The 72,089-nt window shown below is 43.4% G+C and overlaps 1 long non-coding RNA gene across 1 annotated transcript; it reads left to right on the top strand.

Annotated features, from left to right (window-relative positions):
- Positions 1-17,528: 17,528 nt before the first annotated feature.
- LOC119567364 lies at positions 17,529-51,503 on the top strand. Its single transcript, XR_005227340.2, has 4 exons — positions 17,529-17,745; positions 28,522-28,644; positions 43,587-43,667; positions 51,266-51,503. It is a non-coding gene; the product is annotated as an uncharacterized LOC119567364 (long non-coding RNA).
- Positions 51,504-72,089: the final 20,586 nt, after the last annotated feature.

Raw genomic sequence — 72,089 nt, 5'->3', positions numbered from 1 at the left:
GTTTTGCCAAGCTGATATAAAAATCCTCCTTCAAGAGGTAATGCTAACATTCCAAACTAGGGAAAGTCAACAGGTCGCAGGCTAACTAAAACATGTCTGATTAAGTCACTAAGATAACCCATAACTTAGGGTATGGTGGCTCTGTAGAAAAAGGAGGGAGAAAAAAAATTATTCAGTCACAGAGTGTCACCTCTGATCATAGGTGCCGACTCTGTGGGTGCTCTGGGACTGGAGCACCCATGGGGAAAAAATGGTGGGTACTGAGCACCCACCGGCAACCCCCCTATCAGCTACTTCCCCCCGCAGCACCGCTCTCCCCCTCCCCCAGGGCCTCCCGGCCACCACAATCAGCTGTTTTGTAGTGTGCAGGAGGCTCTGGCGGGGAGGAGCGAGGACCCGGAACTCTCGGGGCAGGGGGCGGAACTGGGCGGGAAGAGGCGGGGTGGGGGTGGAGCAGGGGCAGGAAGAGTTGGGGCTTTGGGGGCGGGGTCTGGGGCAGAGCCAGGGGTTGCGCACCCACCGGCACTTTGAAAAGTCGGCTTTTGTGCCTCTGCCATTGTAATTCACACGTATGGTGTTTATATGTAACAATGCCCTTCACAGGTGCCAGCTGGACCTTCCCATAAATAACAATTCTCTTTACAAAGGGCATGTCTACACTGCAATGAGACACCTGCAGCTGGCCCATACCAGCTGACTCAGGCTTCCAGGGCTTGGGCTATGGGGCTGTGTCAGGATTCCCTCCGCACTCTGAACTCTAGGGTACAGATGTGGGGACCTGCATGAAAGACCCCCTGAGCTTATTCTTACCAGCTTAGGTTAAAAACTTTCCCAAGGCACAAATTTCGCCTTGTTCTTGAACAATATGCTGCCACCACCAAGTGATTTAGACTAAGAACAGGGAAAGGACCACTTGGAGTCCTATTCCCCCAAAACATTCCCCCAAGCCCTTACACCCCCTTTCCTGGGGAGGCTTGAGAATAAACAAGATGAGCACAGACCAGCCTTAAATTTTTAAGACCCAAAAAACCCAATCAGATTCTTAAAACACAGAACTTTATAAGAAGAACAAAAAAAGATAAGAGAACAAAGCTCTGTGAGATCCGAATGGAAGATAATCTCACAGGCAGTCAGATTCAAAACATAGAGAATCCCTCTAGGCAAAACCTTAAGTTACAAAAAGACACAAAAATAGGAATACACATTTCCTCTAGCACAGCGAATTTCACAAGCCAAAACAAAGAAAACCTGACGCATTTTCTAGCTAGATTACTTACTAACTTTACAGGAGTTGGAGGGCTTGCATCCTTGATCTGTTCCCGGCAAAGATATCATACAGACAGACAAAAGCCTTTTCCCCCCCTCCAGATTTGAAAGTATCTTGTCTCCTCATTGGTCATTTTGGGTCAGGTGCCAGCCAGCTTAGCTGAGCTTCTTAACCCTTTACAGGTGAAAGGACTTTGCCTCTGGCCAGGAGGGATTTTATAGCGCTGTCTACAGAAAGGTGGTGACCCTTCCCTTTACATTTATGACAGGCTGTTTAACTGTGGTATAGACATTCAGACTCGGGCTGAAGCCTAGGCTCTGTGACCCTGAGAGGTGGGAGGATCCCAGAGCTGGGCTGCGGCCTGAGCCCAACCATCTGCACCGCAATTAAACAGGGCCTGAGTCTCCTCTTGCTTACCGCAGAGTAACTCCATTGACTTCGGTGGAGTTACTTCTGATTTGCACCAGTAAGTCTGTGGAGATATAGGCCACCATTTTTAACTGCCCAGTTACTACCCACCTGGCTAACCAGCTTATCTATCTGGAGGATCATGTTGCCCTCTGGTGTGTAGTGTAACAGTCACACAGCTGAAAACAAGGGAGTGACAAGCACACAGATTTTCATTATTATTGCTTATTATCTGTACCACACTAGCACCTAGAAACTTGATTCACACTGCCAACCCATCCTTTGTACTAAGTCAAGGGCACTCAGTTAGTCATGAAACGTTAAACCATTTTTCAGGTGTTTTTGAAGTGCGTGGCCTAGAGAGGGTTTAGGGTTGATTGGGTTAAGCACAGATTCCCTGCCTGAGATAGCTGACCAGGATTGTAGGAGGGTCAATTATGCTGAATTATGGGTCGCTGTGTGAGATTGGCTGGCTTTTGACTTACAGCAAACAGAGTTAATATTCTTGGTTACTCTATCCTGTGTAACTTCAGTCATCACTCTAACATTCTACCATTAATGGCGTTCTCTGTCTGGAATCAGAGGATTTCATTTCCTGATCAACAGTGGAAACCCTTAACTGTGGGAGAAAAACAGCCTGGAAGAAGTATAGCCTTATTTTGTAGAATCTTGATAGAGACAGATAGACACTGCAACCTAAAACGATGGGCTCCTTTATCAGGGAATTGTATTCACTGTCACTGCTGTTGGGTCACACCATTAGCTGTTTGTAAAAAGTCATTTCTGTGCTTCTCTTGGCAAACACCCAAGTGATACCGATGATTATCCTTTGGAACAAGCTGTTTGTTATCCTGAAAAAGAAGCAACAAGAGCTACATGTGTTTCATGCTAACATACTCTGCAACTCAGTGCATTGCACCTAGCCAAATGATGAGGATAAAAATAACAACTGATAACCTTATTGTTATACAGACTCTCTTGCACTGTGGGCTATTGCTTGTAATGTAAAAAGGGCTTGATCCAAACCCCATTCAAGTCCATGGGAAAAACTCCCATTGATTTCAATGAGCTTTTGCATCAGGTCCTAAGATCCAGTTCCTCAAAGGTACCTAGGGGCCCAACTCAATTAATTTCAATGGAAGTTAGGTGCCTAAATATCTTTGCGGCTCTGGGCCTAAGCTAATGCATTCCCTATGTTAGCTAATACATGATAGTTTCCAACTAGCCTATATTGTAAAGGCTGGTCTCTACAGTGAATATAATCACTGATTTCTGTTGTACTGGTGGCTTATGATGGTGACACTTAATAAAACTGGACATTTAATAAAACTTTTCTCACTGATTTGATAGACCTGCCACTCGTAACAACCTGTTGCTATGTGTAATTAAAGTCACCGTGTGACCCAATAATAACCTACAATCAAACAGAGCCTAACCCTTTGTGACAAAGCTCTGTCCTTGCCTCCATGGGTCCCGCATTTCCTGGCGGATTTCGCTAGCCTCAGAGGCTCACTGTGACCCTCCACATAACCCTTCTTTCTCTAGAGACAAGCTTCACAGTCTACTGAGCCATTTTCATCATAAGCTAGCAAGGGAGATGAGGAGAAATTATCCTTCCTTGCACAGTCTCTGTTGTCTCCCAGTCTCAGTGGTTAATCAGGGCACCCTCTACTCCGGGCTCCAGCCCAGGGACCCGAATAGTATGAGTTATGGTAGCTGACCTTTTAGAAACATGACATGTACAATTCCCTGGGCTACTTCCCCCACAGCAGCCCTCACTTCCTCAAGCTCCACTTCACCCTTACCTCAGGGCCTCCTTCCTTGTGCCCGATATGGTGTGTACTGCTCAGTCTCTCCAACAGCACAACTTCCTCCCACAGCTCCTGACATGCACACCCACCTGACTGGCTGGGAGGCTTTTAACTAGTTTCAGCCAGCCCCTGATTGGCTTCAGGTGTCCCAATCAACCTAGCCTTCTCCCTTCCTTCTGGAAAGTTCTTAATTGGCCCCAGGTGTCTTAATTGACCTGGAGCAGCTGCCATTTCACTTAACCTGGTACCAGGGATTTGTTTAGCCTGGAGCTAATATATCTATCTCCCACTACTTTTCTATAGCCATCTGGCCTTGCCCCGTCACACCTTGCACACACAGGACTCAAGCCATCTTCAGTGGAAGTTGACTGAGCAGGTATGGTATATCTTGACCACTGGAGTGCACAGTTAGGGGAGTATTGCTCTGCTGGTTACAGAAAGACATGAATGGCTTCCTCTGTTGGGTACAAAGGATCTTTTACAATACATCTTCAAAACAACGTGTCCAAGAACCGTAGCTGCATAGGACCTCCCAGTCACAATACATATGTTCTTGTGTCTAATAACACAAAGCCTTCCTCTTTATTCAGCTCCCTAGAGATGTACCATAGATGGTCCATGTCTCTGCTGTTTTAATACATGACTCACATGTCTTTATGTTTTTGTTCTGTCTACTGCAGCTGTGGTTGAATCTATGCAAGTCCAAAGTGGGTTAGTAATATATCATTAAGATAAAATAATAGGTTTTTCTTTGGTGTCAGACTTTTGGAAACATCTGGACAGATAGTGGAATACCCAGCACAGATAAATCATGCTTAAAAAGCTTTTATCTTAAAAATTTTTTTGCTTAGATTTTCTGCTTATATATCATGGGCCATATCCCCCATTGATGTAAATGGATATAGCACCAATTAAGTCAGTGGAGCTATGCTCTATCTGAGGGACTGGCTCCATAAGACTATATGGAAATAATTAGTTACAGAATCCTCTGAATTCAATTTGTCAATGAGCATGACATGGCTGCCTTTGAAGGCTGAATCTCCACCTAATATGTGTATTCCTTTAAAGCACAAAATGTATTTGCACAAAGTCCCTTTGAGAATATCTGATCCATTAATTTAGATACTGGCTGTGGCAGTCTGTACCCTTATGTTCACCATTTTTATAAGATTCTGATAAATTTTGTACAAAGTATGTCTTGTGAATATTGGAAAACTCATAATCTGCTGAACATTACTATCCTGGTAAAATCTGTGTGGCAATATTGTATGTGATGTTATAAAATTCTACTGTATAAGACTTGTTCCAAGTCTAGGGAAACAGCTTCAAACCAGTTCCTCAGAAACAAAAGGCTACCTCTGACACCAGCATATCTGCCGGGTGTCAGCATAATCAAATGGACTATCACCATTCTTTGGCAGAAAAAAGGGTATGAGTGAGAAATTTACATGTTGGCAAAGAAGCAGCTGGAAGTTCCCATCTCCTAGACTCCTGTCTCCTGAATCCCAGCTGGAAAGTATTCTCAAAGAGGAGGAAAAGATATAAAAATGGGGAACAGAGGCCCTATATCATCTTTCCTCCCTTTCTCTCTATCCATGACATCCACAATGCCTGAAGGACAAGGGAAGGAGCATTGGACTGGGGAGCAACCTTGGCTGAAGAATCAGACAGTAAGACATGTGGTGAGAGAGATCCTTTGCTTTGAATTCACTTTAGCTTGTTAAGTATAAGTTTGTGTTTTACCTTTTATTTCTTTGTAACCAATTCTGACTTTTATGCCTCATTACTTGTAATCACTTCAAAATCTAGCTTTCTGGAGTTAATAAATTTGTTTTATTGTTTTAACTAAACCAGTGTTTGGATTGAAGTGTTGGGGAACTCCATTTGAGATAACAAGGTTCGTGCATATCATTTTCTGTTAATGAAAGGATGGATTTTTGATGAGCTAATATAGTCCAGGAGGGTGCTGGGCAGTACAAGACACTCGTTTCTGGGGACAAGTCTGGGACTGGGAATTTGCTGGTGTCACTCTACAATATAATTCAGGAGTGGCTGGCTAAAAGCACTCCTATAACTCAGCTGGGAACAATTTACATGCTGGAGGGGGTGTGTGAGCAGGCCAGGAGTGGTGGCTCTCATAGTGAAGCAGTATAAAAGGCACCTCAGGTTGGAGAACTGAGGAGACAAAGCAGTCCAACAGTCAAGATTGTATCCTAGGTAATGTCACGCTGGCTTTTCAGATGCATTTTATAATACTAAATATTATTATAGGTGGGGCTGGTAGCACTACCTATTGTTAAGGTTTCCTGACACTTCCCATTATAAGACCCTGTTTTCAAACATTAACCATCTTTGTCAATCTTTGTCAAATTTTAACGCTCTGTACTGAAATTTTCCATGCTGGGTGTTTGCTCCAGGCTGTATTATTTTTGGAAACTTTCAGCCAAAATGGTTCAGCTGTTTCTGAGAATGAGACTAAGGGAAAAAAAACATTGTTTTGCCATGTTAATGTTTTTTGGCAACCTTTTCTTTGAGATGCTTTTGTCTGGTTATGGTTTTGGAGCAGGGACCTGAAATTTGGCAGTTGATGCCTCGTGTTAGCTGGTGGTCACACACTAGAGTGGATTTGACCATTTAGCACAGTCCTCCATCTGCTGGCGGCCTCAGTGTATGTGCATCCTGCACATTACCATTATCGAGCACTGACCATGAGCCCTTGTTGTTCAAAGGTGGCAGCCCGACCAGTTGAGTCCATTGAGTTAGGATCTGAGCTAACCTGGTCTCTGTTAAAAACAGGTTTTTGTTACAGCCATTTCCAGCTGAGCCAAGCTTAGCACAGATCCATCTGGAGACTCACTTTGGGTCACCTGGGAGAGTTGAAGATCCTGGTTCAAGGTCAGCTGCAGGATGTACTCACAGTGATTCTAGCCATCCTATGGGGAACTGTCTCTACTAGCTGATTAAGCTCATTGTAGTATCTGGAGACTAGATCCTCTGCTGATATAAACTGGTGTGGCTCCACTGGAGCTATCATGATTTACATCAGCTGAGGATTGGACCCTGGATATCCATAGACTGACACATGAATAGTCTGAGGACTGAAAGTGAATTGCTAGAATTAGGATCTCCTTCCAGTTGGGGTGGTGGTGGTGGCAGGAAATCCCTCCTCTGCAGTGGCTGCCAGCAGACAGATGTGGGTTGGGAATGAAGGGGATGAGCTCAGCCTACTTCCAAGCCCTCCTGGGAATTGTTTTCCAGGAAACTCTGCAAAACATAATGACAGAAGTCATTTGATACACGCGAACCTGCTTAAAGCTGGTCTCCAGAATGCTGCTGAGCAGCTAGTCAAAGCCAGGCTGGAATCTCCATTTGGAATGGCTGTTCTACTGGGGCTTGATGTGTTGCCAACTGAAAGCAATGGAAAAGCTCACACTAACTCAAATGAGGCCCAAGATGAGCAACACACCCCATCACCACAGGTCACATTACTCAGCTCAGGGGCTGCCGTAGGAATTTTGCATCCAAGCCCCCAAACACCAACCACTACTGCTAATAGTAATGCTTTTCATTGGATGATTGCAAAGAATTTTACAAACCCGAGTGCAATCTGCTTCACCACACATCCCTGGAGGGGGTGTTATTTTATCCCCATTTTACATATGAGAGAACTGAGCCGTTGAGCTGCTAAATGGCTTGGCACACAGCAGATCAATGCTAGAGCTCTCAGGAGAATCCAGGAGCTGGTTCCCAGCCCCCCCTGCTTTAAATACCAGACCATGCGGACGGAAACCATCAGAGTATATTATCCTGACAGGTAGGTTCTGCAGATAAAGGGAAAGAACACGGTAACAAATGGTGTTAGATACTCCAGGGACAACTTCTCTGCTCATGCTAGTGTAAATCCAGAATTATTCTGTTGAAGCTAAATGAGTAACACTATAAAGCCAATGTGAAAGGAGGATCACACCCTATATTAGATTGCTCTGATAAGAGGCAGGTTTCCTGTAGAGAAAAACTAGTGTATGATGAGGTAGTTGAAGACTGTTTCATAAAGCATACCCACAAGAAGACACAATCAAGGGTGCATGTGTGATGTTAATTCTAGCCTTTCTTATCTTTACATTGCTCGACTTTGGAACCTCAACCTTCTTTTGAAATTGTATGTAATTGCCTCAGTTTTTTAACAAAGGAAACTGAAACAAATAGAAAATCCAACACATGGAACCTTATTGACCTCCTGTCAACAGCAGGGTTAGGCCCTTAAGATCCACAAGACAAATTTCTACCAGTTGAGATAACAGAGTAACTGGTAGCAGTAGTAGGCTGTTAATCTGTAGGTGGAGCAGCCACTAGAAAGATAACTTACACACTTTGCCAGTGGGTGTCACAGCTATGTACTGACAACAGAGCAATGCTGGAACTCAGGAATCCTGGGTTCAATTCCAATCTCTGGAGCGGAGTGTTTTTTTAATGGTAATAGATCCTTTCCCCTCTGTCTGTTTTCCTTTACCGCTAGCCTCTGTACTTGCCCCTCTCTGCTCCCATTCTTAGCTCCTGCTCCTATCCTAAGCCCTTCTGCTGCCTAGAAAAAGGAAAAAGGAAGCAAACAAAACCCGTGGCTTGGGACATGGGTCAATGAGCAGTCCCTCTAAGGAAAAGACATTTTGGTAGAACACAAAGGTATTTTTCAGTCTAAATGAATCCCGAAAGCAAAGACATTCAAGGCTAAAAAAAAATTACTACTTCAGTTGACATGACTTGCAGCTCTGGTCTGTTTGTAACTGATGCAATATTATTACCCTAATTCTGGCTGGGCATGATAAGAAAGGCAGGCTGGAGTGAGATGGTTATTGAGAAGTTCAGAACACAGTTGAAAGCAAGGCACCCTATGCCAGGGGAATTTATGCAAAGCATGGTAGCATAATACATATTTATTTTCAATTTATAATTAATTTGCTTTGAATAAATGAGTAATCTGCATGAGAAAGGCTTGTAACTAGACAAGTGTCTTGACAATTTTAGCTCCGAGTTATGCCTATGCCGAGTTATGCCGAGTGTGCCTATGATAACAGCGTGGAGTCCAGAGGAGTCTTTCTGGCTACATTCCAGCCTGCAGGTAAAGCATTCATGGCAGCTGAATACAGTAGCGGATTTGGGAGTGACTGTAAAAATCCTACAATTACTGGGCTCAGTCCTGCAATCCTTCATAGAGAGGCAGAACTCCCACTCTGAGCCCATTCCCCAGGAACAGGGCTATTGTTTGGTAGCAAGCCATAGGCCCAGTCTTGCAAGGGACACAAGCCAACTGGAGATGAGGGTGTTCAGCGCCTTGCAGGAGCAGGTCTGGCGTGCTGTGTGTTTGTGGTTGCTAACCCCTGGGAGCAAAGCAGAAGCTACCACAGCATTGCCTATCCGGGGGCTTGAGGATTGACTTTGAGGGATGCAGAGCTCTTGACAGTGAAAACTAAATATTGCATAACGTTGCAAATGAAGTGCACACGCATAATGGTAAAAATCCCCTATGAGTGACAATATAATTTGAAATGCTATTTCAGCTGTGAACTAAGGACTAAAATAAATGTGAAGAATCATGGAGCTAGCATATTTTAACTGGCTTGACATGACATAGAGAGTTTTTCATTCAGAAAGCTCCTTGGAAACTTGGCCCGCAAAGTACAGATGCATGTGCCTCAATTTAAGCATTTAACTCAGTGACACCACTTACATGCTTCAAATTAGACAGGTGCTTCATACTAAGAATGCCAGTAATCCCCAGCTCTTTTTCAGCAGTAGCTCGCAAAAGCACTTTACAGTGTCATGATCCCCACTTTGGAAATGAAGAAACTTAGGCACAGAGCTAGGAAGTGACTTGTTTAAGGTCACTCAGCAGGCCGGGGCAGAGCCAAGAATAACATGCTGGTGTCTTCAGTCCTAGCCCACTGCTCTATCCACTTGGTATTTTCACCTCCCTACCTTCAAGTATCTTTCTGACCTGGAGTCTTGACTAGTTAAAACAGTCACATCACCAACTAGGGGGGAATCCGTTTTAATATCCTGCCAAGCACTTGGTCTCAGTGTCATCATGTGGCAATGAGTTCCACGGGTTAGTTATGCATTGTGTCAAAATATTTTCCTTCACCAGTTTTCAGATAGTTGCCTTTAAATTTCAGTAAATAACCCCTGTAATCTTGTGTGTGAGACAGTAAATAGGAGCACCCTGGTCTTTTGCATGAATTATTTTGTATCCCTTTGAAATGTCCCCTCTTAATAATCGTCTTCCCTTATACTAAACTGTCTCAAGCTTTTCAAGCTCTCATCTGAACATTGCTCCATGCCTCTAATTGCAGGGCATAAATCAGCACAGCATTTGGCCCAGGTAGTTTAGAAAAGCCAGGGAAGACTATCTCACCAAACTGTAACTATAATGTAGCCCAGTAAGGTGCTAAGAAAGTATTTCCAAGCCAGTGCTAGAAGAATGCTATGGAAACCCTGTTTTTATTAATTGTGTTTAATTTTATAATCAGACCCATATGGCTGGCCATCTGGACCCTCTTCCAATCAAAGTTTTCACAATTAACAGTAATTTCCTTGCCCCTAGACTTCCATGATCCCTACATGTGTTTTTCCTCTCAGCCTTAATATGTGTGGTCCACTCATACAGCATTTACGACTGAAACCCTATCCTGGGACTTGGCCATAACTGATTGTAGGAGAGTTAGCAACTGTTTCGCTGAGTGGTTCTCAGAAGCCACTTGGATTCTTGCTAGTGGGTTAATTTTTTTGTTTTGCTTCATCAATCCTCTGTGACAAGCACTGATCTTAGTTATTTACAGAAGATGGAGATAGGCTGCCTATCCGCTCCTTTTCAGAACTGTAAGAGCTACGATTGAAACAATGCCATTGAGTTACCAGAGTATACATACAGTCATGTGAGAAACCTGATAGAAATTAATTGGAACATGGAAATGAAGTCCCATCTTTCCCACCAGACTCCAGGCTATCTCTAGAGAGATCACAGAATGATCTTAGAATCGCTGGTTTGCTACTGTGATTTAGATTATTGAATTTAATTAAGCAAACTACAGCTGATTCCCCCATGGAAGTTCTTTGAGAGCATTAGCAGCTGGAAATGATAATGGTACAAAACACAAGCCAAATGCTCATACATTTCTATGCAGTATTCCCACCAGAAAGTTTGGGAAACCTTCATGGCTTTCAGCAAACTTGAACTCTTTACTACTAGCATGAAGACAGTTACCAGAAGACCCAAGTAATGAGAAAACCCAACATCTTAAGGGAAATTTATCCCTGGGGCTAACTCCACTGACTTCAGATGAATTTGGTCCATTGCAATTTGCAGTAAAATAGAGGTGTTTTCAGTGATAGCGCCAAGGAGTCTGCAGCTGACAAACAAACCTTTCCAGGGAATTTGGGAGCTGCTTCTGTATTTGCAACAGCAGTTTGTAAAGCAACATTTCTAGTAGATGACACTCTTGTGCAAATGACATTTCCTCACCAGCAATGCTGCTCTGCTGGTACAGTTATATTACTTTCACGAATGACATTGTCCTGATGGTGGATGCAGGTAGCATGTATTTTAATGCCCTTATGTCTCCAGTGACTATGTCCTTTCCTAACCTCCTACAGCTTAATAAAATTAATATCTAATGAATACTAGATGAAAGATCTGAATAGCAGGATTTAAGATCTGCCCTGTGCATTATGTGATTGTTAACTTCGCATATTATCGTGATATGGTTTTGCAAACTGAATAGGAAAAAAAAAGAGAAGCTTTTTCATTCATTCTTCAGAAAAATCATTTGATTCTTGCTGATTCGGTGTAGCGCTGATCTTTTGACTCTTTGGTTTACCAGGTCAAAGAACAAAACTGTATTTTCAGACACACAGTGTGCACTAGAATATGGCCAGGCTTCAGCTTCCACGTTATTTATTTGCAATGGTGTATTTGAGGATAGCCTCATGAAAGGCAATAGCTCGTTTCACAGGGCTCCCTGGGACAGCTGCCAGGCATTAGGTCTGCCATGAAAACCAGCATATCGTTTCATACAGTACAATCATCAGATCTCAAATACACAGCAGAGAAGTGGATGTGACATTGCTCCAAACCTTTTCCTCGTCGTAGTCTAAAGAACAGCAACGATTAAAGCAAAGCGATGACTGAAGAGTATGCCTGCCTAGGCAATGAGGTGGTTATTACTGGAGCTGGTTGAAAAATGCTATTTTGTGCCCCAAGTTTTGAAAAGTTTTGGATGAAATTTTTCAGAATTTTTTTTCAATGAAAATCCAAAATTGTACATTGGGGGTTTTCTCTCCTCCACCCCTTCTTCCTGTTTTCCCCTTTCCCTGCAAGACATTCTGCTTTTTCCAACCAGGACTCAATTCTGTCTCTATGGTACAAGAAACACTAGAGAGAATTATACCATAGAGAGGAAGGATGGTCCAGTGGTTAGGACACTACCCAGAGACCTGCATTCAATGCCCTGCTTCTCCACAGACTTTCTGTATGACATTGGGCAAATGACTTAGACTTCTATGCCTCAGTTCTCCATCTGTAAAATGGGGATAATAATGGGTTGCTATAAGAATACGTATATTGAAGATTGTGAGGTGCTCTGATGCTAAGGTAATGGGACTATATCAGTACCTAAGGTACCTAGAGGAAAATCAGAAGGCACCGATCTCACCGAATCCAGAGTTGGTTCTCTCAGGTTGTGATCCTTGTTTTTAGAAGCATTAAGCTATTACCTCCAATTTGCTTCTATGTCATATTTACATGCAGTCTGACATGATGAAAACCAGAATGCCAATTTAGTCTGATTCGGGGTGCTGACACTGGATATTTCTATGTTCACGTCCTGCAAAGGGGGATTTGAACTTGTTTCCTCCAATCACGTCACTTACAATTCCTTAGTTCATCAGAGAAATCAGTCTGACTTGCCAGCTGGCTTCCAAGGCTCAGCCCGAGAAGGAACAATATGTTACTCGCAAAGGCATTGTGACCTTGATGTAGCTTTGTTACTGGATAACATTAGAAGGCTGAACAAGGAAAGAGGTGTTCTAACTGGGCAGAAAGCATCACTGGATCAAGTGAGAACAGGGGATGGGGCAGCAGGCATGGTGAATGGGTGCTAGGAAAGGGAGAGAATGAAAAATGACATCTGCTGGAAGTAGACCCTTATTTTAACCCATTTATTGTTGCAGTCAGAGTCCCATTGTCTGGCTGCTATACAAATACAAAGCACAAGCAGTTCCTGCCCCAAAGAGTTGACACTTTAAATAGCCAGGACAGACAAAGAATAGCAAGAGAGACGGATTGCTATGCCAATGGTAACACTAGGGAGTGAACCTGGGTCTTCTGAGTCCCAATCCCTAACCATTACTCCAGCTTTCTGTCTGCTTGAAATTGGCCAAATCCCAGGGCCAATCATTGTGCTGCAGAGATGGGGCCTTGGGAGCATGCAGACTGGATAGACTCCAGGAGCTGAGGGAGTGGGAACTATTAGATGCTAAGTGTCCTTCTACTACAGAAAAATAGAAGGATAATGAAAAAATCTAAGTGTGGGCCATGTTTGGCTGGAGCTGTGTGGCCTGATTTTCAGAGGTGCTGAACACCAACGAATCCTTTTGTATGTGCTGAGTACCATTCGTACAGAGCACAGTACTGTCTCAAGGGCTTCCAGAAGCATACAGGATTCTTTTCAGGAAGCCCATGAAGTACGTGACAGTTCAGTAAACTAATGCATTATTATTCATGAACTTTTCTTTCTTTTCCCTGCTCCCTTGAAAGATGGCAGCATAATGTCATCACTCCCCAAGCAGAACCCAGCTCTTGAGCCTGATTAAAGGGAAATGAAATAGAAAATATTGCAATGAGTTATTTCCATGAATACCTCTTGTGTGCACTGACTCCACTCAGACAGTCTGTCCTCCTTGTTTACTCACCAGAACTGCCGGATCCCATCACATTTAATTAGCCAACTCGGAAAAATAAACATGGTGTAAAATTTACACTGTGCAGATGGGGATGAATTGCTGCACTGTCTGTGGTTGTTCAGTGGTAGTGTATGAAACCATTTTGGGTGCGTTTTTGCATTTTGCCTGCATGTTGTTCAGACCACATTCTCCTGGTGACCTTTGTTTATTCAACCTCATGCAGATCTGGATCGGATATAGTCAAGTAAATGTAAAAGGGATAGTTTCAGCTGTGCTGCTTGCAGACTTTAATACTGAAAAGGAAATATGAGTATATTTACCAAGCTACTGGCTTGCTACCCATAATGCCGTGCACTTTGCTTCCGGTAGTCACCTTCAGCCAAATGCTCTCTGATGGTTCTGCAGTCAGAGGTGGATCTGAAGGATGGATCTCTGCATGTGCTCCATGAGGCACCATGAGTGGGGGCTGGAGGTGACAGCATCATCCTTATCCCCAGGCCCCAGCCAGGCAGTCAGATACCACTCTGATGGGCCCAGGCAAAAAATACATAGAGAATCTGTCAGCACCAACTTAGCATGGTTCCCCTGTTGTGATGTGAAGCGTGTCTGAGGGCAGCAGGTAATGAAGACACTGAGGTAGATCAGGCCGTTCAGAAGCAAGCTACCCTGGGAGCCTGTGACAGGGGAGACATTGACAAGAGTTAGGAGAAAGCCCTGTTTGTTTGTATCAGGCCCGCAAGGATGGAGCCCTCAGAGAAGCCTGGGTGAGGATATCATTAGACCCCAGACTGGGACTGTTTGGTTTCAGGATAAAGGCCAGGAAGCAGGCCCTGGGAAGTTTATCTGTCTCTGGAGAGTGGACTCAAGGTGTTGCTACAGCACAGGGAAAGAGTCAAGGAAGAGGCGCTCGCCGTCAGTCTCCTTTAGCAGGCACTAATCTTCTGTCACTGATAGGCAAGATGTTGCTGAGGAAGGAGATGATGGTTGCTGTGCTGGGAAGAATGCTAGGTGGTAAGCCCCGAAAGGGGACATACAGGTAGGAAGGAGCATCCTACGTGGCAGAGTCTAGCTGTATATAGACTGGCTTTAGGGTAGTGATTACTGGGTACTTTGTGGGAGCTAGTTATTTGCAATCTAGTGTCTACAGAAGTAATAACTACCCTGTTTTTTTTTAAATAGAGCTGCTTCATCTCAGTTCTTCTTTATTCTGCCTCTTCATCCTGCCTCTTTGCTATGGTTGGTGAGAGTGCTCTGCAAGCCTATACAGGGAAAGTTTTTGGCCCTAATTATTAGGAGTAAGCCCAAAACGGAACTTGTGATCTTAACTCGAAGGCGCTGGAAATCTGGTTCCAAATTTTGTGGCTTGGCTCACTTCTACTCTTGTCTGCCCTTAGAGCTTGAAACAAACAGCAGCTGTGACCCACTGATGACTTCCCCCTTCCTTTCTCTAAAAGCCTTTCTGTAGCAGCTCTGTTTGAGCTCTGGCAGAGTGATGGAAGCCCTGAACCCGACGACAGGGGCCTACTGTATCGTTATATTGCAGGGCAGTTGCTGAGCTGCTGCTGTGTTTATGGCACATGTGTAGCTGATGATCCCTCTGTGAGCCCTAGGAGGAGGTTTCGAGGGTTGGAAGTAGGAGCCATGCCTGGGGCGATTCATAGTCTCTGCTACCATTCACTTTAATGACAGCAAGCCAGTTTCTCTTCGGGGTTTATTTTATTACACTCTTGGTCGCAGGCTCTGTCAAGTGAAACTGTAACTTTAGTGCGTCACACTGGGGCCAATTTCCTACCAAATATGATTAAAAGGATGTGGGGTCATTGGCCCTGACAACACCTGTGACAGTTTCCAGATTCTTATCTCTTAAAAATGAGTGCAGAATTCAATTTAACGGTGAGATTAGGGCTGATTTGAAGCAGGGGCATAAAATGTGTCCAACTCCCCATGGAGAGAGAGGGAGAACTATACATGGAGGAGAGTGACCAAAAGCCAAGGACCCCAATGCTCTCCTGTGTGCTGCAGAGGATCAGCAACTGATCTGTGGAACTACAGCTAATTGGAACACTTCTGCTGAAGATGAAGGAGGAGACACGACTCACACTCTGGAGACTGGTAGATAGAGCCCTGGGCTGGGATGCAGGAAACCCAGGTTCAAGTCTGTGATCTGCGAGGAAAAACTCTGCTCTGAATCAGGCAGAGCAGGGGCTTGAACCTGGGTCTCTCACCTCCTGGGACAGTGCCTTAATCATCAGTACATGCACACACCTGCCTTCCTGCGGTGAGACGCTCAGGTTCTGCTCCAGAAACGGACCCATGCTGATCCAACTCTGTTTTCATGAACATTCTTGAAAGCTGTTGGTTTCATTCCAATGCGGAACAAAAGCAATGTTCAAAGATTCCAAATTGCAGTGAAATGGGCTTGTCGTCCTCAGGTCAGCTGTACTTCCCACCCACCTGGGAGCCCATAGAACCCCTGCTCCAGGCCTACCAGGTGGCTTGAGCTTTGAAGGGCGGGAGTTATTGTATGTGGGAGGGTCTCTTTGTGGCATGGTGCCCTCAGGACATGGCTGATGTCCTGTCTGAAGTCTATGCTCTTGAATGCAGGCAACAATATCTCCCCAGTGAGGCTTTTCATCTGTCAGAGAGGGGATCCTGTCAATGCTCCTAGTGGAGCCTTCCTGTCATGATGGGGCCCAGGTAGCAGTGTAGAAGGGAAAGACATCCATGGGAGTAGTGGCCAGTCCATGTTAGTTTTCCCTGAGAGACCTTTGACTCGGCTCCTCTTGCTGGCTGTGCCCAATTCACCAGGCCCTAAAGCCCTTCCCCAGGAGGCCAGAATGCAAATTCATTCCCATTGGTGAAGCTAATGCAATGCTGCCTGGAACCAGATGTGTGCACCACTAAATTAAAGGAGGACGCTGAAACTCTTTAAAATTGATTGGGATGTGCGTGGGTAGGGGGGTGGGGAAGGGGAGGGAATGGGGCACTTGTTTCCCTTGGGTAGTTCTGAAAGACTCCACCGATAAGCCTTGCAGCTGCAAACAAAGGTCTCCATTCCCATGGTGGCTTCCATCTCAGCAGCTGCAAGCAACTCCCCTCCCGACAAAAGGTTGATGGTTTCAGGTACCTGAAACTATTTTGTTGGCTGATGAGTGGACCCCAGGTTTGAACAGAGTGAGGAACCTGGCAGAGTTAGATGCCAATCAGCTTTCCACAGACTCCCTCTGCTAGTTGATTCTATGAGCTTCACCAGCAGTTATCTGCCTGCTCAAGCTATCTAGCACACACATATGTCCTGTACTCTGCCCCTCCCAATCCCTCAGGTTCTGACAGGACACATTGCGGGGGCTCTAAGTTCTCTCCTCCCCGTGGCTGTGAGACTTCCGTCAGGTGTGCAGCAAAGTGACAGACTCTTAGGCAGCTGCAGCCTTACTCAATTCTCAGCAATAAAAGCCATTACATCCTCCACTTGCATGGTCAGACTCTGTTCCCTTTCAAATTCAGAAGCTCACAAGGGCTAAAGAGCCCTGACATGGGACAGATCCTTCTTGCTGTTCACATTAAAACACCCAGATTATTTGTCACGAGCTACAAATTCCAGGACCCGCCTCGTTCTTTAGGAAAGGATTTAAAAAAAACAAAAACCGAGGGAGAATTGGAGTCTTCATTTCTCTGGTAAATCTGTTGTGGTGCAGGAAAGGTTTTGCGCTGGTAATGATGCACATTTCAGCTGCTTTACCAAGGGTACAATTTATCACCCTCACACATGCTGAGCACATTTATCTCATCACTCCCAGACCATGGTTGTACTGGTTTTAAGATTGCACTTTCCTTTTTTTGAAATAGTCTGCAAATAACAAAACAGCACAGAACGGACAGCTTGTAGCACAGACTGGTCTGTGTTCGCTTCATCCAAGGCTGTGACTTTGTACATTTGTGTTAATTCAGGAATCTGCCTCTCTCTGTTATGCAGCCCAAACAACGGCTTTCATGCATGTTAAATTGTTGCAGTTTAGACCTGCCGCATTCTAAGTGGGTAAAGCTTTTCCTGTCTGCAGAATGAAGACAGCGCTGATGTTAGGCTAATAGTTAGCAGCACAAAAGAGAAGGGAGTTGGCTGGAACATGGTATCTCTTGGGAAGTTCGTGTGTGGCAATGCTAAGATTGAAACGACTCTAAAAACAGAGCAAAAACACACATCTTCCTCACACCCGGCAAAGCGCATACTGAAATGGGCAACTTCAGTATGCAGTGTCGGTCCCAAAATAGCTGTGTCGGTCCCAGAATATTGGAAAGCCAAGATGGGTGAGTGTGACATACCAGGACACAATCCAGACTAGTGAGTAGCTGTGTCACCCCTGCCCTCTAATCTGGAGTGCCCTTTATCCTGCTTTTCTGCTCACAAACAGCCTCCAGCCTGAGTCACTCCCAGCTATGTGTGTGCTGCAGCCAGCCAGCCACACCTTGGCTCTTGCCAGCCTTTAAGCTTAGCCCAGGGTGGCCCCACCACACTCCGAGTCTCAGATTTCCCCCTAGAAACATGCCCAGCCCTCTCCTGGACAGTACAAATACACTGAGTCTGTTATTCCTTGTTACCCCAAATGGAGTTACCCAGACACTTCAACTTGAACACACTGGATTAGCTAAAATCGAACTTGTTTTATTGTTTTAAGTGAGTACCAGCAATGAGACATAAGTTAGAAATGGTTACAAGAAAAACAAAGATAAAATGCTTACTAATGCCTAACCTAACAAACTATATATTAGATTCAGCAAAGTTTTTCATCATGTGATCCAGCAGATTACTGACCAAACTCTCGTGTCAGGACCCTCCCTCAGTCAAACGACTGCTTCCTTTGTCTCTTCAGGTGCAGTAAATGTGATAGGTAGCGAGAGAAAAAGGGGTGCCTTCGGGTGCTTGTTCCTCCTTTTTATAGTTTCAGTCCCCCTCATGAAAAACTTTTCCAGCTGAGAACAAGGAGACAGAGTATATGTGGAAGGATATTCCCTGCTGGTTTCTGGGTTCTTTTTTTCATTTGTTTGAACTTCTTCTTTTGTCTTCCCTTCCTGCTTGAGCACACATTCCTTTGTTTAGGACAGATCAGTTAGCCAAATTCTGTTTGGGCAGGGCTGTGGGGTTTAGAACAAGAGTTAATAACACCATACAGGGGAATCTTATAACTTCACATACAAAGTTGCCACATATACTTTACCAGGACTATACTGACCAGCAAATTACAAATTTTCCAATCTTACCTTTCAAGACATACTTCATACAAAGATTATTACTGTAGGGTGTGAATACAGGGGTATATTCTGTCACAGTGAGGTAATATCTTTTACTGGCTCAACTTCTGTTTGGTGAGCGAGACAAGCTTTCAAGCCACAGAGAGCTCTTCTTCAAGTCTCATTGTCTATAACCCTCTGACCACTACATACAACTCCAAATACTCTGAACAGCTCTGTAGGTGGACTTCAGAGAAACTGAGGAACCCCTTGCTTCACCTCTCATACTCCAGAAGGGACGACCCCAAACACATACTCCCACATACTGGAGGAAAAAAACAAGGAAATTCACCTAGAAATCATGCAAGAAATCCAAAACAAGTATCAAAAAAATCTGATGATTGTCATTCAACACAAAAACACCTCCACCACACAACTGACTTCCTCCACAAACTTTGCAACATTAACAACCTCCCTCAGAACACCATCCTTGCCACCATGGATGTCAATTCCCTGTACACCAACATCCCTCAAAATGAAGGCATTGCTGCCTGCCTCAAATATTTACAAGTCAGATACCGACCCCAAACACATCGCCAAACTCTTCCATTTCGTCCTGACCCTTAACAATTTTACATTAAACTACAAATACTTTTCCCAAACCATGGGAACAGCTGTGGGTACTACGATGGCTCCCCAATATGCCAGCCTCTTCATGGGCTATCTTTGAAGAAGAATTTCTGGACAAATGCACCACAGAACCAGTGATATATGTGAGATACATTGATGATATTTTCATCCTCTGGACAGACAGCTTAAACTCCTTCAGAGATTTCCACCACAACTTCAGCAACCACCTTCCATCCATTAAACTCTCTCTGGAACACTCCCACACTAGCATCAACTTCCTGGACACCACAATTGACTTCAACAATGGAACTCTACAGATAACCATATACAAAAAACCCCACAGATCACCACAACTACTTTCATAGATCCAGTCACCACCCAAAATACATCAGGAAATCTGTTATCTGAATGCCAGGCTGTAGATACCACATAATATGCTCCCAGGAGAAAGTCCAGGGGCATACACCTTAACATGCTCAAAACTGCCTTCACCAAACAGGGACACTCCACAAGAGAAGTAGATTGTGGAATGGGCCACTCAAATATCCGGAGAGAATCTGCTTCAATACAGAAATAAAACCCCCTTCAACAGCACACTCCTAGTTTCACCTACTGCCCTACACTGGAACCTGTACAGGATATCATCATATAACTCAAACCCATAATATTTCCTGAACCCCCACTTCTGACCTTCAAACAACTCCTCAGCCTCTCAAAGTTCATCATCAGAAGCAAGCGCCCCACAGACCAAGACACACCAACTCAAAGAAGCATCAGAACCTGCCAGAAGAGATGCAAAACCTGCAGACATATCTCCCCTGCTACAATGATCAACAACCCCCCCCACAACACAACTTTCAAGATCCAGGGATCCTACACACGCTTATCACAACATGAGGTGTGCCTCATCCAGTGCACTAAATGCCCCAATAATAACTATGTGGATGAAACCAGCTTGAATGAGCTCAGACAGGAAACCAATAAAAGTCAAAAACACCCTGTCACCTGTGGGTGAACACTTTTCACAAAGCTATCACTGCATATCTGACCTCTCAGGCCTTATCCTCAAAGGAAACCTACACAGCACGTTCAAAAGGACAAGCCTGGAGCTTAAATTCATAACTCTGCTAGACACTAAAAATCACAGGCTGAATAAAGACCCTGGATTTATGGCTTATTATAACAGTTTGTTACCCACTAACCCCCCTTTTTGTCCTATGACTGCAGAGGCGCTAACGGGCCTCAGTACCTAGACTGGTTCCTTAGAATATGTGTTAATTACTTATGTTAAACAATCTGTTCCATGTTGCATTTAACTGTGACGCTGGGAGTAGCTTTCCCAGACCTGAAGAAGAGCTCTGTGTGGCTTGAAAGCTTGTCTCTCACCAACAGATGTTGGTTCAATAAAAGATTTACCTCACCCACCTTGTCTTGCCAACTTCCGTATGGCAGATGGCTCTCTTCAGAGGAAAGCCTTCCAAGCAGTGATTAGCAGCTAAAACACCTTCCCTCCTGGTTAGGGAAGCCCCTGAAGCATTGGGGATTGCCATAATTTTCTTTCCTTTCCCTTACCTCAGCAGTTTGCACCCTATCTTTTAGCCCTTCTACTTTGCTATTTTCATAGGTTCTTAGATTTCAAGGCCAGAAGGGACCATTGTGATAATCTAGTCTGACCTGCTGTATAACACAGGCCAGAGAACTTCCCCAAAGTAATTCCTAGAGCGGATCTGTGTATTAGTGGATGGACTATTCTTTACCCTTAACCTCCTATGCCATCTCCTGGCACATGGGTGTCTGCTTTACAGCAGTTAAATCTTTTGGAAGATTATTTTTTTCAAGTAAAAAATATCTTTTTGATCCAAAGAAATGTATGTGGAGCAAAATTTTCTGGTTTAAACTTTTTTTTAGTAAAAATCTTCATTTGGGGGTGGGGAGGGATTGTGATTTTTCTCTTTATTAATCTTTCATAAGGAGACAGACAAGGAAAAGTACAAAAAGATAACTGACATACAGCTTGTGTATTTTGCCAAATACTGTACACCTCATGAGACCACCAATAGAATAATGCAATTTGACAACTTGTCAGAGAAACCAGACATATGACATGAGGGGGGGGATGACAGTAATGAAATAAGAAGAGAGAACTTTTTACCAAAAGTGGAGCTCTTCACTGGAAATTCTGGAGACTGTCAATTATTTTTGTTTAAATTTCCCACAAAAATTAATTGATGTTTTTTGGCTGGCTCTGGTCTATTTGATCACTTTCTCTATTTTTCCTCTATTTATTTACTTTGGTTTTTGTCTTTGATGTAATTTTTTTTTTATTTTCTTGGTATTTTTTGCTCCTCCTGTTTTCTTTGCTCCCCCCATTCCTCCACTCACCGAGGGGGGGTATACAATACCCATGGAAGGTCTGTTAAATGGCTCTATAGTGCGGGCTGCTAGTGCTTTCACAGCTGAGCTCATTGCACTGACAGCAGAGCAAAGACTGGAGTGCCTGAGTGCATAGGCCAGTCCACTGCTGGCTGCACATGGGCCTGCTGTGCACACAGGGAGGGAAGGTGGATGACAAAGAGCTGCCTGTTTTACTGGCCATCATAGGATCCTGCTTGCATTGGCAGCTGGCTAACATGCCCAGACATCTTTCCCTGTCCCACTCCTTTCCCCGGAATCACTCTGGCATTTGTCCCCACTCAGGAAACTTCCCAGTGTCCTCTGGTCCTAAGTCCGTGACACCGCCCCTAGCTCAGGAGAGCTCAATGAGGTGCCTGCCAGAGACCTGAGCTCATCAATACGGCTCCGTGAGTCAGCCGCAGACTTTGCTAGAGTTCAGAGACGAGAAACTTCCTTCCCCAGAGCGAGGTGAAGCATTCCTAGCTCCTGCCAGCTTTGAACATTAAGCTGAGGCAATGAATACGGGCTGCTCCTAATGTGCTATGCCATCTGGAGGGCCACACCTGTGGTTTCTTCGGAAACCTGAAGTTTTACTGGTCAAAAGCGCTGTTATAACAAATGCTCCTTGTTCCTTTCAATGAGCTGCCTTTATACATTAGAATTATTTTGTGGTCCTGCCTGTAAGCATCTAAATCATCATTTCAGGCTGTCTTAGATGTGTGTCTATTAGGTATGTTCTCAAAGAGGAAGGACAGTCCAGTAGTTAGTGCACTAGCCAGAGGCATGGGTATAAGACCCTGCTCTGCCACAAGTCGGTGCTCAGTTCACCATCAGTCAAATGGCGTTAATAGTATTTCTTTGCTTCATGTGGGGTGTTGTGTGGATAAATCCATAGGAGTGTGAAATGTTCAGATGCTCTAGCAATGGAGACCGTATAAGGACTGAAGAGAGAAAATGTTCCCATACTCAATTCCACGTTATAAATGCACAGTTTCCAGGCTTCAGAGTAACAGCCGTGTTAGTCTGTATTCGTAAAAAGAAAAGGAGTACTTGTGGCACCTTAGAGACTAACCAGTTTATTTGAGCATGAGCTTTCGTGAGCTTTCCAGGCTCTGATTCCTCCATGAAGAAAGGCAGGATATTCTGTTTATGAACCCAGGATGCTGCATTCTGCACCTGGTAGCAAAGAATTCAGTTCTGAAGCGGTTAACTGGCTTCTCAAGAAGCCCAATCCTTGGGTTTTAACAATGTCTTGTATCACTTTTAAGCTGTTCATCTGGATGCTTTTGTTAGCTCTTATGCACTTCATCTGGCGAAGCGTCTTATAGCAAGTAACTGACTCTTCTCCAAACGTGGCAGTATATGCTTGTACTGTAAAAATACAAATACTCTTTTAAAGAGAAATTACTGTCTTTAAGACACTCAAGGAAAAAATTCAGTGGGGCAACTGACAACTCTGGCTGGATGTTTTGGATATTGAAGTATTATTAAACCTAATCTCTGGATAAAAACACTTTGAGGGCAGATTGGAAGCTGGATTTGGAAAGCACTGTAGCTCTAAGTTACAACTACTGAATAACAGATCAGTACTGGAAATGCTGTGGAAATAAAGGCAGTCTAGTCTGTGCATAATACGTGGAATTGATCATGTGATTCTACTTGAGCCAGAATATTCTTTCAGAAAGAAAACTGACCAGATGTCTCTTTATTACCTTGGACAATGGTGCACTTATAGTACAACAATCCATCAGGGGTCTCAGCTCAGCCCTACAGAAAGTCCTTGACACATTTATACAGACGAGCCATGTTCTCACAACTTTGGTGCATTTTTACACTTGACAAATAGCTGTATGACTCTGGTTTTGTTCAAAGTCACAGTGAGTCAAGCACAGTGGCCCTATTCAAGAGCCCACCAATGGTGGTCTACAACTCACTGTTTCCTCCTTCTTTTCTTGCTTTGTTTTCCCCTTGACAGACACTTGTGTACTACTTCTCTCATGTATCTAGACTTCTAAAAGGGTTCTGGGGATTTCAGCAACAGCAAAATACATATGCTAAGAGCTCTAAGAACAGGGGCTGGAGAGTCTGAAGTGGAGAAGTGTCATTTGCCTCATGACCTTGTCGGCTGTTGTATCTTCTGCTTCCTTCCTACTATACTCCGTGCTCTTGGATTTCTCAAGTTCATAGATTATAAAAGCAGAAGGAACCACTGATCGTGTAGCCTGATCTCAGAGGCCATAGGACTTCTCTGAATGAATTCCTGTTTGAACTATAGCATTTTTTTTTTTTTTTTTTAAAAACATGTGTATAGAAGTGGCTAATGAAGCCCTTGAGCATCTTCAGAATGCCATCATTTGGCTATTCGTTGGCTCTTTTGTACTGAGGGATGGAACCACCGGAGATGAGCTCAAACCCAAGGCCAGCTCTGAGCACACTTCAACTTCAGGGAAGTTAGGATCTGGATCTGAACTAAGTGGTCTGGGTCCACCTCTAAAACCTTTAGATAAAGATAAAGCTCTTCTGTCTAATGCATTTAAAAAAAAATTATATATATATTTATGACAGATGTGCCTAGAGGCTCCAACAGAGATCAGGGGCTCATTGAGCTAGATGCTGTAGAAATGCCTGAGAGAGAAAGAGAGAGAGAGAGCCCATACACTTCAAGTGGTTCTGAAGGTCCAGATCTAGACTCCAGGCACCATGAAAAGTCAACAGACGAATAAGATGGAGCTGTGAAAGTCCCAGCCAGGAAGAAATTGGGCACAGAATGAGTAATGGAGAGCAATATTCTACTGAAAAATTTGTATGAGCAAAATTTCCAGCCCAAGGGCCTTGGTTTAATCTTTGTGTATAAGTAAAATCCTGTAATTCTTTCCTGGATAATGCTCCCTTTGACTGCAGCAGGTATTTTGCCTGCTTGGGGAATATATTTCATTCATTTACCTTAAGTGGCAGAAGATATATGGAATATGGAGAGAGACAGAATTTTAGGGACCCAGTGCTACAAACTCAACACATGTGCATAAGTATTTGCAGGACTAGGACCTAAATATGCAAGTATACTTATTAAAGCCACTTATTTAGCATTTTCTGACATAGTATCATACAGGATTTAAATCAATATGAAATGTTTAGGCTTTTTTGCTTTAAAATGTCGGCATATCCAATAGTAAGTTTCTCAGAGTAAAAACAGCAGTGAGGTAATATCCACTTCCAGCCGCTATTTAAACCTGGGCTAGATTTGAACAAACAAGCTTCCCAATGGCAAAAGGCTTCCTAGCCTGTTACCAATCCTGCGCCATCCTGTTGCCTGCTTCCGTCACTCTTGAAAAATGGAAATTTCTGCCACTAATATTCAGTAAAAGCAGGGTGATCTTACACAGCCCTCTGAAACATAAACCTTTGTATAATAGTCCTGCAGTATCCCATCCTCCACGGATATCAGATGCAGCATTGTAAATGTGGCAGGTTATTTAACTTCCCATACTCCTGCCCCTCTACCTGCTTAAATTATGGCAAGTGCATGATGATTTATCTCTCCTATTATCATTCTCTTCCTATTGCTGTTCTTTTAGTCATGCATCATCAATATGGAGATCTTTGGTGTCTCTTCGTACACTCCTATAATTTTTCCAGAGCTTGGTTTATGTGCCTTCAGTCTAAGCATCAAAATGATCTCACAGATCATCGCAAGACGCTTTCTAGCATAAGGTCCCAGGGCTCTTGTGGCAGGTGACATGAGCTGCTTGACTGATCACTTTTAAATGGGAATCTGGGATTAATCTTTGTAAGAAAGAATCTAACTCATAAACTCAAAGTGAGCCCTGTCTAGCGCTCTGTATTAATTAGCATAGTGACAGTGCATCCTTTCTTACTCAGAAGTATAAGACTCAGATTTGGGGGGTAAAAATGGAGAATTAGCTCCTTTTATTAAATTATCAATATTAATAACCCCAAGTATTCAAAATCATGATTCTGGCTAAAAGGCTTGAGGTTTTATTTATTTTATTTCCCATCTTCTAGTTTTTGAACCTTTAGGTGTCATGCCATCTTCAAGCACCGCTTTTCTGAAAACTTGAGGGCTAGGGACTCGAAAGCTGAGGTTCTCATGTTCCCATATATGCTGGGGCTCTACGTAAAACACCAAGTATTGCAAGAATAGGTAAAGTTGAATTTTTTGCTTACCTTAATATTTTTGCAACTTAGAATCAGTTCAAACTCCTGCAGCAAATGCCTCTATCAAACAATGGATTTTCTTTTGTCGACCTTCTTGCAGAATTGATTATACACATTTGTGAATTGGAATCTTTTGTGTGCATGTGTGTCAGGAGGAGGGGGAAAGAACTTGATGTATTTCCATATAAATCTGTGTGCAGTAGGACTTGTTTTGGCAGATTTGCAGGAAATAAAGGAGTCCCTGAGGGATGAGATGAATGTCTGACAAAAGCAGATAGTGTCTGACAGCTCCTATCAATGCTGAGGGGTCAGACTGCGGAGCTGGAGGGCACGGTGATCTGGTCTTACTGTATTTGGGGAAGAGTCATTCTTAAGAATAGTGCAATATTCTTTTGTGCTATTCAAGGCATTCACTTTCACTTCCAGTGATTGAGTCCCTTGTTGCTACATCATTGCTTATTATTAGTGTTCATTCCAGGGGATATAGCTGGTGAAAATACAACCAAAGAGAATAGAGCGAAGATGTCTGGACAGCTTGTCTCTTGTTAAATTGCCCTTTTTTTCTCTGTTAAAGGACCGATCCTTCAAACCCTGACTTGTTAGACTTCTAAGATTCAAAGGTTTCAATAGACCCAACACCTGTGAACTACGGTTGCAGCTTTGTGCCCCAATCCAGAGCCAGATTGTGTCCCCCAAATCCATATGTCAAAGGGGCCCTTGACACACAGATCTTCCCCTTTGGCAGGGAGGAGGAAAGAGACAGCTCCCTCCCTTGAACTGTCCCCTGCTGCTACGACCATGTGTAGGGCTCTTTGGGGACTTCAGTGGGAAAAGACTTGCCCCTTGATTTGTTTGTAGTGCGTTGTGGCTAAATGCAGAATGAGCTGAAAAATATCTATACCTTGGGGTCCTTGTTTATAGAGAGGAAAGGTCTCCACTTTCCATATGACTTAAAGGCTAAATCCAGCTCTCCTTACTCCAGTGAGAAGTCCCATATAAATCCATTCCCCTGCTGTAGCCTGCCCAGAAGAGCGAGGCATGTTGGCAGGGACGTACAGGGAAGATGGTGTTGCTGCCCCTGCGCTGCATGCTTTTTGTGGATAAATAAATAACTCAATTTTCCAGCTCTCTCCATGCAGCTGCCAGTACTGGTTTTGATGTAGTGCTGTGCTGGCCTGCTTTGGAACACTACTCTGAGTGAGCTAAGTACTTCTGAAGGTGAAGGTCTGATTGCAATTGCTTAAAACCAGGCACGGTCCAAGCTTCCCTAATATGCCATCCCTCACTCTACGTTTCAGCATCTCTGCTATGCTCTTTTGTTCAGCAGAGACTGCCTGTTAGGTTGAGTTATAGGTTGGCTTTGTGAGGTGGATGAAGATCCACAAGCAATCCCCAAAAGCTTGTGACCTGAAGCAGAATTTGAACCCAGGTTTCCAGAAATGAAAGGCCAAGCCACATACAAATACAGTAAGAACTGGTTTCCGAAGAACTCAAGGGTTACATTTTGATTACAATTCATAGCACTGTTCGAGTTCTGTGCCTCTCTACAGAAAGTTCATGAGAGAGAGAGTATGGCTCCGCTCCCGTGAACTGCTCTGGAAACATTAGGATATAGGATAAGTGTATTAAGACATGATTCATTTCTGCCATTGAGTCTTGAAATTTCTTCCATGAGATCCCAGCATATTCATATGATTTGGCTTTGCAGCTTGTAAGGGAGTTGAGAGAGAACTCAGCACAGCATGGGCAGTTCTGATTTGTGGTGTTGTATAATTCCTCATGGCAGGCAGCTTCCCAGTGGGTATGATTTTTGTGGTGCTGGTTGCATTTTCCTGTAAAATACTTATGCCTAAGTCCTTTTACCATATATCCAAATTACTGTGTTCCTCTGGGACTTATTCCAGGATTCAGGTCTAAGGCATCTTTTTATTCCGTAGCGCATCTGTTTTGCTCTTGCCAGATGTGCATTACTTTAAGAGGCATGGGCCTACATTTTTAAAAAATGACGAGTGGTTTTGGATGCCTCAGTGTCTGGATGCTCAACGTAATTCCCCTGAAAGGGGAATTTTCAGACAATAGGGAGTACATGCCCTCTGTGAATGAGGCTTCTTCAAGGTGTCAGGCTGGGTACTTAAAATCACTAGTCACTCTTGCAGATGTAGGCTGTCAAAAATCTGTCTGTCTGGGTTCCTTTCTTCGCTGGGGTGGAGTGGGTGTTATGTGTTAGGTCACCTGCTCGGCTATTTACTACCTTGCCGTGCCAAGTGGTCACTTCAAAGAGGTCCTTTCTCCTTGTGCTGCATTTACTATTGGCTCTGGAATGCGGCACCTGCAAAAGACAATAAAGCACCAACCTGGCCACTTCTAGAAAGAGATGCATGTTGCACCACTTTGCCAAGGCCTTCCCATGTGACTACATCCTGATTTCTAGATGGTTTATAACCAGGCAGCAAGGGAACATGGGGTTTAGTCTCCTCTCAAGATCTTGAAGACCAGGCTTGATAGAGGAACCCAGGACGGGACTTGTACAAAGGCCAATGGCAATTGAATGACCAACACCCTTAGGCCCTTCTGAAAAGTTCTGACCCAGGCATCATGATGATGGTCACCAAATAACGGCTTGGAATTATATGTCAATTTCTCATCACCACTCAGGTCACTTCCTGAGGATACTGGCTTCACTGTTATTCACTGCTGCTCAGGTTATCACTGAAATGTGCACACAAGGACAAATCTGGGTCATCGATTCATCACCTGAACTTCAACTGATTTCTCCTGGTAAGGAATCTTGGTTGAGATTTTCAACCCTTATGTTTAGCAGGATAAATCAGCATTTTAGTCTCCCTACATGACACTGTTCCAGTTCCAGGAAGGAATGCTTCTACCAGTTTGCTGAGAAAGCTAAAGATACTATTTTCAGATTGTATCTTGGTAAAATGAGTTTGACTATGGCTTTGGCTTCTTGGGTCAGAGGATGCCTGATTTACTTAATGACTGAGAACTTGCACTGAAAAATATGTGCGGGAAGATTGAAGCTGGTGCATTCTATTTTCATATTGCTAGGCCATATGCTTCTCTTTCTGCAGATTTTTCCCATGCTGGGGCTTTCAGATGAGCTTGTACTTGCAGAATTTCCTCCCCTTTATCCTGTGGGAGAAGGCAGTGGGGTCAGGACTCAAAATCTGCAGATGGCCAGCGGTGCTCAGATCCAAAGCTTTTTGAAGTCAATGGAAAAAGCTCTTGTTGACTTCAGTGGGAGCTGGATCAGGCCCTAAAAGAATATTTATCTTACAGCCTATGTGCATGGGCTAAATTGAAGTAAATAGGAATCTTTCCAATGGCTTTAATAAGGTTTGGATTGGACCCTTAATTACTGGACTAAAAACAACGTGAGCTGGTCAGAAATTTTCTGTTAATGCTTTTGACAGAAAGTGTGGCTTCCACAAAATCAAACTTTTCCACAGAAAAGATTTTTTTTCATCCCAAACTTTTCAGTTTTTCCATCATGAAAATCAAACCAAAATTGATTTTTGTTTTGGGTCATCCGAAATTGAAACATCTGGGCTTGTTGAACTGAATCACGATGTTTTCTTTTGGCTCAGGTTTCCATTCATTTGTATCTATCTGAGCGGCCACTTTGCCTCATGGGAGTTGTAATTGGGCAACTCATGCCCCCAGTCTCTTCAATATGCTGTGCTGCCTGCCGGGGCTACATCTCCCAGGATGCACTGCAGCTTCCCCTCTGGCTGAACTGGTGCATTGCAACATGGAAGTCTCAACTGAAGACAAAAACAGTAGTTGAAATATAGAAATTTTCAGCAGAATGGAAACTCCAATTTTCAATCAGGTTTTAAAATTACACACTGTGTTCCAGAGCTCTGTATCTTGGAAAATAGCTGAGATTTCCCTTTTCTTTTCTTTTCACCATAGGGACAAAAGAATTCACTGTCCTTGCTGGAGTTAGACCTGGGAATAACACCATAGATGAACTTACCTTTAAGCCTGACTGCCTTCGAATAGCTCATAAATAATACATACAAATAATCAACTTATTCAGTGTAATTGATGATGGGACTACTGCCAAGGCATAGTATTTCCAATCACATCTTCATCTAATTTGTAAAGAGACACTATATTCCACCTTGACATGTTTATTATTTGACTCCGGAGCCAGTTATCTATATGGGCTCCCTCTATATCTCCTGCCACTGACATAACAATCTCACATTCTGACTCTCCTACATGGCTTGATATTGCAGCTGTAAAGGAAAGTAACTACAGAGAGTGTTCCCTTTGGACCAGCTTCTCTAAGCTGATGACACATTCAATTAGCCTGTTGCTAGAAAGGTTAGGGATGTTATTTTTTGCCAACACTATTAAAGCATTTCTCCTCTGAGTTGAATATATCAAATAGACTGGCAGATTCAGACACAAAAATATCCCTTTCTTATGTTCATCCAAAGCGTGTTCCTTGTCAGGTTCCACAATGGGCTAGTTCCTGCATTCCTATGAGTCAGTTTGACCTTCTGTAATCCTGTCCTTAAGCCCTGGCAGGGGTAATTCTTCTAACCTATCCATCCACTGGCATCACAGCAGTTAATATGGGGTGTTAGTAAAGGTCACCGCTGCGTATTTGCAGGGAATGATCTCTGAATCTGTTGAAAAATTGAGAATGAGACTTTTAAAGACAAATATAAAACCCCCGGTGCATTGGTCAGTGCAGTGAAGCAAGGAAAGTAACCTGCTGATATTTTGTACTATTATCTTCCTTTGAGATGTTGGGTCTGATTCTCCACATCTCTGAACTAGTATAAATATACACAATAAAATGTACCATATCTATATGTATCTCAGGTCCTTATATGGCACCCATTGGCACCTTACAATCTTGTAATATAGTTAGTCTGACAACAGCCCTGTGAGGTAGAGAAGTACTATAATCTTCAGTTTTTAGATGTTGAAATGAGGCACAAAGACTAAGTGACTTGCCCAAGGTCATACAGGTAGTCTGTGGCAGAGCAGGGAATTGGAACCCTGGTCTTCCAAGAGCCAGGCTAAGCCCTTGCTGCTGTACCAGATAACTCTGCAGTCTGTAAACAAATTGAGAACTGAGTCTTGTACCAGTGTTACTAGAACATTTGTTCAAGATGGGTGTGGTTTCAATAAGATCTATAGACCCCTAATGCCAAGCAATAGCTAACCTAAGCATCCTCTGTATTTTGATCAAAAATTGAGGATGAAAGCAAAATTGAGCTGACTATCTCCTTCCAGTGCACCAGGATCAAAACAGCATCATTTTGCATCTCCTGTCCTCACCTCTAGAGTTAATTATAAATTGCTATTCTGGTAACTACTGGTGTGCATAACAAATTGACAGTCATCTGAGGCAGGTTTTTAATGTTCTGAAATGCCTTTGCCAAGAAGGGTTGCACAGAACTTTCTTTGGAACCTATTAGTCAGTGAGGTTGTGACACTGTGTGACACCATTAGCCCAGAGTGAGAGCCTTGGTTGGGGAACTGAACGGGGGTGTTTTAAAGAAGTGTGGTGAACTAACCTGCTTAAGCCGGGATGAAAGGTGTGGTGCTAATGTGTTCACTAACATAGTCTCCCAACACAGCTTTAAATCCTGGGCTAGATGAGGCTCGGAGGGCCAGCCTAGTGAAGAGCGCTTCTACTCCACTGCAGGATATGCCGGTAGCACCGTGCTCTGACTCATGCACTGTGCTGACATAATTATGTGCTACAAATCACGTCCTAAATTGTTGCTGGAAGTTCTTTTTATCAAGGTCCAGCCACAAGCAGGGCTTAGATAGCTGTGTGTTTATTTATAGTCCATGTGCGTTTTGAGTACCATGGTCATGGTCGATTATACCACGACGTTACTGAACTCCGTAGAATTCTTTGACCTCTAATACACATGAACCATGATTCAATCTTGACATCCCCTTGCTTTTCTGGGGGAGGACAGGCGGAGGGGTGGTGTCTGTGTCACAAAATACCGTAGCCCATTAAGGGTCAAAGCCGGGGTGGAAGTGAGCCGGTAGGGGCCGGTATGGTGTACCATTAAGAGCCCGCACCGGCCCATACCCAGCCCACGTTAAAGCGCTCCCTGCCCCTTTTGCCTCCCCTGTTGGCGGCCCTGCCGGTACGGACCCTACCAGCAGGGCCGCTGACGGGGTGGGGCTGGAGGGGGGTGCCCAGCAACATGAGAGTGCTGCTGTGGCAATGGACGGTCCTTAAAGGGCTGCCGTGGCAGGGCTTTAACGTCGCTGCCCCTTCCCCCGTCGGGGAGGCAAAAGGGGCAGGGACATTAAAGCGCTGCTGCTGCAAAGGACCCTGTAGCGCTTTAACGGCCCTGCCCCTTTAGCCCCCCCTGGCCGCCAATGGGCCGGGGGGGCGTGGGGCAGGGGCAAAGGGAGCAGCTGTCCTGGGGCTGGCGATTTAAAAGGGCCGGGGCTCTGGATGCCGCTGCCACTACGGCAGCAGCGGTGTCCAGGGCCCCGGGCCCTTTAAATCAACGGGAGCCCCAGGCGGCAAGGGCCACACAGTATGGAAGGGCTGGCTGGAGGACCCCCCAACCCCGCCCCTTCCGCTGGAGGGCCCGCCCCTTCTGGGAGCCGGAGGCCCCCCCACCTCGTACCATAAGTGTCCTCAGTTACTTTCACCCCTGGTCAAAGCTATGGAAAATCTTGGATAGCCTCAAGAAAATAAATATCCTTAATTTCTTCCAGCCCATGAGGTTGTTTTTGGGCAGCTTTGCCAACCAGAGAGAAACAATGAGCCCTGAGAGAGATCTCCTTCTCTCTCTTTTAAATCCTAAAACTGGGATTGGGTAAATCATTTTAAAGTGTATCCATCTTTTCTGAGCCTTGAGTTGAATGAGTGTTCTGTCTTTCCTTGGACACTGATAATGGTTCAATAGACTCTTTGTAAATTACAAGTGTTTCCAATCTGAAAGCAAGGGAGTCAAGAGATTGTGTCACTAATTCCACCCCCTTCCACACACACATTTTATTTGCATTAGGAAACTTGATACAATGTGTTGAAGTAATTACCTCCAATTGCTTCTCCTCAACCTGCTGGATATTCATCACCTTCTCTCTTGGGTCTGCTTCCTCCTTTTCTACAGCAGCTGTCATGTCACTCTCAATATCATCATTTAAAGCTTGCAGTTCTTAGGTGTCCTGTCCTGGCCTGTTCCCCACCTGGCAGCATGGGCATTACAAACAGCTCTGCAAGCTATGTCAGATACAATTGAAACAAAAAACCTCATGGCCACACACTGCTGATTTCTCAGCTGTTCCAAAATCAGGAGCTAGACTGGGGTTGGCTAGTCATTAATGCCACCAATACAAAACTATTCTAGCTTGTCTCCATCCCAGAGATGGCGATGAGGAGTTTTTCTCTAACACTGACTTTAGCCTGGATAAAACTGGGGATGTGGAGCTAGATGTTATCCCCTGCTGATGAAAACCTTCCAAAAGATGCCAGAACTATTCAGCGTGAAGGGGTTTCCCTGTGCCAAACACACACAGAGGGTCAAACTCCTGCTGTTACAAATTGTACTCAGCTAAGAGATGTATCAAGTGACATGTAACCTGTCTGGATACCAGTGTGGGTCTTTTGTCACCCTGTGGTGGATGGACCACAGAAAGAGTTCAAATTCTGTTGCTACAGAACCTCCAAAGGCAGTGGTCGGCTCCTCCAATGCTTTTGGATTTTGAGGTCCAAGTTCAGTCCCCACAGGAGACTGAATGAGGCCTTCTCTCTGTTCTTGCTGACATGGTTCTGGCAGTTCCTCACTTTGGGTCATATCTTGGGCGCTTCCTAACTCTTCCTCCACATCTGAGCCTGACTCATCATCATATAGTGCTTAATCCATATAGTGCTTAATCCAAACTCCGTTAAAGTCAGTGAGTTTCTCCATTGACTTCAATGGGCTTTGGATACGTTCCATAATCAAGAGAATGCTGAGCAGAAGGTGTCAATGTGGCACCTATATATATGGAGCATGGAGACAGCCTGAGTCCAGGAATGCATGGTGAGCATGAGTGGATCTATTTAGCTGTTTGCTGAAAGTTTCAAAGACTCAGTAGCTCCACTTCTTCCCAGGAGAAACAGCAGCAGGATGAGGAGAGGGCTGATATGCTGACACCTGATGCCTACCAGTGGAGAAGGAGCTGAGAAGGCCAAGCCAGGAAGGAGTGGAAACTTTTCCATTTTAGTGATGGTTGGTGTTCCTGCTGCGGGCCTCATTGCCCATCTGCTCAGACAGGCACTTCACTTGCTTGTCTAGGTCAGTTGTCTGATAAAGTGGTGAACACAACTTCAGAGGTAGGCAAGGAGACTGGAAGAAGTAGCAAAGGGTGGAAATACAGATGTGAGAGCCACACTTCCAGAGCCAGACTAGGAGAACTCCATGTAAATATGCCCTATTTAGCCCTGTCCCATACCATGGCCAAAGCTCCAAATTGTGGCCATCCATGGGCTGGTGGAGTCCCACTAGCTCTCTTTTGGGCAGGCTGGGCCTCTCCTCTGCCCCAGATCACTGGCCTCTTCAGGCAAGCTGGGGTCCCTCCCAGAGGATGGAGGACATGGTGCGCACTGACTGAGCTCTGTATTGCAGGGGCTTCTGCCAACACCACCCAAGCAGAGCCATGATTGCAGATCAGCAGTGAGGGCCCTGACCCACAATCCCCGGCTGCAGGAGTGTTGGGCAGGGATGCTCAGAGCAGTGGTGGCTACAGAGTTCTCACTCCATTGAGATGAATGGGGCAGTTAACATCTCTTAGCTATAGTTTCAGGCTTTCTGCAAATTCAGATACATATTACTTTGCAACTATGCAAGCTAGCAACAACAGCTCATCTTTTAATGAAAGCAGGAATCATGTCATCACATGACTCCAAGAGCCAAAGCTTAAGCTTAAGTCTATCCCTTAATCTACTGTGGCCCTGTACATGAATGGCCCCCATTTTTCTATCATACATCTTATTTATTAGAACTGGTTGAAATGTCTAACTCTTTCCACAAACTTTGAAAAGTCATGAAAACCATTTTACTGCTTTTTTTTACTAGCTCAGTTACTTATTCTGTTTGACTATTAAATTTCCATTATTTGTTTTTTCTTAAAAAATAAACTAAACACGGATATGCATTTGGTTATTTACATATGTGCATGGCTACATCCGTGTCGCTCTGAGTCTGATTGGCTGCAGGTGTGTTTACAATAGCCCTTGTCTTATCCCAGACAGCAGCATAAAAAGGTCTTCCAAATTATTCCACATCAGAAGCGAGAAGGATTTGGATAGACTCCTATGGGAAGCTCTTGAAGTGTTGCCCAAACCTCAAACCCAGTGCTGTAAGTCAGACACGTGGCTGAGATTTTAGCTGCCCAGCTTGGACTTAAAGACTTTTTACTCATTGAGGAAATGGATACTTTGGAGCAATTTTAGTCAATGATTTCTGGGAACTGGACTATCCTCTTTTTCTCCATCCCCTGCTGAAGGTTTTGCTGCACCACTCCCCAAGAGACAGTTCTCTGTGAGAAAAAGGGCAGCCATTTTGGCAACCAGTGAGATTTGGTCTGCCAGCATCCAGAAGGGCAGGGACCAGCACCAGCCTGTCAAGGCCCAGCAGGCTGAAATGAAAGGAGGTGCCTGCTGTCAGCAAGGCAGTTCTTGGCTGGACCCAGATGAGTGAGGAAGGATGCTCCCTAGGCTACAGCCAAAGGAACCAGGCTGGGCCCACTGCTGGGCACAATCAGTGGCAGGAGTTCAGGGGGAAACCTGCTGACCCAAACCTGGAGAGGGAATTTAGTCTAATAAGGCAAAAAACTGTTTTGTTAACTGGCCCCAAAGGGCAAGGAACTCCTTCCATTTTGAGTTTGTTGTCCCCGAGAAGGAGTTTTGGGCCGTGTGACCGAGCCAGGGGCCACACAGTAGCTACAGAGGCAAGTTGAAAGCCTTCAGGGGGCGCTGAGAGCTGAAGAGGGTGATAGTTTTAGCATGCCTCTAGCTTCAAAGTTATAATGACCTTTCATTTATGTTTCACCATTCATGAAAATACCCCACTAGCTTTACTGTGTAAAAATGACCCTGGTCAGGCTGGCTGTGAGGATCCAACCCAGGACATGTGGATCTAAAAAGCGTGAGCATCTAGTGTTTAAGCTAAAGGACTACCTCTCTGAGCTGGGCGACAATAGAAGACTGTATACCTAAGACAGCCAATAGATGGCGACAAAGTGCCACTTTGGGTTTAGCATGAGTCGCACTTGCACAAACTACTGCATGGGCAAAATTGTGCCCTTCCCTTTCAGAGATGCATTGCTGGGGGGATGGAAGCCATGCCACCTATGGGGTGAGAGGCATCTTCCTGTATAGGGCAGGGTGTAAGATCAGGCAGGCACCAGGGAAGTGAACATAACTTGAAAAGTAGCTACCATTTTCCTATCCACCCTAACTAAATAGGTTAGGACAGGAAGAAAAATGTCACTGGGTACTAATGTTCTCTAGTGCTCACAGTATCTTGATTAGATAGGATTAGTTTGGTTTTAATCTTCTACTCCTACCTCATGAATGGGCTCTGGCTCAAGGGCTTTTAGTATCCCCAGCCCCAAGTGGTCAAAAATCCTGAATCAGCCCCCCCTCCCCAGATCATCATATTGGTTTAAAATGTATGTGGTTAAAAATGGGGCGGGGGGAAGCTTTTTATTTGCCTTCTACTTTTATTCTCATGACCCAGGAGCTGGAGCTTTAAGAAAAACACAAGATTAATGAAAAACAGAAGAGTTGGCTCCCAGTATAGACGTGTTCTACATCTGTGTGAAGCAGGGTCTCCATGGGGTGACTTACATGATCTGGAAGTGGGGTGACTTACATGATCTGGAAGTGAAAATGCAGTCGTGCCAGCCCCAGACTTTCAAACATTATCAGTCAGGCCCCACAGACCAGGAGAATTTTTATAAAAATGGCCCTGTATTTGCCTGCTGGTCTTGGAGCCTTGAGGGCTAATAACTTTAAGCTGCAAAGAAAAGCTGGTAACCCCTCCTCCTTTTAAAAAAAAACAGAAGGCTTTATCCTATGAACCCATGACTCCATGAACAGGGGTTTTAAGAAAAGGCCCACATATCTCTAGATAAAATTGAGAGTTGACAATCTGAAGTCAAGTGATATTGACTTCAGAGCTCAGGCTCACCTTGTCTCTCAATCATTACCAGGTAACATCTGTATTAAGAGACTGGAGTTTAATATTTAATTCCTATTAAAACCTGGCTAAAGGCCATGAAACCTCTTGGTCTTTGTTACACAGTATCCCCATTCAGAAGAATATTTAAAATGAAGAATATATGATAACTCTATCCAGATGAAGCAGCTGAAATTACCACTTGCTATCATTTGTCTAAATCTGTTTCCAGGGAGCCATCCCAGTAAAGAGGCTGTCCTGATTAAATGCTTTGCCATTAAGTGGAGCAGACTGTGCAAATAACTCTGGAAATTATCGTATGTGGAAATCATGGAAAAAAACATGAAAGATAAACGGATTTATGTGCCAGTCTGATTCATTGAATCCAAGGGTTTTCCACTGGGAAAATCCCTTTTTAACTACATTGTTATCCGGCTGGCGACAGCTTCTGTATCCAGGTAGCTATTGCTCTGTGCTTTCTTGCTTTTGCCCCAGACACATCATCTCATAGGGTGTTCAGTTCACTATTGTTACTGGCTGTAATTCACATGCCAATACCCAGCAGTATTAAGAGGAAAAACAACTCTTCAGTCTACATCCTTGATTCTCCTTGATGGTTAAAATGCAGGTTTAAGATTAGAATGTAAATTTAGCCATGGGACTAACCATGGGCAGCAATTTAGAAAGGCCACTAAGCTTGTGTGTGTCCTTAAACTATTCCTGCCAACCCAGAGCATTAGAATGAGGAACAGAAGTCTCTCTCATCCGGCTAAACAGCGGCTTCTGGTCTCTTTTCAAATGTCCATTAGACTTATTGATGGGGGTGGGGGGATAGGGGTCAAATCCTCATGAGGAAGCTGTTCTGACTTACACCAGCTGAGGATCTGGCCCCACAAGTTCAAAACGAAGCTAACAGCTTGTGCAAGGCAGCATGGAGGCGATCCACAGTTCCCACTGCAGTGCGTGGCTTTAATTTCAATCTCAGCCATAAGGCTGTATTGGCAGGCAGTGTTTTTTTTTAACCAAGGGATATACGGAAGAATTTAGACAATCTTCTATATTGCTCAAAGCAGATTCCGAAGAGACAACCAATGCTTTGTTTAAGTATTCCTTTTTCCCTCTACTTTTCCTCTCCTCCAAAAAATACAGTGGTCAACCTGAGCAGAGATTCCAAAGGAGCATCTGCTATAGCTCCTAATGAAGAAATTTAATCCCTTAGTAATTGGAGATGGAAACTCACATCTTACATACCTGACGAGGCGCAAGCCTCCTTGCCAAGATTCCAATTGTCTTAGAGGAACTAGAACACTGACAAAGATACACAACCCTGCAGTGTAAACACTGAGGCCTGGTTCTTCAGCTGGCATACCTGGATGCAGCTCTGACTTCAACAGAGCTATGCTGATGTGACATCAGCTGGGAAGCAGGCCCCCTAATAGCAACTTTTCCTTATGCTGTCCGCCAGTGTGGACCATTCATCCAGTGAAGTTGCTCAAGTCTGAGGCCTGTGTTTTAACAAGCATCAGCTGATATTGAAAACCTGGATATCTGTTTCACTATCTTATACCCTTTCCCCCACCAGCTCTGTTTAGGCTAGGCCTTCAGTCTCAATCACATCTGGAGAGTTGCTTGGTTTTTAAAATATAAATAACTCCCCCTGTGCTGCACTAATTGTAAAGTTCACCACCCCGACCACAGGACTCATGCCACAGAGCCAAAAGCTGAAGAAATACTATGAATTGGAGAAGTGACACTGGATTGTAGGTCTGCTCTTTCTTAGAACTGTGATTTCCATTTTCACATTTCTTGAGGAAGCCGTGACCTCTCAGTGAGCCGTGACCACTTAATGATCTTTCAATATAAGCACAATCAGAGGTGCCTCGTCTGAAGCAATGGTAAAACAATCTACCTGTGATATGAGATAAAAATATTAACTTCTCTAGCATTGGAATCTTGTAGCAGTTTTGTCTAAGACTTAGTCTAAATACAGAAGTTGCACCTAGTTAAAAACCAACTTAACCAACTGGTGCAAAACCCAGTGATATTTTAAATCAGTTTAAATTGTGATCAGACAAGACTTCATCTTACTAGCACAAATTAACCAACGTTACCCAGTTTAGCTTTTATATTGATTTATTTAAAGCAGGCCAACTGCATGTGGACGCTCCGTTTGGTTATATCTGTTTAGCTGGTGCCTGTAAACTTACCCATGCAAGCTAAGCTACTATAAGCCAGGTTTGTAACCAATATGAGTTTGAGTTTGCCACAGTTTAAATGGTGTAATGTCTGCATGTAGATGAGGCCTAAGGAAGTGTAGCGAGGGGAAAACCGGGAGAAGGATTAAAGGAAAACACTCTGGACTAGATCAGTGGTTCTCAACCTATATTGTTAAGGCTACGATTTAGTCACAGGTATTTTTAGTAAAAGTCATGGACAGGTCACAGACAATAAACAGGTTTCAGAGTAACAGCCGTGTTAGTCTGTATTCGCAAAAAGAAAAGGAGTACTTGTGGCACCTTAGAGACTAACCAATTTATTTGAGCATGAGCATCCGATGAAGTGAGCTGTAGCTCACGAAAGCTCATGCTCAAATAAATTGGTTAGTCTCTAAGGTGCCACAAGTACTCCTTTTCTTTTAGACAATAAACAAAAATTCACGGCCTGGAACTGTGGCTGCTCCAGCCAACACCCATGGACCGCTGCCCAGGGTTGCAGACCGCAGATGCTCTGGCAAGCCACCCAGGGACCTCTGCCAGAGCCGCCAGAGCAGTGGCTGGTGTGGCTGGCCCTGGGGCTGCTCCAACAGCAGCTGGTGTGGTGGCCACCAGAGCAGCTAGCCCCAGAGCCAGCTGCTTGGGTGGCCCTGGGGTCAGCCACACTGGCTGCCGCAGAAGTCATGGAGGTCACCGAGAATCATGGAATCCATGACTTCAATGATCTCCATAACAGACATGGAGCCCAAGCCATTGTGGGCTGCGTATGCAACTCTCCGTTATGTGGGCCACGCCCACACACAATATATATATACTACCTGTATGGCCCTGAGAATGTCACATGGGCTGCAGCCGGGTGCTGACTGGGCCACAAGCAGCCCATGGGCAGCAGGTTGAGAACAACTGGACTAGACTGTGGCCGCAGTAGGTACTGCTGCCCTGGTAGCTAGGGCAGAAGGGCACCTCACCAGTAGCACTGGCTGTGGGTAAACAGAGCCAGATCCTACACTGACTTGTACTCTGTGCAACTGCACACAAGTCAATAAGGTATAAGTAGAGCAGGACTTTTGCCCTCTGTCTACAGAAGAGACATGCCAGCAGACCAAGCGCACACAGGAGTAGCAACTGTGAAGTCCTGTAATAGGCTGCAGCATGCACTTCCGCGTCCCAGGCTTCATGCAGTGCAGAATGCAGGTGAGACCACGAGGCCCTTCGTCCTGCTAGTGTGGAACGACAGCTCCCCTGCTTTTGCTCAGAGTGAGCACTGAGAGTCTGAGCTCCCTTGTAGATGGAGGCGGGAGAAGGGTTCTCCTCGCTGACACTTTGCCTCCCCCGTCCAGCTGCACTGAAGCAGCCGGACAGAATCTGGCTCTAAAGGCAGTGAGACTGGAGAGAACTCTCATGCGCTGGTTAATTTACTTTGTAAGTTGTCAACTTCTATTAGTTTTTCCTAATATGACGTTGAGCCATTTACTTCCCCTGCAACCTTCCTTGGTGGGGAGGAGTCACGCCCTTGGCCCCAGGACAGTGTGGTAGCTGTGTAGTGTCACTGGGCTTGGGGTACTTCCTCCCAATACCCAGAGGCCTGTGCAGCTGTAGATGGCTCCACCTACCAGCGGGGTTCTACAGATGTAACTAAGGGCCGAATTTAGCCCGATACATGTTCTGCATTAGTGATGTGCCATATGTTTCATTTTCTGAATTAATGCAGGGAACTTGGATGGTTTCTGCTGTGTGCATTCAAACTAGGGGTTAGTTGCACTCCACTCTGGCAGATGCTATAGCTCATTTGCATTCAATTGGTCACACCAGCCCCCTCTAATGCACAGGTCTGCCCTTAATTTTACTTTTTCCACGCTATCAGCAGTTGGAGACACTTGAGCCAGAGGCTTGGCTAAACCCTAGAATATCTTCTGCAGTGCTCTTTACACATTCATGCTTCCATGATGCCAGCTTCTGGTGACTCTTGTTCTACGCTTGCTGTCCAAGTGAGAATTAAACTGCACAGAACTCCAGAGTCTTCCTCTCACCCTTTGTTAACTCCAGAGCCCTGTGATAATACAACCCCATTCCAAACCTCCTATACTTGGTGAATATTCCATGGTGGCTGTTACCGTATAACTACTAATATAGGGAGATCTTATTTTACTCTGGAGGCCTGTAGTTCATCAAATAGTATCAACCAGTTGTGGATTTAGTCTAGTATCCAGTCACTGAGAATGGCTGGTATTGAGTGTTTTCAGAAGAACGTGTAAGGAGAACCCTGCAGTAGGCATTTGTGGGATAATTTTTTCCACTATGGAAAAAGTCCTCCTAATTTCCCATAAGTAGAGAGATTGACTTAAGCCTTGAAGTTTGAGGGTTTATATCCCTGAAAAACCTGTATCTTTGAAAAGATATTTACTGTTATAACCCTGGATATACTTGTTCTCCATATAATCCTTTTTTGAATCCTACTAAGCTCTTGGTTTCAATATCTTGCAGCAATGAGTTCCTCAAGCTAATTATACACTGTGTGTTTAAAAATATTTTTGAGTCTTGAATTTGCCTTCTATTCCTTCCTACTCTTTGTCTCTTAGCCAGTTTGTGACTGATAGGGCTCTGCCTCTCAAAATAGAACTACTTTCTCTAGTGAAAGCTTTGGAAAGCCTAACTGGATTGTCAACCGGTTGTCCAGTGTATTCAATTAGATGGAAATATATGGGCTAACACTGTTAACATAACCCAGTCACTGTCCAACATTAAACACTGTTAAACAAAGTCCAGGGTTTTGTATACAGAGACCCCCGTCTGCTTAGTACCATGACAAACAAACCATTAAAAATCCTTGTTGCTTTTCTTTAAAGATAAAGCATTTGAAATGCAAAGTATCAATAAGGTTTGAATTTTAATGTCCCCTGTTCCCTTTCCCTTTAGTTGGGGAGCATTTTTAGAAGGAAAAAAGCCCTTGATTGACAGTCTCTGAGATGGTATTAAAGATGACAATAACTGTTCTTTTAAGGAAAAGAGAAGAAGTCAGTAGCGATGGGTGGGAGCTGTTGTTGTTAAACCCTGATCCAGTTTCATCCCAGGATTCAGCTAGAGCTAGTAGAGGTGGTGATGTCATCTGGTTCCCTCTTTCTGGGCTGGTCTGGCCAGGACATCTCTCAGGATCAGGATGAAGAAGGCCCAGAATCCCAGGAGATGGTGGGGGGTGGCAGCCATGATGGTGAAGCTCATTTCAGTAGCCAATTTTTCTTCCAAAAGCCTGTCTTTAAGGACTCACAAAGGGAACGCTGGGCAGAACCCTTCACTGTTTTGTCCACTAATATGACCTTGTTTCCAACACCACTTTTAGTACATTGATTTCTGAACTGTCATATTTACCAAGCATGATCTTAACAGAGTCCTTGAGTTATAGCAGAAAGACCGAATGAGACCAAACAAAGGCCTTCTGTCTCCCTTTGTACCTTTTCCCTTCAACAGTTGTTGTTATAGGTTATTGTAACATTTTATGAACTTTCACATACTTTTTACAGCTGAGCCCACAACTAGGGTAAATTTGTAGGCCCAATTATTACAACAGTCCTATATCCACTATTATAGAGCTGTTAGCAAAAATTGGAAAAACAGCTTTTTGAAGAAGAAAATTGGAAATTTTTGAAGTTATTTCCATTTTGCAGGGTCTGAAATGCACCCAGTTTTTATACTTTTTTTAAAGAATATTTTTATCAATATCTCAATCAAACATATTTGAAATCATTATCTCCACTTTTGTTTAGCAAAAAATTTGGTTTGAGTTTTGGTAAATGAAAGAACTAGATAACTTTAATTAAACATTTTTATTAAAATATCTAACACTTATGGAAATTTACTTCTTTCTCCCCCTGTCCCCTAACTGACAATGTTGATGATACTGACAATTTTTGGAAAAATTGTTTCAGGCCATTTTTTTACAAAAGGAGAATTTTTGAGTAGCTGTTCTAGTCTCTTGACATGGTCAAATAATTAATAGGTTTGTACAGCACCTTGCAGAGGTAAAAGAGAATGTGGGTAGGACATTAAGATGTGTCTGTTAGAGTTTTTCCAGCGGACACTCAGTGTGTTCAGTCGGGATTTCTGTGACACTGTTCTTACCACCCAAGTGATGCAAATGAACTGGCAGAGAATCTGCCCCAAACTATTGCCACTGGCACAGTGTCAGGCCTTTATATCTTTGCATAAGATTGTATCAGAAGAAAACAAACTTAAACTCTGAAAGAATGACCAATGTATGCTTTTAACACTACCAACAAGTGACACTCTCACTGTTGTGTATCCTGAACTTATTTCTCCTCCTCTGCAGCACTGATGGTCTATCATCTCCTCTCAATGAAAACATGAACTTCTCTGAGTGTGTCCCACTTTCAGTGATGCAGCTCGGAAGGTAATGTATTGAGAGAGCTCAGTTCTACTTAGAACCCTCTGCACTCAGCTCTAGACCATAATCTCAAAATCTTTATGTGTGAGGGGTTAGTCATGCAGCTGTCATTGACACTAGTGCCAGGAGAGTGACTAACCCCATAGACACTGCTTTGAAATGTTTACTATTAATGTAATCCTTCTTCTTCCTGCCGATCTGTCAGAAGCTCTTTATGCTCTTGTGAACAGCTGTGGGTGGGAGCCGATGAGGCTTAGGGAAGAAAAAATGATTTGGTCATTTATTATGTATGCTGTTTAAGTGCCTCCGGTACTGCTGGAAACACCCCAGAAGGCAAGTCCCTAACTGAAGGAGCTTACAGTTTAAGGGTCAAATCCTTCAAATTCTCTGCTTGTGGAACTCATTCCTTTAAAAATCTCATTGCTACTCATATAGTTATATTGAGCCCTGGAGCTCAATTGAGAGCCCTGAACTGAAATCAGAGCCCCAGGGTGCTCTGTCCTGTACAAACACACTAAGACAGTCCCTGCCCCCAATGCATCTGATGAAGTGAGCTGTAGCTCACGAAAGCTTATGCTCAAATAAATTGGTTAGTCTCTAAGGTGCCACTAGTACTCCTTTTCTTTTTGCCCCCAAAGAGTTTACAATCTAAATTGACAAGACCAGCAAAGGGTGGGAGGGGAAAACTGACTTGACCAAGGTAAGTTAGTGGTTAAACCAGGTATAGAACCCAGGTCTTAGAACTCCTAGTCACTGGACTATGCTGCCTTTCTGATTTTTTTTTAAATATACTGACAAGTAACAACACTTAAGACTCCTAGAACTGAAAGATTTCAACAAAGTGTTTTCCTCTGTCTTGTTTACTTTGTTGACAGTATAGGACAGTATTTTGTCTGTAGGTTGTTTCAGTTTTCCCTGTATCTAGTCTCAGTTCCTTATTTGTGGGCAGGGGCAGTTTTCCCCAAGGAGCAGCCAAGAAATCTCTTTTAAAAGTAGGAAAATGTGATTGTAAAACTACAAAGATAATTGGCAGGGGCAGGCTGAGAATCTGAAACTTCTTCTAACTTACTTTTAAAAAACCCGCCGTCCTGATTGGCTCTCATGTTGATGCTGTCCTGTTAACGGGAGTTCCATGCTGTGAGGGGGTTGCAGGATTGTGGTTCTAAATCACATCTTTGGTTCTCTCATTCTTGGCTTGGTTTTAGTTGTCATAAGGACTAAGGCTCAGACCATCAAAGGTATTTAGGTTCTTAACTTCCATAGAAGTCAAGACCAACAAAGGGTGGGAGGGGACACTGAAGTCCAAGGAAGCTAGGAGCCCCAATATCTTTGAAGATCTGGGCAGAATTCCCCATTTTGGGATAAAATATAAAAGACTACAAAGTCATCTGTTCTGATGTCAGTCTCTGGCCTATAGTCAATCCAAGCAGGCAGCATTAAAAGCTATAGAGATTGATGTCTAGTAAAAAGATGAGTACAAAGTGGCTGTATCTAGTGAGAATAGTGCCATTTATAAGATCAGTAGCACAGGCATCTACTTCAATGAGCATTCTTCATTCATTTCCCTTTCAAAAGCAATACTCATCAAAATTTCTCTGACCATTTTTTTCCTTCATGTAAAACTACTGAGTTTTAATAACCCTGCATCTAAAGGTACCGGTAAGGAATGCATATTGGGAGAATAGCAATCAAAGTACAATGGTGCTTTGAGTTGTCTGTCAAGATTTGACAAGATTTAGCCTTCAGAGCTCAATCAGCACAAGACTATTTGAGAGGCACTGAATTTGAAACACCTGTATCCCGTTGCTAAACAATACTGACATTCTATGTGTCATGCTGCCCACTCTTTCACCCAGATTAAATACAGGAAATAAAGTCCAGGCTATTGTGTATACATGCATAATCCTCCATCCAGAAGCATTTACAAGGTTCAGTGGTGGCCTACCTTTCACCGAAATAATTCTGCTAGAAAGATCTAGTGAACATACTGACAGTTTAGCACAATCTGAATAAAAAGCTTATTTTTCAAATACTAGAGTTTATTCACCAAAGTGATAAACCGTAACATTGTTAGGTTATTTCCTTTAGGAATATAGCATTTTACTTTATCTGATTGGCGAAAGGTATCAGGGTTTTAGAAAGCAAGCTTAGGTATGTTTTAAAACATAGCCATTCTTTCAAGCCCATTCCTCTTCTGTTTCAACAAAACACTATTGTGCCTTACTCATAAGGTATGTTCTGGAACTAGTTCATATTAATCCTCCTATTTGTTTTTCTTGTGGTGCCGTTGCTTTGTTCTGCTAACTAGTTTGAAAGAAACATTCCAAGACATTAGTTGTGGAAACTGCCAAGCTGAGTCACTCCAAGGCATTATGCAAGAGCAGTGAACTTTCGGTTATATTCAGCAAGCTTTCAGCCTGCAACTCTACTGGGAATCAGCCTGTGCTTTTTAATGGGAACATGACAAGATGTTGAACAGCGTGGCAGCAGCCTGGCTAAGTCAAAAGGGGCAATGTTGAGTGCTAGTGTGCTCCCAAGCTAGGAGCAAGGGGGCAGGGATCTGTTATTTGATGCTGTGGCCCCATAAGGGATAACACCACAGTAGGGATATTCTGGGAGACAGCAAGAGTTGTGAAGCAGGCCCCAATTAAGGGCAAAAACTGTCTACTTCCAAGGAAAAGCCTATGTAAATTAGAGGTTATTCTGAGTTCCACCCCATGGAATTCTGGATGCAGAGGGACTTGTGCCCGTTTGGCATGAGACGTGTCCCAGGATCTGCAAAGATCTCAAAGACACCCAGCAGACCCCAACACTACCCATGTGCCCACTGTTTCCTCTTCTCCTAGCCCCATGACTGACCTTGGATTCCATTGTGTAGATGGGAGCTCTTGCTGTGGGAGCGATAATCCATCTTTCTAACCTCTCTGTTGTGAGCTCAATACATCAAATGGACTCATCATGAGAAGAAAAACTTGGGGCTGGATAAACTGGCTAATATAAGAGCTGCTGTAATACCCAACCCCTCACCCAGAATTTAAGACGAACCTCAGCTGAACTGGTTCTGAAGGCAGTAACATTTAAATATTTCCCTTGCTATCTTCATTCACTTTTGGGTCTAACCAGGAGCCAATATGGGAATTATGGACAGCAACAAAAGAAGCTATTCTTCTTTTCTGTCCTGTTCAGCTTCTCACACCAGGCACACCACTATGGTATCTCAGCAAGACAGAGAGAGGCAGGACAAGCGTCTGTATCTCTGAAATTTCCAGAACTGTAGGTAAGAATCGAGAGATTCTGATACGTTGGGTGACACCTCTAATTTTTTAAAATCTAATTCTGAGGATTTAACTGAATTCTTTCAGTTTCCCCTTCAATACTGTAAGATCCAGCTAATGAAAACATACAGCAGCAAGTGGAATGTAGCCTTTGACCTCTTCATAGACCCACCACAGCTGTGACATACAAGTTTTATTTTGCTTTTCTGACCAGAAAATTTGCAAGAGTGTGTCAGGCGAAAGGTGACTTTCTTTTGCCTTAGCACAGATTATATAAATAGATAAATATTTAGGACCTAATCCAGAGACCAATGAAAGTTAGTAGAAAGACTCCTGTTGTCACTAATGGGTTTTGAAACAAACCTTTGCACTCTAGTAGCATACAGAATAAATTTTCCCTTACTTGGTTACATACAATTTCCCAGTTACACCACATGTCCTGTAGGTTCTGAGCTGGAAATTTTAGGCATCTATGGATTTTTGGCTTAAAGTTATTTTAGAAAAAGATTAGCTTGGCATTCAGTCTAACAAATTCTTGCATACTACATCATGGAATGATCTGTTACCTTGGACTATTTTTTTAATTGTCACTTATTCTATTTGGGAATTGAGAAGCTTCCCAAAGGTGGAATTCTATACTGTCTCCAGCTTTTGTGAGCCACTGAACTGAGCCCGTAGTTTATGCTGTAGCCAGCTTTCCATTATAAGACTAATTTTAATCCTCTTCTAAACTCTGTTTGGACAAAGCCTTTCTGTGAAATTCCTTCTGGCTGGCGTTCTGCTAGAAGATTATTTTCTAAGAGAGCTTGTGAATGATCAGAAAAGGCACTTTAGGTATGAGACTTTGGATAATTCGTGGTGCAGTATTTCACTTTTACAAACGTGTGCTTTTTAGTTTTATATAAATCTTTTGCAGCATCATATCAACTTTTCGATTTCATACTGCTGCCCTATCACCTTAGCATCTGGGCACCTCCCACAGAAAACCAGTAGCTAAATCTTTAGAGAAGTGTCTGGCACTCCTTCCTTTTCAGAGTCAACTCAGCATGCAGTAAGGTAGATTGTTTTGGTATGGGGGTGGTTGCTTTTGGGAGCTTGGTAGAAGGGGTGTCAGTGAGTGTCGTTTTTAGGGCGGCAAACCCTCTTCACAGAGGAAAATTCTGCAGCACTTCCTAAAGACCCAAGTTCTAGATTTGCCAAATTTCCTCTGGAAATTTGTTTCCTAGCTAGATTCCCTTGAACAAGAGAGCTTTGGCTGTGGGTTTTTGTTTTCGTTACATCTAAAAAAACTCTCCACCTTTTGAGTTACTCAGTTTTTTCCTCCAAGAGAAGTGGTGCCTTTGACTATTCCTGGTAACTCAGAATGATTGATTTTGCAGCATTGCCAACTCCAAGTAGTGAAAAATCATGAGTCTGGTCTCTCAAAAAATTATGAGCTTGGTTTAAAAACCACGAGTTTTTAAAAATAATGTTGGGTCCTCTGCTCCGTTTTGTGAGCCTTTAGAGGCCCTGTTTTCAAGTCTTTCCTGGCAACCATGAGGGCTAGAAACTTTTTTTTACATATATAATGAAAGCTGAGATTCTCACATCTTCATGAGGCTTTAGAAGCTGGGGTTTCAGGAAACACCAAATATAGCACAAGACCTGTAAAGTAATCATGAGTTTAACTATGGATTTTGAAGCTATTAGCCATTCCACTTCTCAGCCCCTCTTCCCCCCCCCCACCCCCAAACCTCTGAACTATGCCTCGAGGCTAGCAGAGATTATCAATCCGGCAGGGTCACTGGGACAGTTTATAAACTCCACAGGGTCTCTAGTCCAGACCCTCAGCTGTTGCAATTTGGGAAGATGCCAATATACACAATTTGGGAAGGGGATCCAGTCAGCTAACTCTAAAGACTCTTTAGCAAAGTTCCTAAACTTTAGGGAGTGGAGACAGGTAGGTAGGCTAGGGCATGTAACCATGTATAACAAGCAAGAGCACAGACCCACTGGGGCTGAGAATCCTACATAATTTATAAGCTCCACATGGACAAGAAGACTCACCAGATCCAAGGAGAGTGATAAACTACAGCCTCCCAGAACTGTAAAATGTTTTGGCATGGAGGATCTAAGCTTATATGCATCGCAGGAACACTGGTTCACCCATCGGGGCTGGAGTACTTGCTGAATTTATAAAATCTGCCACCAGGGGCAAATAGAGATGCTGGGGCTGACATTTCTGCATATCTTACCAGCGTGGAACTACGGTCTGAACAGCTGCCTGACAGAGATCCTGATCCAACAAACTGTAAGCATATGAGTAGTCAATGGAACTTGCTCACGTGCTTAAAGTTAAGCACATGCTAAAGTGTTTGGTTGGATCAAGGCCTGTGGAAGCAGAGTTTTTGATGTTATTCTTTCTACTTAAACTTATCTACTGCATCAGAAATAAATACTTATTAGAATAAGCACTTAGAATATGGCAGTTAGTTAAATATGTATTTGAAAGCTAGGAAATTCTAAATGAAGATGAAAGTCTCGGGGGTCAAGTGACTGATTATCAGCCTACAAGATCAAACTCAAGTCTCCACAAGTACCTCAACTCTACTTCTGCTCTGTGTATCCAACTGCTAGAGCTAGTGTGCTCTGAGATTGAATTGGCTTTGTTTAGGGCTTGGGCTGCTCAAAAATTTCCCATCAAAACGATTCCATGAACAGTTTCAGCTTTCTGCAAAAAAGGAATCTTGATTTTTATGAAAAAAAACAAAATACTTTGGCTGCAAACAGAAATAATTCAAGTGGGATATGCTGCTGCTGTGCCTCATGGGAGTTGTAGTTTGATTTAACACATTCTTCTCTATGGGCTGGGAACCCTGGCTGGACTACTTCTCCCGTGATGCACCCTGAGTGTTGACTCCCATGATGAATTGATTCCTCCATCCAAGAGCCTGCTCTGCATAGGAGAATGGGAATTCCACAAAGCATTTCCAGATCATATCTTTTTAGTAGCTGAATTATCACCACACAATCAAATATTGCCATGGAAGAAACCCCACCCCCACCCCCAACCAGCTCTGCTCATGGCATCTCTGATGTACTTTCTGGTGGCTGCCATTCTGTGCTCCAGAATATCAGCTTTCACTAAAAACAAGTCAAGGGAAGGTGGAATTTCTCCGCCTTTGGTAAAGCTCATTTCCTTCTGTGGTTATTGCTAGGAGTCCTGCCTGGGTTGCCTTCTTATCACTTAAATTGCACCCATCTGTTAAACTCGATCAGTTATAAGGCAACATGTACCTTCTAGGTGTTAGATGTGGATAATCCCTGTCAGAATTTAAGCATATGAGACTCAGAGCTCAGCTGGTGCAAATGTCATCGCTCCAGTGTCTTCAAAGGAGCTACATGGATTTACACCAGCGGAAGATCTGACCCACAGGCTAATCTGTGTTTGACATGCCATAAATGAAATCTGTGTCCCAAGGGCTGGAGTCTGCACTGATACACAAATTAATGGGGGTTGCACAGAGTGGATGTTAGGGCAGGAGTTGGCCTTTAGTGTCTGTATATTTCTCTAATACCCTGATGCTTTCATCTTCTTGCCATGATTGCGGATTTACGCAATGTGTGAAGACAGGCAGTTTGGAGGTGATGAGGGGAACAAAAATCCCTCCGGCTTGCTAGGAGGGTTACTGTCTAGTAATAAATCTAGCGGAGGAATGCCTATGCTGCTCTGCTCTTTTCATGCCTTTGCATACCACCCTTTAAGTGGAACATGAAATGAACATCTGCACAAATGGTATTTAAAAAGATGTGCCTATAAATATTTTTCTTTGAAACTTCTTGAAAGGCTTTAGTTCCCCAGTTGTCCTTGCTAAAAGATGCTATTGACTCGACAGGCTCTCCACAAATGAAGCATTTAATGACTGTCGTGCGAACGTCAATAAAAGGGCATTCCTGCCGGGGGTGTATTCTCAGCTTAATGCGTGGGCACTTACACGTGTAACTTCCTCAAACTGACTTGAGGTTTAAGCAGGTCTGCAGTAGAAAATAAGGATTAGGGAAGCATTCCATTCGCATAGGGTATACAGTATATAAATGTGTCTGTTAGAGTAGTGCCTGAGAGCCCCTACTGGGGATCAGGCTCCCTCTCATGCTACAGATACATAACCATGAAGACAGGGTGATTGCATCTCTGAGCACTAAGGAAAGAAGGAAACCAGAACCTTATTAGGAAAGAGCTCTGTTTGCATTAGGTAACAAAACATGGCGGCAGGATTAATGCTGTTTAATAAAGAAATGCGGGGATGGGCAATGATGGAACTAATACACAGCAATTGCTTTTGTGACCAGGTTTTGCTGCACTGAACAACCTACAGCCCAGACTATTCAATCCGTTTGCAGAACAAAACAGCCTGGAACTATTTTGCAAGCAAAGACGCTAGTCTGAGCCACATGAGTCCTCCTCCAGTGTATAGGTTCCTCTATCAGATTACTAATTTGGTTTTCAAAGGGGATTACATGCTAAGCAGTAGCTCTTTATTTAGGAGGAAGGTAAACAAATGATGTAGGCAAGATGTTTGCATTTTCAGTGCATTATAATAAACCTTAATGGAAAAAGCTGGAAGATTTTTTTTTTATAAGCTACTTAATGGGTGCATATGCATGGCTTCCTGCGCGCAAGCCTTTAACATAAAAACCAGACAACAGCTGTTACTGTTCAGTGTGGAAAACTAGCTGACATACTGTACCTGTGGCTCTCATTCTGATTGTCGTATTTAGGCCCACCCTAAACCTCTGCTGCTCCTTGTGCTTCTTCTATTCCTTGTACTACATGTCAGTGTACAGCTCTTAGTGACAGGAATGCAGCTAGGAGTTTGTCTACCCTCTTCAGGATGTGGTCCTGAGTTGGGAAATCCAGGTTCCTCTGCACAGGAGCAAGGATCCAGGTCACATCTTGGTAATTGCAGGGGACTGTATTGTAAGGATTCAATGGGAATCCCACTAAGTGCTTATCTGTATCTTTAGGCTCCTAAATATCTTAAAAAAACTGGCCCTATGTGACTTGCCCACGGTCATAGAGGAAGTCTGGGGCAGAGTAAGGAAGTAAACCTGGATCCCACTAGATCATTTCTTCTCTCTATTTTGAAAGGATCATTTATGTCACCAAAAGCTTGATATTTTTGTTATTGGGTGGTGCGAAGGGGGCACATGTGGCTTGGAGAGCTGAAGCTGGCAGCCAAGCACTTTGGAGTGCTCATTAGTAAGGGTAAAAATGTGGATCCAACACATCATTACACCTTTGGGAAATGCAGCAAATACTGCAGGGAGCGTACGTGCCACTAGAATGGAGCAACGGTTATCCAGGCCTATGGAGTGATGCGATGTCCTGTACCCGGTTTGCTGGGAGGAGATACTCCTGAGGACAATACAGATCCTGAAAAGTTCTAAGTTACCTCAGCACAGGGATTCTCCTGAATTGGACACTGGAAAAGCAAAGAAAAGCTTCTGGGTGCTCTGGCCCCAAACCTGCCAAAAAACATGTAGGCACATGCTTCACTAATGAATTTGCAGGCCAGCAGGGGCCAGAGTGCTCAGCTAGTCTGCCCTACTGTATAACACAGGCCATACGCCTTCCCCAAGATAATCCTATAGCATATAACTGAGAAAAACCCCAATCTTGATTTGAAATGGTCAGTGATGGACATGCCACCGTCCCTCTTGGGAAGTTGGTCCAATGGTTAATTACTCTCACTGTTAAGAATTTACACCTTACTCCCATGCAGAATTTGTCTAGCTTCAACTTCCAACCATCAGATTGTGTTATATCTTTCTCTGCTAGATTGAAGAGCCCATGATTAAATATTTGTCCACATGTAGATACTTCTACACTGTAATCAAGTCACCTCTTAACCTTCTGATTGTTAAGCTAAATAGATTGAGCTCCTGTAAGGCATGTTTTCTAATCTTTTAATCATGGCTCTTTGCTGAACCCTCTTCAATTTTATCACCATTTTTCTTGAAATGTGAGCCTCAGTACGAGATGCAGTGTTCCAGCAGCAGTCACACCAGTGCCAAATGCAGAAGTAACATAATCTCTCTACTCCTACTCAAGATTCCCCTGTTTATTCATCCCAGAATCACATTAGCCCTTTTGGCCACAGTGTCACACTGGGAGCACATCTCAGCTCTCCAAGTCAATGAAATTCTTAACTTGCTGAAAGTTAAGCTTGTGGTTGAGTGCAGTGCTGGACTGAGGCCTGTAATCCGGAAGTGACTTTAGAAGACTGAACTGAACACAAGCTATCCAGACTCAAAAGAGATGCAGCAGACAACTGAACTGGCCTCCTAGAGCACTGGGTCAAGTTGAGGACAAATTATTGGCTTTGGTTTCTTTATCTTTTTGCCACAGTCATAATACTGAACAAACATGGGACAGAAGGATTTGGATTAGTATGGAAGAATATAAGCTCCTTTTTAATGCCCTCAGTCTGTTAAATTTTGGAGAATAATTAGAAATGGATTAAAACACAGAAGAAAAAGGTGAAATCCGGAACGACATATGCTCATTCCTCAGGCAGAGTATTAGGAGCAGTGCTGACAAAGTAACATCTCTTCATGTGATGTTATGTAGATAAAAATCGTCTGTCTCCTCTGGTATGCATCGGCTTTCCAATTAGTGAATAGAACTGGAGGTTGAGAGTTTAGACTGGTTCTGACCTGTTTTAATTAAGGCATTTTTTAATATAACCTCTGCTTCAGGTCATCTGATAGAACTAATCTGGCTGTAATGCCTAACCTTCTTAACCTTCAATTGTTACTTGTGCATTTTAATGGCCATCTTAAAAAAACATTACTCCATAAATTAGACGCCAGGTCCTGAAGAACAAAAACGCCTGTAAATTAAAATGCTTTTAAGGGATAATTGGACGTGTCTTGAAAATCAGCTGCCAGCTGACTTTCCTGGCTTGCCCATTAACTACATTAATGCTTACATTTCTCTTGGTAATGCTGTCTATAAGCAAGCAGATGGATTGAGAAATAGATTCAGAAGGGGGTCTTTCTGCAACTGAACCCACTTATGATGTTGGTTAGGCAATCAAGTTTTTCATCTGTATATGTAGCAACTTGCTGAAAATGATGAGCCAATTCAAACAAACCTAAGCAACATGAGTTTGTATTTTGAGCACCTGCTTCTTGCTTTTTTCACCAGTCTTTTAACATAGGGTATCTCCCAGCTTCTAGGAAAGCTACACATTTACAGGCCTGTTTGCTTGGATAAGGTCATCCAGCCATCAAATTGGTACACGGAGACATTACCCCTGGTTTTCAATGGCTTAGCCAACACAATACATAAGGGCAATATTGAGATGACCCTCATGTGGCACTGCAGGCAGGATGATCGATTGATTACTGAGGCATTAATAGACGAAATGCGTGGACTGTATAGTTTTGAGAGCACTTTTATAATGTTCACTTAGCCAAAAGAGGGAGCCTGTATTGTTCTTAAAATTTCCTGTAAAGGAAATGGAATGCTAAGTGATTCCAGAAACCACAACCTTTCATGAAAAGCATATGCAGTGCCATATACAGTTTTTGGTTCTCTTAACCAAAGCAGCTGAAATATTTTCATTGGCTGTTGAACATTTGTGAATGATCAAGCTACTTAAAATGTGGAGAAAATACAGTATGTTTGATGGAGAGGAAGAAAGATACTGTCAATGATTTTTTTTTTTAAAAAAAACACCTCAGTGTGATTTGACCTGGATTCGGAAATATAGGCTGGGATTGTCAAAAGTGCACTGGCCTAACGCTGCTCCCACTGAAGTCAAAGGTGACTGCCGTTGGCTTTAATGGGAGCAGAGGTAAGCCAATTTTTGGAAATCCCATTCATAGAGTAAGTGCCTTTGAAAACGTTGCCTGATGGGCCTATGTTTCAACACGGACCTGTCATGCCTAAAACACACTGGTGCAATATAATTGTTAGATAGCCAAGTACCAGTGCTGAGATTTCTCTAGAGACCGTAACACCTCGGTTCCCAAGAACTCGGCTTGAATCCAGATTTGTCATTCAGGTATTTTTACTGGCATACACTAAGACTACACAGAGTGGGTACAGGATATACCACAAATCCAAAGAATAAAAATACTGATTACTTTAAATACAAATTTAACCCCATCCTGACACATGCGTCTTCCTTTCTACATCCAGTCATACACTTTTGATTGGTCATTTTCAGGACCAAGCCCTGAAAACAATGTGCACAGTGTATTTTGTTAGTGTGCTCCTTTTATTTTGTTAGTTTCCTCCCTGTCTTCTTCCACACAGTCTTAGCTATTGATGCTGACACAATTATTTCTAGCACCTATTTTTACACAGCTTATCTCTTTCCTCCCCCGTGGCTGCTGGAGCTCACTCATGCCGAGTGAGGCTGACACAGTGTGCTCCCACAAATCAGAGTTAGACGTCTAAGTGCCATCATCGGGGCCCACAAATATTTGCTGGCAAAGGCCGGTGAGCATAGAAAACAAAACCCCAAAAAACCAACAACAACCAAAAACAAAACCAGGGAAGAGCCCTCCAAGGGTTCTCTTATCTTCTCAACTAGCATCTCAGGTGATTTTTCTTTAACTATAAAGCACTAAGTAGTTTGGGTCCAGGTTACCTTAGAGACTACCCCTTTCCTGGTGCAACACTGCAGTAACTGTGATCAGCTGTGGTGCTAGAGCTATTGGTTCCCTTGGTTTAGGTCTTGATTCATCAAGGTGTTTAATCAGGTGCCTGCCTAAAGCTTCAACTCAGGCATGTGCTTGAGAACCTTGCTGAACTGAGGAGATTTAAAGAGAAGGGGACAGTTGGCAGGGCCTTCTTCATGAAGGGCCGTTGACTGTGGATTTCAGATGGAGCAGCCTTTTGGGCATGTGGCAATTTTTTTCCCAGGCAGGTGGGGGGCTGAACAGAGGTTTTGAAGTGAAGGGAGAAGTAGTTTATTCTGGTGGATAAAGAGTAAATTCTGTGGGATGTTTATCTGACTTCTTTATGTTTACACGGATTGTGCAGTGCCTGCATCCCCCAATAAGCTTAAATGAATTAATAATAAACGGTAGAACCTGCCTGATCTGTTCAGGACTAACACTTATTATTCATTCAACCCATCCTGATTTTCCTTGAATGCATTCATTCCTGGTAAATATTTGCCAAATACTTTGTCTAAAAATTGTTCAGCCAATGGGCTGTTTTCGCCAGCTGTCGATATTCGTTAATCACATTGTGTGGTTGATCAGCTAACTCACATGGCTTTTTCTGTGCCCTGACTGGATAAAATGTTATAAACAGTGAGATATCAAAGCAAATAAGGCGCTTCAGGTACAGTGTTTCACCTGAATAATCATCTGCAATAAAATTCATGAAACTTCTGGGATTTGTGTGTAGCTGAACAAAAACCCGGCTGAATAACCAAACAATAAGTAAAGAGAATTTGAGATTCACAGCAAATAGAGGAAAAAATGATTTGTGAATATTTTTTTAGTCAATAAAAAGTACCTGGTTCAATTCTACCAGCTTTAATAGACTAATAAAGTCTTCATATTAGAAATCAACATTATTTCCTAGAAAGTAAGGAAGAGAGAATGGACCATTGTGACCAATGCTTCCTGAATGCAATAAAAGATATTGAGGAGTGCAAGAAAAAGAGAAACAAAGGATTGGCTAGAAGAGCTGCTATATTCTAAGTCTGTTCCCTAGGGTGTGGGGATGCAATCTTTCATGACACTAGTTTCATGATTTAATTTACTATATATTTTGTTTCAGAGTAACAGCCGTGTTAGTCTGTATTCGCAAAAAGAAAAGGAGGACTTGTGGCACCTTAGAGACTAACCAATTTATCTGAGCATGAGCTTTCGTGAGCTACAGCTCACTTCATCGGATGCATACTGTGGAAGTATGCATCCGATGAAGTGAGCTGTAGCTCACGAAAGCTCATGCTCAAATAAATTGGTTAGTCTCTAAGGTGCCACAAGTCCTCCTTTTCTTTTTATATATTTTGTCTTCAGTAAAAAGTTTTTGCTATCATTTCTAACTGTATTTCTTCATAATTAGGGATCCCATAAAATGACTTTTTTGGGGTATGTGATACAATGACTACCTCTGTGCAACACCACAAAGACCCCAATATTCAGCAGGTGTAAATCAGAGTAGCTTTGAATCGGAGGAGGGAGGGAGGTAAAATTAACTTTGCAAGCAGCACAGGTGAGACCAGGTCTGGTGTTTGCATTTCAGAAAGGATCTCTCAAAATTAAAACGGGCTCAGAAAAGAGCCACGAAGATGCTTCATGTTTTGAAGGCATATCTTATGAGAAGCCTGAAGGGCTCTATTTGTGGTAATTTACCTAAAAGCAAGTTCAGATGTTACTTTGATCACTCTGTAAGTACCTACTTAGGGAGAAAAGAGTTGATAATAGAGGCTCTTTAATCTAGCAGAAAAAGGCATAACAACTTCCAATGTCTAAAAGTTTTTCAGAAAAATGTAAAATGGATATAAAATGGAAATTTTTAACAGAGAAAGTAATTAACCATTGGAACAGCTAACCAGGGGATGTGGTAAACTATTAATCACTTGGAATCTCTAAATCAGGATTCAACGTCTGGCTCTAAGAGATGTGGTTGAACTAGATCACAAGTTATTGGATTTGATGCAGGAATTAGTGGGTGAAATCTACAGCTTGTGTTACACAGGAGGCCAGACTAGTTGACCACAATGGTGCCTTCTGGCTTTAGAATCTATGAATAAAGCCATGCTGTTTTATACAAACTGGGAATCTGTCCCAAAGGGAAAATTCCTTGTTGTGCACCAATTAATTCCACCCCCATTCCTGTGCACCTCTTAATTTCAAGGTCTTCAGTGGTGCGTAGGCCTCATGCTGGCCCTCTGCGCTGGGAGGGAATCTCACCCTTAAAGAATGCTTTGTATTGTCAAGACAATATCCCTAATTCCCCATCAAGTCTGCTCCTGGATAGAGCAGCGGTATTGTGCTTCCTAACTTGATTAGAGTTACCACCGTGACCCTCGATGATATATGATCGTGTCTTAACTCATTATGTCATGTCAGCCAACACTGTGTTTATTAATAGGATCGGATCTGATGCGGCGGCAGCTGCTTTGAAATTAAAACAAGAAAGTTGTTTGTGCACCAGGGAGCACATCTGTTTTGTGGCATAATTCAGATTAATTTCAGGGAATATGCTACATGTCCGTGTCTTCAATAGTGACACAAAACGCAGAGAAATCCAGACACTGGAAGCTTTTGTGAACACTCCGCACTGAGAACAGTTTAAATGATTTTTTTTTTTTAATGGTAATGTCCCATTTCAACCAATTTGATCGAATTCTCTGTTTGATTGTAATTGATTTGATTGTAATTCCATAAACAGGAATTCAGTACCATAGCGGTATCTGCTCCAACATGGGTGAAGAGATTAGCTCTCCACCTTTCCCCTGGGTGCCTGGCTTGAAATTCAAATTGATGGTGTCAAACCTTCCTGTGAGAACACATAGCGAAACTGGCCCAGACCAGAGCAGACCCATCCCCTTAGAAGGCTCCCTATGCAAAGGACCAGAGTTTGCAGCTGTCCTCTGTGTGCCAAGTTGCTAATGAGAGCTGTGCATATGTATCCAAGGGCAGAATTTGACCCTAAAGGTACGGCTGCACTGCAGCCAGAGCTGTGACTGCAGCCTGTGTAGACGTACTGAGCTAGCTAGCTCAAAGAGCTGTAGCAAGGAAGCTGCGGCAGCATGGGCCAGCCGCTCGAATATGTACCCAGGGTCCCAAGCCAGATTGTACAGCCCATGCTGCTGTGCCATTCAAGGTAGATAGATCAAAGCTAGCTCAAGTGTATTGACACATGCTGAAATCACACTTCTGATTGCACTGTAGACATACCCAAAGAGAAGCAAATACACCATCAATTTAGCAAGCAAGTTTGGTAAAGAAGGGAAGGATGCATGGTACCTGTCTGCCCTACACCTATATTATACCAGCGCAGTCAATCCCTCTATGCCAAATTCACTGAGTTTCAGAAGGTAGTATGGAGGAAGCAATACTGTTTCTATTGAAAACTGGGGATCTATTGAAAGCACTTCCACAAAGCCATGTGGGAACAATTGGCTGAATCACAATGGTCCACTAAACATCAAGATTTCTTCCAGACCTAAACTATGAAATAAACAATAGACTAGCTATTGTATGAGCAACCTATTAGCTACAACAAGAATTTTAAAAGCGAAGGTCCCCATTGCCTCCTTCCAATACCAGTGACTGTTTTAAGGTTCATTCCAGACAAAATCTTTCAGAACTGTAGGAGAGGACTTCTACATTGCAAACAAAGGCAAAATCTGGTGCCTGACAGAACTATAGTAAAGGTATTGTTAATATTAAATAAATATTAATAAAATACTATTATAGAGCACTATTGGTGTACACAGAACTTTACAAACAAGCTAAAAGATATGGTGCATCTCCTGAAGAACTTTAAATTTAACCCACACCGATATAGTATAGAGCATAGTTCAAGGGCAAGGGCATTTTCTTACTATATGTATTAAGATAATGTCTAGAGTCCCCAATTGAGCTGACACTGTACAAATGCTCCCTGCTCCAAAGCACGGCCATCTAAATAGAAGACAAAGAAAGGAGGGGTATTATTGTTCCCATTTTACAGATGGGGAGCTGAAGCACAGTGAGACAGAAATCACACAGAAGGCCTGTGGCAGAACGAGGAATTAAACTGAATCCATAAGCTAAACTAAACATAATCATAGAATCATAGAATATCAGGATTGGAAGGGACCTCAGGAGGACATCTAGTCCAACCCCCTGCTCAAAGCAGGACCAATCCCCAACTAAATCATCCCAGCCAGGGCTTTGTGAAGCCTGACCTTAAAAACCTCTAAGGAAGGAGATTCCACCACCTCCCTAGGTAACGCATTCCAGTGTTTCACCACCCTCCTAGGGAAAAAGTTTTTCCTAATATCCAACCTAAACCTCCCCCACTGCAACTTGAGACCATTGCTCCTTGTTCTGTCATCTGCTACCACTGAGAACAGTCTAGATCCATCCTCTTTGGAATCACAAGACCCTCCTTAGTCATCAATGAGGTCACTGGACAAGACTTAGTGAAGCAGGTTTTTTTTTTGAAGAAGAAGGCTTTGACGGATATGAGTTGCTCCTGGAAATAGAAGATTGTTCTAATACATATCAGATACCAAATGCAGATATTTAATTGGCTCTCCAGAGATTTTCTTAAATGTCTCCTGTCTGAAATATTAACTTTGTCTAAAAAAAATTCTAACCTAGTTCTGTCTGAACTGAACTTCTCTTTCCTTCCAGATATGTTGCATAGGCTTATATAAACATTCACAATTGAGCGTGTACCAATAGCTAAGAGAAATTCCTACAACCTTGTGTCAGCTGACCCTTGGAGGAGTACTTTTGCACGGAATAGGTTAATGCTATAGACATAGGTTGTTAAATTAATACAGCGCTGCCTAGTGGCTAGAGCACAAGCCTAGGACTTACAAGTGGGTTCTATTTCTGGCTCTGCCACTGGCTTGCTGGATGACCTTGGGCCAGTCACCTCTCCTCTCTATGCCTCTGGTCTCCCATCTGTAAAACGGGGGTAGTGGTGCTGACCTCCTGTGGGAAAGTGCTTTGAGATCTTCTGGTGAATAGCACAAGGTAAGAGCTGGAGATTATTATTATTCATGACGGTAGTCAGTACCTCTCTGACCTTTCAAAGGGTTTGTTTTCCCCTAATGAAAGAAACAAAGCCCCCAATCCTGCAGACACTTGTACTGAATGTAATGCTTACTACAGTGGGCAGGTCTCATTCAGTGGGACCCCTTGGTAGGCAGTGCAGCACCCAGTACTGTTGACAGGATTGAGCCTTACTGTATTTGCTCTCTACAAAACATTAAGAATATGATGCAGTTGGGTTTGAAATAACAGTGTTTACTAACAAACATACCAGGCCTGAGTTGATTACAGTCTGTAAGTAGCTACATGGGAACAATGGGCTTTTCAGTCTAGCAGAGAAAGGTAAAACATGATCCAATGACTGGAAATTTAAGCCAGACAAATTCAGATGGAACTATGGCATAAATTTGTAACAATGAGAGTAATTAACCGCTGAAACAGTTTGTCAAGGGTTGCGGTGGATTCTCCATCACTGACAATTTTAAAATGAAGAGTGGATGTTTTTCTGAAAGTTCTGCTCTAGGAATTATTTATGGGCAGTTCTCTGACCTGTGTTATGAAGGAGGTCAGTCTAGTTGACCACAATGGTCTCTTCTGGCCTTGGAATCTATGAATGACATATATACAGGCTGATCTCTTAGGGCATGTCTACACTTACCTCCGGAGTGATTGATCCAGTGGGGGTTGATTTATTGCATCTAGTGAAGACACAATAAATCGACACCGAGCACTCTCCCGTCGACTCTGGTACTCCACCAGAGCGTAGGCGGAGTCGATGGGGGAGCATCAGCAGTTGGCTTACCACAGTGAAGACACTGCGGTAAGTAGCTCTAAGTACGTCGACTTCAGCTATGCTATTTTCGTAGCTGAAGTTGCGTAACTTAGACCGACTTAGCTGGCCCCCCCTCTCCCTAGTGTAGACCAGGCCTCAGGTCCTTGTGGCTTCTGTAATTGAAGATGGTAACACCAGAGGGCTCAAACTATTTAAAGGGATAGTACCCAATTCTGATACAATATTAGAGCCTGCAGTGTATTTTCATTATTGTTTGCATTGTGGTAGTGCATACAAGACCCAGTCATGAACCAGAACCCTATTGTGCTAGGTGCTGCACAAACATAACAGTATAATGTACAGCAGTATAATGCTGAGTAGAGTAAGTGGGCTATATACCAGCTGTTTCTAATGTCTCTTCCTCAACTTTTTCTTCCCAAAATAGCACCAGGTCCTTTTTTAAATTAATCCACTATCCGGTCCCCTTTTTAAATCAAAGCTTATAGCTGATATTTTCCATAGAGCATATTGCTTATTCTTGTGGAGACCTCACAGCTTGATGGAAAATACTGTAAAACTGTGTCCTGCATGTGCTCTTTTCAGTGTTAAGTGCTTTTCTTCCACCATGAGTAAGGGTGTACAATAGCTGGGAGCCATCAGATTTACTATTCTGCTTTTGTTTGGCAGCTTGCAATAATCTGTCTCTGGCATAAACGTCAGATAGTGGCTTTTGATAACTGATAGCCATGAGCCTGGAGACATTCTAATGGGTGCATTTTTAAAGATCAATCAGTCAGAAAAATGCAAAGGTCCTTGTACCTCCCTTTTTAAAATTCAGAGTTTTTGTCTTCCAAGTGGAATAAGATAGCATTTAAGTGGGATCCTCCTGAGATTTGAATTGAAGACTTCAGAAGGCAATTTTTTAAAGGATGTAATTGGTTTGGAGCCCTCTGTGGCATATATACTAAGTAGCCAAACACTCTCCATCAGAATCTGATTCATGGGCAGTTCTTATTTTGATGTGGTTCTGATCAACCTATTTTTTTTCTCTGAAAGGTTTCTCTCTCTTTAGCTTGCACTTTTTATTGAATCATAGAAGATCAGGGTTGGAAGAGACCTCAGGAGGTTGTCTAGTCCAACCCCCTGCTCAAAGCAGGACTAACCCCCACTAAATCATCCCAGCCAGGGCTTTGTCAAGCCAGGCCTTAAAAATCTCTAAGGATGGAGATTATACCACCTCCCTAGGTAACTTCCAGTGCTTCACCACCCTCCTAGTGAAATAGTTTTTCCTAATATCCAACCTAGACTTCCCCCCTGCAACTTGAGACCATTGCTCCTTGTTCTGTCATCTGCCACCACTGAGAACAGCCTAGCTCCATCCTCTCTGGAACCCCCCTTCAGGTAGTTGAAAGCTGCTATCAAATCCCCCCTCACTCTTCTCTTCTGCAGACTAAATAACCTCAGTTCCCTCAGCCTCCCCTCATAATTCATGTACTCCAGCCCCTAATCATTTTCGTTGCCCTCCACTGGACTCTCTTCAATTTGTCCCCATCCTTTCTGTATTGGGGAGGGGGGACCAAAACTGGATGCAATACTCCAGATGTGGCCTCACCAGTGCTGAATAGAGGGGAATAATCATTTCCCTCGATCTGCTGGCAGAGCTCCTACGAATGCAGCCCAATATGCAGTTAGCCTTCTTGGCAACAAGGGCACACTGTTGACTCATATCCAGCTTCTCATCCACTGTAACCCCCAGATCCTTTTCTGCAGGACTGCCATTTAGCCAGTTGGTCCCCAGCCTGTAGCAGTGCATGGGATTCTTCCGTCCTAAGTGCAGGACTCTGCACTTGTCCTTGTTGAACCTCATCAGATTTATTTTGGTCCAATCCTCCAATTTGTTGAGGTCACTCTGGACCCTATCCCTACCTTCCAGCATATCTACCTCTCCCCCGAACTTAGTGTCATCAGCGAACTTGCTGACGGTGCAATCCATCCCATCATCCAGATCATTAATGAAGATGTTGAACAAAACCGGCCCAGGACCGGCCCCTGGGGCACTCCGCTTGATATCAGCTGCCAACTAGACTTCTTAGCTCATTTCTCCACCTGGCTGTCCTTGAAGGTTAATTGTGCCAACATGCTTACTAATCTAGCCACCATCTCAGGCAGAGGATTGTTAACCTGTCTAATTTTGTGCTTGCCAACAGTTTGCACAATCACCAGGAGAGTTTATTTACCAAGTCCTGGATTGCTATCTCATCATTTGTGCCTGAGCAGAAAGGAACCAAACAACTTCCCCGTGAAGCCCAGAGCTATGGTGGGAAGTTCTGGCTGTCATTTCAATTTAGACTTGGCTTTCTTTTCCCTCTTAATTTTGGGGTTCTTGGATAACAATAAGTTTTTATACAGCAATTTACCTTAGCAGATTACAAAGGAGGTCAGTATCATTATTTCCATTTTTACAGCTGGAGAAACTGAGGCACAGAGTGGCTGAATGACTTGCCCACGATCACTCAGCAGCAGAGCCATGAAATGGAATTCAGTTCTCCTGATTCCCAGTCCAGTGCTCTTTCTACTACGCCACAGTGATGGCTGCCTTGGATGGAAAGATCCCTGGCTGTCAGTCTTATCCCTCCAGAGCCGATATCAAAATTCCCATTGACTTTCATGAGAGCAGTACCCAGATCAGGTCATCAAGACACTTGCCGTACAACTGACCCGAATTAGTTGAACCACATTCATAATTGACCTCACCCCCTTGTCTTCAAGGGAGTTAAATTAGGGATGAGTCTTGGTCCACTGAACGTGTCAGTAAATGGAACCAATGAGCTTGGAGGGTTGGTATGGTGCATCTGCTCAGACATGCATCAGGCTTTGGCTCCCACACACATTCTTAAACGTCTCCTTTCAAGGGGATTGTAGTGTGGGAGGCCTGGTACAAAGAGTAATGCATGTTTTGTTATGTAGCCATGCATAAAGTGTGTATACACAAACACATTCATTTCAATGGGAACAATTTTCCATCCCATTTAATAACAAAACACACACACGGCTCTTGTGGTTACTCCTTCAATCCTTCACCAATTATCAGCTAAAACTTCCCCCGTCCAAAAACCCTGCCTGGTAAAAAACCCATCACTTTAATGCTGACAGCTATGAGTGGCTATTTTTTGTGATGAAAAGGGACATCCCAGCCCATATAAACTATGGGCATGCTGACACTCGACTTCTTCATGCTGAGTAACATGGCTGTAAACTTTACCGTGGACAGGAGATTAATGTTTCTGTCGTGTCAGCACTAGAACTTCTAGTCATATATTACCATTGTGGTAACTCACATGATTATAAGTTCAAATGTAAACATACTGTAGGCAGAGATTTTTTTTGGAAAAAAGACTTTCCCATTTGTTAAGGTAAAATGCTGAAATTTTAAAATTAAAAGTATAATTAAGTCGTATGTCACATATGAACTTGAATGGTAGAGTTGATCAGATCTGTATACCAAAAAGAAGGCTTTGTTGTACCTTAAATCAAGTGGACAGTGCCATAAAAACTTTATCACGTGAAAAGAATTGTCTCTTTTCTTTTTTCCCCAACTTCTCTTCTTTTTCTCTGTGACTCTTGAAATTTTTTCATGGATCTTAAGGTCAGAGGGACCATAGATCATCTAGTCTGACCACCTGCATAACAGGCCAGAGAATTTAATCAATTACCCCTGCACTGAGCACAATAACTTGTGTTTTGTTGAAAGCACACTGTAACAGGTCAGGACTCATCACCGCGGTGCCTCCTGCTGGTTGTTCCAGGAATTAGCTCAGTCCAGCTCCGGAGTGCCCTCTGTGGGTGGTGTCTTGCCCGTTGTCTGTTCTACTCTGCTGTTTCAGACCCGCGTTGCTCTTCAGGACACTGCCCTCCAGCAGTGCCCACTACTTCTTCCTCACCTCTCTTCCGGGGGTCACGGCAGTCCTTTGGCTTGCACCCGCCTCAGGGCTCAACCACAACCCAAAGTCTAGCCCCTCACTTCAGGGGCAAGTTGCAGTCAGTATTGGCAATGCTCCTCTTCGGCCAGGTGCACCCGCTACTCTGGGTCCCGACCCAGGGACCCTCTAGCAGCAGCCTCTCTGCCCTCCTTCTCTCCCCTTGTCTGCCTATTGTCCCTGGGCCACTTCCGCTTGGCCCTTGCACCTTCTTGGCCCTTTCTGGCAGGGGCCTGCAGCTTAGCAGGTGACAGGCCAGAGATCACCCTCCGCTCCCCTGAGCCTGCCCAGCACTGCTCCCTCTCAGGTGCTATCCCTGGGAGCCAGTCCTCCTCCCTGCCTGTCAGGGAGAGACTCCCCTCTGCTCTGCTGGGCAGCTCCTTAGAACTGGGTTGCCCCAGCAACTGGCTCCTGTCTGGCTCCTAACAAGCCTCCCCCTAATTAGTTGCAGGTTTCCACAGCCACCCTGGCTGCTTCTGCCCCACCCCCTGCTGGAGTGGGCCACCTGCACCACTACACACTCCTTCCAGAAATGCATCCACTCTTCATTTGAGGCCATCAAATGATGGAGAATCCACCACTTCCCTTGGCAGTTTGTTCCGTTGATTAATCACCCGCACTATTTTAAAAATCTGCCTTTCCCCCCCAGGCATTTAGTTCTTATTCTTATTTCCCTTGATCGTGAAGCTGGAGTTAGGCCTAGAAACTTTACAGCATTGTCTTCTTGCTGTTACTTTGATCAGCTAGCTGAGTGTCCTTAAACGGAACAACTATTCTTCAAGTATCAGAGGGGTAGCCGTGTTAGTCTGGATCTGTAAAGGCAGCAAAGAGTCCTGTGGCACCTTATAGAATACCAGACGTATCGGAGCATACACTTTCGTGGGTGAATACCCACTTCGTCAGATGCATCCGATGGAGGCACCCACGAAAGCTTATGCTCCAATATGTCTGATAGTCTATAAGGTGCCACAGGACTCTTTGCAATTATTCTTCAGCTTGAAATGGTCTCGATTCTTTTTCTTTGCTAAATTGAAGATTTTTTCCCCCTTAAATTTGTTCATTTCGTTAAAACAAAACAACATTTTGGTTGCTGAAAGCTGAAAAGTGTTGGGGCTTCTGGAAATCCTACCGCTGACCCATCAATCAGAGATGAAGCCAATCAAATTGTTCTTTTCTCTCTAATGTTTGTCAGGGTTGTAATGGTGGTAAAGTGTTTGAATAAAGGAGGTTACAGGAAATAAATAAATAAAAGAGTTACAGTTACGTAATTGAATTGGGCAAGGTACTATACTTGTGCTTTCAGTCTCCTTCATACCCCTGGAGTAGTGCACTGGGGCCTTAGCCTGGGATAATATCTGTCCCAAAGTATGTGCTAAATGAGTAGCTTATGGGTTGCAAGAGTGAAAGGGGTTTGTGTATATTGCAGGAAAAGTAGTTTGAATGTAGTTGTATGTTTTCCATTGTATGCAGGGCTAATAAAGACTTTTAAATTGCAGACATTTTGTAGTTTACGAGACAGAATTCATAGGTCCATGATCCATGGAGAATCACCAACAGTCCTGGCTGTGCTGGTGGGTATCAGGCATGGTTTGATATGACAGAACAATACAATTCCATGTGGCTCAGTAATAGCCCCATAGCGCACAGCTGGGAAAGACGTTTGGTAGCAATTGCTTGCTGCCGTGTGGTGTGACTGACAGTGTGACACCCCGAGTACCTAATCTATAGAAGAAATTGTTATGCTGTAAATCTGAATGACGTTGACTGCTCTCCTGCAGTAGAAATGGAATACACCAACTTATGACTGAGATGCTCAAAAATGGGTGTGTAAAATTTAGGCTTCTAGATCCATATTCAGGCTCTGAAGTAAGGTGGACAAAGTACTGAGTATTCTGCATCGCACAGGAATCAGAATGAACATATGTACTTGGAAAGGACCTTGAAAAAGAGCAAGGAAGATCTTGTGATTAAGACAGTAGCATCAGAATCATTCCCAGCTCTGCCACAGAATTCCAGTGTGACCTTGGGCAAGTCATTTAATCTCTCTATGCCTCAGTTTTCCATCTGTAAAATGGGGATAATATTTCATTTCTCTTGCCCTTTGTCTGTTTAGAAAGTAAATTCTTCAGGAACTGTATCTTACTGTGTCTTGCATAATGGGGCCCTGATCCCTAGCTGGTCCCCCTAGGCACTAGCCCCATGCAGATTTCACTGTGTACATATTATATGTATACAATGTACTGATGAATCTCTGTCTGTTTTAAAATGTCATTGGTTTCCTACGGAGAGCAGCCAGTGCACACTAGGCCCCATTTTATGGCTCTTTCTAATGTTGAAAAAGGGTGGGAAGTTTCATATCTATTTACCTTTCCCCAACTCCACTTTGATTTTCTTTAATAGTGAGTCCCTCAGTCATTGAGCACAAAAGCATCTGGAAATTGAAATTGTTTGGTTAAAAATGGCCCTGTTGGAATTTATTAGCCATTCCAGACTAGTTTCAAGTGTCTGACAGGAAAAACTGAATACAAAAAGCCTCTTTGGTATTCATTTGTACAAGGTTTTAGGGTTTCCTTGGATAGTCATCAAGGAGATTGAATCCTTCACTAGCTCCAGGAAACAGGAAATCAAGAAACTGTTAATGGGTCCAGAAGTGGTTGCAGCAAGCATTACAGAGGACAAAGCCACATTTTTAAAGAAGTGCCCTGAGTAAGGGCCTGATCTTGCAGAGATCTATATAGGCGATTAACTTTATTCACACAATAGCCCCTTTAACTTCAATACGATTACTTAGGTTCTTTGTAAAGTTACTCATGCATGTGAATGTTTACAGGATCAGTCCCTTTGAGCTTGGTGCTTCATTGCCTTGCATCCTGCATCATAAATTGCATCTGCACAAAGTGGTTGTGAAATGAGTGACATATTGAAAACTATGTTTAAAATTACAAGCTTTCACTTTAAGTTTTAAGGGGTTTCCTAGTCCTGTTTGCAGGCTATGAGGGAAGTGTGCTATCTGGGTCTTCTGCAGTTAATTTGAAGAGGCCCAGCCTAGAACAAGATGCAGTTGTGCCTGTCATCTTTAGGAAGCAGTCTGCTTTGTCTCTTTCTCTGGTTTTGGTTCTTTTTTGGTAGGGTTCTGGATTAAAAAATATAAAGTTGCAACCTTCCAGAAAGTTAAAATCATACAATACTCAAAGTTCTGTTTGTAGGCCATGAACATCATAGAACTCTGGTTTGTTAGTGTTCTCCACCCACCTCAGCAAAATTCTGGTTGATGTTTTTCATGTGGGAACGTTTTCCCGCCAAAAAATACACAAGTCATAACCGATATTTTTCATGGGGAAAAATGTCAGTTCCAAAGAGCATGTTGTGATTTCCTGGCAGGAAATGTTGAAATCAAGCTTTTTTGCTTCAAATTGATATTTTGAAACAGAATGAAATTTCGACTGTAAAAACAAAATACAGTGTTCATTTTGAAATATTTGTTCAAAGCAAATATTTTGCTTAGACTTGGCTCAATTTTTCCCATGAGATGTTCCAGCTTTCGGACAAGCTCTAGCACTGTGATAGAATGTACCCATGTGTCCACACCCTACACACTATTGTTATAATCTTTGTACAAAACATGCCTTGTGAGCTGTTATTTTAAACCTTAGCCTTATATGTGAAGTTATAAACATAAGATGAAATCATGACTAAAAGTATGTTTTCCAGAGAAGTCTGGGGAATGGCCAAACCAGTTCCTCTGAGACCAAGCTGAAGCCCCAGCCAGGTGTAAACAAGGTTGATGGACCATTACCTGCTAAGTGGCCATTCTTTGGCATGAAACGGGGTGGGGGCAAAAAATCTACATCTTAGCAAAGCAACAGCATGGAGTTCCCTTCCACACGGACTACCTGTCGCCTTGCTCCCCACTGGAAGTGCTTCTCAAAGGTGGGACTGTACTACATAAAGAAGGAGCAGAAACCTCAAGGCACCCCTCCTCTCTCTCTCTCTCTCTCTGCCCATAAATTCACTGCACCAGAAGTGACAAAGGAAGCAGCAATTGACCTGGAGAAGGGGTCCTGACCTAAGAAGTTCAGTCAGTAAGACTGCTGAAGGCATGTGGTGAGAAAAACGTTCTTTGAATTTAACATAGTTTAGGCACCAGTTGTGTTTAACCTTTATTTTCCTTGTAACCATCACTGACTTTTATGCCTCATGACTTGTACTCACTTAACATCTCTCTCTTTGTAGTAAATAAACTTTTTCTCATTGTTTTATCTAATCCAGTGTGTTTGAACTGAAGTGTCTGGGAAACTCCATTTTGGGGTGGCAAGTTATATGCATATTATTTTTATTAAAGCAATAATGGACTTTATATGAATTTGTATTGCCCGGGAGAGGGTTGGGCAGAACAGGACATACATTTCTGAAGGGAAATCTAGGACTGAAGGTGTGTCAGGGTCACCCTGCAGTATAACCCAGGCAGGTGAGATCCAAGGTGTGGCTGGCTGGCTGCCGCACACACACAGACATAGCTGGGAGTGACTTGCATGCTGGAAACTGTTTGTGAGCAGTTCAGGCTGGAGGCTGCAGCAGCAAAGCAGTGAAAAGGGCACCCCAGGTTAGAGGGCAGGGATGCCACAGCTGCTCAATCTGGATTGTACCCTGGGTACATCAGAAACACCCACTTTGCACTCACTGGCCCAGATTCTCTGCTGCATTCACTCTTTGCCGGTTACAGAAGGTGGGTGGGCAGGCGAAGTCATCCATTATTATTTCACCATGGTAGGCTGGGTCGAGAGTTGTCCACTGAAATATAGAGATGCTCAGAACTGAGTTGGACTAATCCCTCCCTCTGCTGGATTTCAAAATATTGGAATAAAAGTTCCACTGCAATCAATGTGTCCCTGGTTTCCAGTGAAGGCTGTGGGGGAAAACAATCAAAAAGACAAATGGGAAACTCTTCCATTCCCCAAAAAAATCTCCTGTCTAATCCATAGTGCGGGTCTTCTGTGCACTCTGTGGGTCTCCATCACACACTCCATACTTACATCTAGGCATGGAACTGTCATTGATGTCAATGGGGCACTGAATTCAGAAGGTGCAATGGAAATCCACAGTGCGACTATGAGGAGATGTCCCTCCTCCCTGCTTTCCCCCAACTGTTTTATCCAGGATGTAGAAGAGAGAGAAAATAAAATCTCAAATTAATTGTAAAGTTTCTGGCCTCCTGGCTCCTTTCTGGTCTCCTACCATAAGCACTTTGAGAAATTAATCTCTCGGCTGTTTAACTCACATCATGCTTGGATCACTGGTTTTAACCACAATCCCTCTTTAGGAATGAAGATAAAGCCAAGACTTAATGGAAGTCATAATACCTATAGTTCTCCCCCTTTTTATTCATAGGCTTTATATGTACACAGGACATTCTGCTGGTCATGAACTCTAAGGGTCTGGTTTGAGTACAAAGCTTCTTAGGAAAGTATTTTCTCAGTGCTAATCTTTTGGCAGGGGATTTAGCCTCTAAGACACAATTGTTGTTTTTATCCATCTATGAATGTTTTACTGATCAAGCTGGGTGGTCTTAAAGACACCATATACAATTGTAAGCTGACTTTGGATAGCTGAGATGCAGTATCATTGATGAAAGTGAAAACATGAGACCAGTCGAATTCCTTGAATGCTACATGTTCAGAGGTGGTGATTAGGTCAATGCAAGGCAATGCAGCATTCTTCTCAAATGATTCATATGAGGTGATCTAGAGATGATGCCTTGATAGCAATTGCCTCCGGCTGTCCATCAGCCGACTAGAGATACTCAGTGCTATCATTCTTGAAGTATTGCCTCTGAAAAAGGCAGCACCACTGGAAATAACAAAATAGGTCCTTCAAACCAGTTTCCCACACTATGACCTCAGGCACTGGGTGCACCTGGGTCCCTCCTATTCTCTTTCTGTGGCACATAGAGTCTAGTCTCCTGTGGGCTGTTGTACTTTGGTCTAATTTCAGTTGTTGGGTTTAGTGTGCGGGTGCTGGGTGGTGTTGGTGGCCTGTGATACACAGGAGGTCAGAATAGATGATCCGGTGGTCCTTTCTGGCCTTAAACTCTATGACCTAATCCTCGGAAGTAGCACTGAACATACCATTGCTGATCCATACAGTTGGCAGGTATCTTCATAGCTGAAGGTATTTAATCTCCACTGGGAATTCCTTCAAAGCCTCTGGAACATTCCACAGTTTTGTTACACAAAATAGTTCCTGCTATAATTGGAGGAAGAGTTCAATTTTTCTTTACAAAACATTACTTTCATGTTTTGAACCTATTATATTGCAAACTATGGACAGAAATTCCACACTTGAATAATACGAGTCTAGCAAAAGGAATATACTTCTGACTACCTGACAGGGAGATTGTGAAATGCTCAGGGAGATTAGAGAGGCTATAAAAATAGAAAACTCAATAATAATGGGGGTTTTCAACTATCCTCATACTAACTGGGCACATGTCACCTCTGGATGGGATGCAGAGATAATTTTTCTAGATACCAGAAATGACAGCTTCAGTCCTGGAACCCACAAGGGGAGAGGAAATTCTTGATTGAGTCCTAAGTGGAGCACAGGATCTGGTACAAAGGTGAATATAGCTGAACCACTCAGTAATAGCAACCATAATGTAATTCTATTTAACATCCTT

This window comes from Chelonia mydas, chromosome 11 (genome assembly GCF_015237465.2).
Source record: "Chelonia mydas isolate rCheMyd1 chromosome 11, rCheMyd1.pri.v2, whole genome shotgun sequence".
NCBI lineage: Eukaryota > Metazoa > Chordata > Testudines > Cheloniidae > Chelonia > Chelonia mydas.
Note: the sequence above shows the minus strand (reverse complement) of the source record. Positions and strands in the feature narration are given on the sequence as shown.